We start from the raw sequence: 71,788 nt of genomic DNA, 5'->3' as shown, positions 1-71,788 counted from the left end.
TGGGCTCATTGCTGGGACTTCTGTTCTATTGACCCATGTGTATATTTTTGTGCCAGTACAACACTCTTTTGCTTATTACAGCTTTGTAATGTAACTTGAAGTCCAGAATTGTGATGCCTCCAGGTTTGCGTTTCTTTTTCAAGATTGGTTTGGCTGTTCATGGTCTTTTGTGGTTGCATACAAATTATAGGATTGTTTGTACTAACTCTGAAAAATGCTGTTTGTATTTTGATAGGGATTACACTGAATGTGTAGATTGATTTAGGTAATATAGACATTTTAACAATATTTGTTCTTCCAATCCATGATCATGGAATGTCTATTTCTTTATGTCCTCTTTGATTTCTTTAATCAGCATTTAATAGTTTTCAGAGTACAGGTCTTTCACCTTTTTGGATAGGTTTATTCCTAATTATATTATTGTTCTTGGTGCAATTCTAAATGGAATTGATTCCTTAATTTCTGTTTCTGTTGCTCCGTTATTGGTGTATAGAAATACAACAGATTTTTGTGCATTGATTTTGTAATCTGCAATATTACTGAATTCATTTATCAGTGCTAGGAGATTTTTGGTGGACTCTTTCAGGGTTTCCACATATAGTATCATATTATATGCATATACTGAAAGCTTGACTTCTTCCTTGCTGATTTGGAAGTTTTACTTATATTTTTGTCTGATTTCTGTGGCTAGGGCTTCCTGTAATATGTTAAATAGCACTGGTAACAATGGACATCCCTGTCTTGTTCTTGACGATAAAGGAAAATGCTCTCAGTTTTTCCCAAATGAGGATGATATTAGTCCTGAGTTTTTCACAAATGGCCTCTATTATATTGAGGTATGTTCCCTCTAAACCTACTTTGTTGAGGGTTTTTATCATGAATGGATGTTGTACTTTGTCAAATGCTTTCTATGCACCTATTGAAAAGATCATATGGTTCTTATGCTTTCTTTATTAATATGATGGATCATTTTTAAAATTTTTTTAATGTTTATTTTTGAAGGAGAGACAGAGTGTGAGTTGGGGAGGAGCAGAGAGAGGGAGAGACACAGAATCTGAAGCAGGCTCCAGGCTCTGAGCTGTCAGCACAGAGCATGACACAGGGCTGGAACTCACAAGCTGTGAGATCACGACCTGAGCTGAAGTCAGGTGCTTAACCGATTGAGGGACCCCAATATGGTGCATCATTTTGACTGACTGATTGAATATTGAACCACCCTTTCAACCCAGGAGTAAATCCCACTTGATTGTGGTAAGTGATTCTTGTAATATACTGTTGGATTTGATTTGCTAGGATTTTATTGAGAATTTTTGCATCCATTTTCATCAAGAATACTGGCCTATTGTTTCCTTTTTTATTTTCTTTAAATATGAAATTTATTGTCAAATTGGTTTCCATACAACACCCAGTGCTCATCCCAAAAGGTGCCCTCCTCAATACCCATCACCCACCCTCTCCTCCCTCCCACCCCCCATCAACCCTCAGTTTGTTCTCAGTTTTTAAGAGTCTCTTATGCTTTGGCTCTCTCTCTCTCTAACTTTTTTTTTCCCTTCCCCTCCCCCAGGGTCTTCTGTTAAGTTTCTCAGGATCCACATAAGAGTGAAAACATATGGTATCTTTCTCTCTATGACTTAATTCACTTAGCATAACACTCTCCAGTTCCATCCACATTGCTACAAAAGACCAGATTTCATTCTTTCTAATTGCCACATAGCATTGCATTGTGTATACAAACCACAGTTTCTTTATCCATTCATCAGTTGCTGGACATTTAACCTCTTTGCATAATTTGGCTATTGTTGAAAGTGCTGCTAGAAACATGGGGGTCCAAGTGTCCCTCTGCATCAGCACTCCTGTATCCCTTGGGTAAATTCCTAGCAGTGCTATTGCTGGGTCATAGGGTAGATCTATTTTTAATTTTTTGAGGAACCTCCACACTATTTTCCAGAGAGGCTGCACCAGTTTGCATTCCCACCAACAGTGCAAGAGGGTTTCCGTTTCTCCACATCCTCACCAGCATGTATAGTCTCCTGATTTGTTCATTTTAGCCACTCTGACTGGCGTGAGGTGGCATCTGAGTGTGGTTTTGATTTGTTTTTCCCTGATGAGGAGCGACATTGAGCATCTTCTCATGTGCCTGTTGGCCATCCGGATGTCTTCTTTAGAGAAGTGTCTATTCATGTTTTCTACCCATTTCTTCACTGGATTATTTGTTTTTCGGGTGTGGAGTTTGGTGAGCTCTTTATAGATTTCGGATACTAGCCCTTTGTCCGATATGTCATTTGCAAATATCTTTTCCCAATCCATTTGTTGCCTTTTACTTTTGTTGATTATTTCTTTGGCAGTGCAGAAGCTTTTTATCTTCATGAGGTCCCAATAGTTCATTTTTGCTTTTAATTCCCTTACCTTTGGGGATATGTCAAGTAAGAAATTGCTGCAGCTGAGGTCAGAGAGGTTTTTTCCTGCTTTCTCCTCTAGGATTTTGATGGTTTCCTGTCTGACATTCAGGTCCTTTATCCATTTTGAGTTTATTTTTGTGAATGGTGTAAGAAAGTGGTCTAGTTTCAATCTTCTGCATGTTGCTGTCCAGTTCTCCCAGCACCATTTGTTAAAGAGACTGTCTTTTTTCCATTGGATATTCTTTCCTGATTTGTCAAAGATTAGTTGGCCATACGTTTGTGGGTCTAGTTCTGGGGTTTCTATTCTATTGCACTAGTCTATGTGTCTGTTTTTGTGCCGATACCATGCTGTCTTGATGATGACAGCTTTGTAGTAGAGGCTAAAGTCTGGGATTGTGATGCCTCCTGCTTTGGTCTTCTTCTTCAAAATTACTTTGGCTATTCAGGGCCTTTTGTGGTTCCACACAAATTTTAGGATTGCTTGTTCTAGCTTCGAGAAGAATGCTGGTGCAATTTTGATTGGGATTGCATTGAATGTGTAGATACCTTTGGGTAGTATTGACATTTTGACAATATTTATTCTTCCAATCCATGAGCACAGAATGTTTTTCCATTTGTTTGTATCTTCTTCAATTTCCTTCATAAACTTTCTATAGTTTTCAGCATACATATCTTTTACATCCTTGGTTAGGTTTATTCCTAGATGTTTTATGCTCCTTGGTGCAATTGTGAATGGGATCAATTTCTTTATTTGTCTTTCTGTTGCTTCATTATTAGTGTATAAGAATGCAACTGATTTCTGTACATTGGTTTGTATCCTACAACTTTGCTGAATTCATGTATCAGTTCTAGCAGACTTTTGGTGGAGTCTATCGGATTTTCCATGTATAATATCATGTCATCTGCAAAAAGTGAAAGCTTCACTTCATCTTTGCCAATTTTGATGCCTTTTGATTTTGATGTCTGATTGCTGATGCTAGAACTTCCAACACTATGTGAAACAACAACGGTGAGAGTGGACATCCCTGTCGTGTTCCTGATCTCAGGGAGAAAGCTCTCAGTTTTTCCCCATTGAAGATGACATTAGCTGTGGGTTTTTCATAAATGGCTTTTTTTTTTAATTTTTTTTCAACATTTATTTATTTTTGGGACAGAGAGAGACAGAGCATGAACAGGGGAGGGGCAGAGAGAGAGGGAGACACAGAATTGGAAACAGGCTCCAGGCTCCGAGCCATCAGCCCAGAGCCTGATGCGGGGCTCGAACTCACGGACTGCGAGATCGTGACCTGGCTGAAGTCGGACGCTTAACCGACTGCACCACCCAGGCGCCCCATAAATGGCTTTTATGATGTTTAAGTATGTTCCTTCTATCCCGACTTTCTCGAGGGTTTTTATGAAGAAAGGATGCTGAATTTTGCAATTGCTTTTTCTGCATCGATCAATGGGATCATATGGTTCTTTTCTTTTCTTTTATTAATGTGATGTATCACATTGATTGATTTGAGAATGTGGAACAAGCCTGCAGCCCAGGAATGAATCCCACTTGATCATGGTGAATAATTCTTTTTATATGTTGTTGAATTCGACTTGCTAGTACCTTATTGAGAATTTTTGCATCCATATTCATCAGGGATATTGGCCTGTAGTTCTCTTTTTTTGCTGGGTCTCTGTCTGGTTTAGGAATCAAAGTACTACTGCCTTCATAGAATGAGTCTGGAAGTTTTTCTTCCCTTTCTATTTTTTGGAACAGCTTGAGAGGGATAGGTATTATCTCTGCTTTAGATGTCTGGTAGAATTCCCCTGGGAAGCCATGTGGTCTGGACTCTTATTTGTTGGGAGATTTTTGATAACCGATTCAATTTCTTTGCTGGTTATGGGTCTGTTCAAGTTTTCTATTTCTTCCTGTTTGAGTTTTGGAAGTGCGTGGGTGCTTAGGAATTTGTCCATTTCTTCCAGGTTGTCTAGTTTGTTGGCATATGCTTTTTCATAGTATTCCCTGAAAATTGCTTGTATTTCTGAGGGATTGGTTGTAATAATTCCATTTTCATTCATGATTTTATCTATTTGGGTCATCTCCATTTTCTTTTTGAGAAGCCTGGCTAGAGGTTTATCAATTTTGTTTATTTTTTCAAAAAACCAACTCTTGGTTTCATTGATCAGCTCTACAGTTTTTTTAGATTCTCTATTGTTTATTTCTGCTCTGAACTTTATTATTTCTCTTCTTCTGCTGGGTTTGGGGTGCCTTTGCTGTCCTGCTTTTATTTCCTTTAGGTGTGCTGTTAGATTTTGTATTTGGGATTTTTCTTGTTTCTTGAGATAGGCCTGAATTGCAAAGTATTTTCCTTTAGGACTGCCTTCGCTGCATCCCAAAGCGTTTGGATTGTTGTCTTTTCATTTTCACTTGTTTCCATATATTTCTTAATTTTTTCTCTAATGCCTGGTTGACCCATTCATTCTTTAGTAGGGTGTTCTTTAACCTCCATGCTTTTGGAGGTTTTCCAGACTTTTTCCTGTGGTTGATTTCAAGCTTCATAGCATTATGGTCTGAAAGTATGCATGGTATGATCTCAATTCTTGTATACTTATGAAGGGCTGTTTTGTGACCTAGTATGTGATCTATCTTGGAGAATGTTCCATGTATACTCGAGAAGAAACTATATTATGCTGCTTTGGAGTGCAGAGTTCTAAATAGATCTGTCAACTCCATCTGATCCAATGTATCAATCAGGGCCCTTGTTTCTTTATTGATCCTGTGTCTAGATGATCTATCCATTGTTGTAAGTGGAGTATTAAAGTCCCCTGCAATTACCACATTCTTATCAATAAGGTTGCTTATGTTTGTGATCACTTGTTTTATATATTTGGGGGCTCCCATATTCGGCACATAGACATTTATAATTGTTAGCTCTTCCTGATGGATAGACCCTGTAATTATTATATAATGCCCTTCTTCATCTCTCATTACAGCCTTTAATTTAAAGTCTAGTTTGTCTGATATAAGTATGGCTACTCCAGCTTTCTTTTGACTTCCAGTAGCATGATAGATAGTTCTCCATCCCCTCACTTTCAATCTGAAGGTGTCCTCAGGTCTAAAATAAATCTCTTGTAGACAGCAAATAGATGGGTCTTGTTTTTTACCCATTCTGGTACCCTATGTCTTTTGTTTGGAGCATTTTGTCCATTTAATATCCGTGTTATTATAGAATGATATGGTTTAGAGTCATTGTGATGTCTGTAATTTTCATACTTGTAGTGATGTCTCTGGTACTTGGTGGTCCTTGCAACATTTCACTCACAGGATCACCCTTAGGATCTCTTGTAGGGCTGGGTTAGTGGTGATGGATTCCTTCAGTTTTTGTTTGTTTGGGAAGACCTTTATCTCTCCTTCTATTCTGAATGACAGATTTGCTGGATAAAGGATTCTCGGCTGCATATTTTTTCTGTTCATCACACTGAAGATTTCCTGCCATTCCTTTCTGGCCTGCCAAGTTTCAGTTGATAGGTCTGTCACTAGTCTTATGGGTCTCCCTTTATATGTTAGAGAGTGTTTATCCCTAGCTCCTTTCGGAATTTTCTCTTTATCCTTGTATTTTGCCAGTTTCACTATGATATGTTGTGCAGAAGATTGATTCAAGTGATGTCTGAAGGGAGTTCTCTGTGCCTCTTGGATTTCAATGCCTGTTTCCTTCCCCAGATCAGGGAAGTTCTCAGCTATGATTTTTTCAAGTACACCTTCAGCCCCTTTCTCTCTCTCTTCCTCTTCTGGAATCCCTATTATACGGATATTGTTGCACTTGATTGCATCACTTAGTTCTCTAATTCTCCCCTCATACTCCTGGATTTTTTTTATCTCTCTTTTTCTCAGCTTCCTCTTTTTCCATAATTTTATCTTCTAATTCACCTATTCTCTCCTCTGCCTCTTCAATCTGAGCTGTGGTCACCTCCATTTTATTTTGCACCTCATTTATAGCATTTTTTAACTCCTCCTGTTTCTTAGTCCTTTGATCTCTGTAGTGATCGATTCTATGCTGTCCTCTATACTTTTTTCAAGCCCAGAGATTAATTTTACGACTATTATTCTATATTCATGGTCTGTTACATTGCTTAAATTCGTTAGCTGTTGCTACTTCCTGGAGTGTCTTTTGAGGAGAATTCTTCCGTTTCATCATTTGGGATCGTCCCTGGAGTGGCACGGAACTGCAGGGCACTTCCTCTTTGCTGTCTGGAGTAACTTGTGTTGATGGGCGGGGCTGCAGTCAGACCTGATGTCTGTCCCCAGCCCACCACTGGGGCCACAGTCAGACTGGTGTGTACCTTATCTCCCCCTCTCCCAGGGGCAGTGCTCACTGCGGAGTGGTGTGGCCCCTGTCTGGGCTACTTGCACACTGCCAGGCTTGTGGTGCTGCTTCAATGGGATCTGGCGTATTAGCTGGGGTGGATCCGCAAGGTTCACAGGGGTGGGAGGGGCATGCTTAGCTTGCTTTGCTGTCAGTGGTCCCCTGTGGGAGGGGCCCTGCAGCGCCAGGAGGGAGGCAGACCCGTTGAAGGGATGGATCCACAGAAGAACAACGTTGGGTGTTTGCGCGGTGCAAGCATGTTTGGTGACAGGAACTGGTTCCCTTTGGGATTTCGGTTGGAGGATGGGTGAGGGAGATGGCACTTGCCAGCGCCTTTGTTCCCCTCCGATCTGAGCTATGTCTTCCGGGGCCCAACACCTCTCCCTCCCATTGTCGTCTCTCCCTCCCGCTCTCCGAGCAGAGCTGTTAACTTATAACATTCCAGATGTTAAGTCCTGCTGGCTGTCAGAACTCATGCAGTCCAGCCCCTCCGCTTTTGCAAGCCAGACTCAGGGGCTCTGCCTTGTCAGGTGGGCTGCCCCTCCACTGCCCTGGATCCCTGAAGCCAGCCTGTGTAGCGCACACCACCTCTCCGCCCTTCCTACCCTCTTCTGTGGACGTCTTGTCTACGCTTGGCTCTGGAGAGTCCATTCTGCTAGTCTTCTGGCGGTTTTCTGGGTTATTTAGGCAGATGTGGGTGGAATCTAAGTGGTCAGCAGGATGTGGTGAGCCCAGCGTCCTCCTATGCCACTATCTTCTCCCCTCTAGCTATTGTTTCCTTTTTTATGGTGTCTTTATCTGGCTTTGGTATCAGGGTAATGCTGGCCTCCTAAAATGAATTTGGAAGTTTCCCTTCCTCTTCAATTTTTTGGAATAGTTTAAGACTAGATATTAACTCTTCTTTAAATGTCTGGCGGAATTCCCCCATGAAGCCATCTGTCCCTGGACTTTTGTTTGTTGGGAGTTTTTTAAATTTTTTTCTAGTTATCTAGTTTGTTGGGAGTTTTTTAAATTTTTTTCTATTTCTTCTTGTTCCACTTTTGGTGGTTTATATGTTTCAAGGAATTTTTTCATTCCTACAGGTTGTCCAATTTGCTGGCATATTGTTTATCATAATATTCTCTTATAATTGTTTGTATTTCTGTGGTGTTAGTTGTTATTTCTCCTCTCTCATTTATGATTTTATTATTTTGGTTCCTCTCTCTTTTCTTTTTGATATGTCTGGCTAGAGGTTTATCAATTTTATTAATTTTTCAAAGAACCATCTCCTGATTTCATTGATCTGTTCTATTGTTTTTTAGTTTCTACATCATTTCTTTCTGCTCTAATCTTCATCGTTTCCCTCTTTCTGCTGTTCTAGGCTTTTCTATTGTTCTTTTTCTAGCTCCTTTAGGTGTAAGATTAGGTAGTTTATTTGAGATTTTTCTTGCTTTTTCAGGTAGGCCAGAACTGCTATATACTTCCTCTTTGGACCACTTTTGCTTCACTTTAACAGTTTTGAACTGTTGTGTTTTCATTTTTATTTGTTTCCATGTATTTTTTATTTCTTCTTTGATTTCCTGGTTGGCCCATTACTTGCTTGGCACCATGTTGTTTAACCTCCATTTATTTGTGTTCTTTCCACATTTTTTCTTATGATTCACTTCTAGTTTCATAGCATTGTGGTCAGAAAAGTTGCATGGTATGACTTCAGAGTTTTTATATTTGTTGACACCTGATCTGTGAATTCATAAGTGATTTATTCTGGAGAATGTCCTGTGTGCACTTGAAAAGAATGTGTATTCTGCTATTTTAGGATGGAATGTTCTGAATATGTCTGTTAACTCCATCTGTTCTAGTGTGTCCATCAAAGCCATTGTTTCCTTCCTTATTTCTGTTTGGATGATCTGTCCATTGAAGTAAGTAGGATATTAAAGTCCTTTACTATGATTGCATTATTATCGATTACTTCCTTTATGTTTGTTACTAAATATGTGGGCGCCTTCATGTTGGGTGCATAAATATTTACAATTGTTAGATCTTCCTGTTGGATTGTCCTTTTTATTATGATATAGTGCCCTTCTTTGACTTTTGTTACACGTTTATTATTTTTAATTTTTATTTACATTCTACTTATGTAACAAACAATACAATATTGATTTCAGGAGTAGAATTAAGTGATTCTTCCTATACATACAGTACCTCGTGCTCCTCATAACAAGTGCCCTCCTTAATATCCATCACCCATCTAACCCATCCCCCACCCACCTCCCTCCATCACCCTCAGTTTGTCCTCTATCATTAAGAGTCTCTTATGGTTTGTTTCCCTCTCTCTTTTTTTCCCCCTTCCCATGTGTTCATCTGTTTTGTTTCTTAAATTCCACATATGAGTGAAATCATATGTTATTTGTCTTTCTCTGACTGACTTACTTCATGTAGCATAATACCCTCTAGCTCCATCCACATCATTGCAAATGGCAAGATTTCATTCTTTTGATGGCTACTCTGAGTAATAGTCTATTGTATATACACAACATCTTCTTTATCCATTCATCAGTTGATGGACATTTGAGCTCTTTCAATAATTTATCTATTGTTGATAATGCTGCTTTAAACATCGGAGTGCATGTACCCCTTTGAATCTGTATTTTTGTATTCTTTGGGTAAATACCTAGTAGTGCAATTGCTGGGTTGTAGGGTAGGTCTATTTTTAACTTTGAGGAAACTCCATTCTGTTCTCCGGAGTGGCTGCACCAATTTGCATTCCCACCAACAGTGCAAGAGGGTCCCCCTTTCTCCACATTCTCACCAACACCTCGTTTTCTCTGTTGTTAATTTTAGCCATTCTGACAGGTGTGAGGTGGTATCTCATTGTGCTTTTGATTTGTATTTCCCTGATGATGAGTGATGTTGAGCATCGTTTCATGTGTCTGTTAGCCATCTGGATGCCTTCTTTGGAAAAGTGTCTATTCATATCTTCACCCCATTTTTTAACTATATTATATGTTTTTTGAGTATTGAGTTTTGTAAGTTCTTTATAGATTTTAGATATTAACCCTTAATCACATGTGCCATTTGCAAATATTTTCTCCCATTCCATAGGCTGCCTTTTAGTTTCATTGATCATTTCCCTCACTGTTCAGAAGTTTTTTATCTTGATGAAGTCCCAATAGTTCATTTTTGCTTTTATTTCCCTTGCCTCTGGCAACGTAAGAAGTTGCTGCAGCCAAGATCAAAGAGGTTGCTGCCTGTGTTCTCCTCTGGGATTTTGATGGCTTCTTGTCAAACATTTAGGTCTTTTATCCATTTTGAATTTATTTTCCTGTATGGTGCAAGAAGTGGTCCAGTTTGGGGGCACCTGGGTGGATCAGTCGGTTAAGCATCCGACTTTGGTTCAGGTCATGATCTCACAGTTCGTGAGTTCAGGCCCCGTGTCAGGCTCTGTGCTGACAGCTCAGAGCCTGGAGCCTGCTTGGGATTCTGTGTCTCCCTCTCTCTCTGTCCCTCCCCCGCTCATTCTCTCTCTCTCTCTCTCTCTCTCTCTCTCTCTCTCTCTCCCTCTGTCTCTCTCTCAGAAATAAACATTAAAAAAATAAGTGGTCCAGTTTCATTCTTCTGCATGTTGCTGTCCAGTTTTCCCAACACCATTTGTTGAAGACCCTGTCCTTTTTCCATTGGATATTCTTTCCTGCTTTGTCAAATATTAGTTGACCATATAGTTGTGAGTCTATTTCTGAGTTTTCTATCCTGTTCCGTTGATCTATTTGTCTGTTTTTGTGCCAGTACCATACTGCCTTGATGACTACAGCTTTGTAATATGGCTTGAAGTCTGGAATCATGATGCCTCCAACTTTGTTTTGCTTTTCAGGATTGCTTTGGCTTTTCTGGGTCTTTTGTGGTTCCATACAAAATTTTGGATTGTTCTAACTCTGTGAAACTGCGGGTGGTATTTTGATACAGATTGCATTAAATGTGTACATTGCTTTGGGTAGTATACATATTTTAACAATGTTTGCTCTTCCAATCCATAAGCATCAAATGTCTTTCCATTTCTTTGTGTCCTATTCTATTTTTTTCATAAGCGTTCCATAGTTTTCAGAGTACAGATATTTTATATCTTTGATTAGGTTTATTCCTAGGTATCTTATGGGTTTTGGCGCAATTGTAAATGGGATCAATTCCTTGATTTATTTTTCTGCTGCTTCATTATTGGCATATAGCAATGCAACAGATTACTGTATGCTGCTTTTATATCCTGCAGCTTTGCTGAATACCTGTATCAGTTCTAGTAATTATTGGTGGAGTATTTGGGGTTTTCTTAATAGAGTATCATGTTGTCTGCAAATAGTGGAGGTTTGACTTCTTCCTTGCTGATTTGGATGCCTTTTCTTTTTGTTCTCTGATTGCTGAAGCTAAGTCTTCTTATACTATATTAAATAATAATGCTGAGAGTAGATATCCCTGTGTTGTTCCTGACCATAGAGGAAAAGCTCTCAGGTTGCCTCATTGAGGATGATATTAGCTGTGGGTCTTTTGTATATGGCCTTTATGATGTTGAGGTATGTTCCATCGATCCCTACTTTCTTAAGGGTTTTTATCAAGTAAGGATACTGTATTTTGTCAAATGCTTTTTCTGCATCTATTGAGAGGATCATGTGATTCTTATCCTTTCTTTTATTAATGTGGTGTATCTCGTTGGTTGATTTGCGAATACTGAACCACACCTACAGCCCAGGAATTAATCCCACTTGATTGTGGTGAATAATTCTTTTAATGTACTGTTGGATTCGATGTGCTAGCCTCTCAATGAGAAATTGTGTATCCATGCTTATTAGGGATATTCACCTGTAATTATTTTTTTTAGTGGGGTCTTACTCTGATTTTGGGATCAAACCAAATGCTGGCCTCAGAAGGAGTTTGGAAGATTTCCTTCCATTTCTATTGTTCGGCACAATTGAAGAAGACTAAGTATTAACTCTTCTTTAAAAAAATTTTTTTTAATATTTATTTATTTCCGTGAGACAGGGAGAGACAGTGTGAGAAGGGGAGGAGCAGAGAGAGAGAGGAAGACACAGACTCCGAAGCTCGCTCCAGGCTCTGAGCTGTCAGCACAGAGCCCAACACGAGGCTCAAACTCACGGACAGTGATACCATGACCTGAGCTGAAGTAGAAGGCTTAACCGACTGAGCTGCCCAGGCGCCCCCCCGCAATAGTTTTTTATTGGATGCCAGACATTGTGAATTTTACCTGTGGGGTTCTGGGTTTTATAATAACAGTAATAATTCCTTTAAGTGATTTTGAGCTTTGTGCTGGGATGCAGATAAGTTACCTGGAAACCGTTTTATCCTTTTAAGGCTTGCTTTTAAGCATTATTATATGTGACCAGAACAGCCTTTAGTCCATGGTAAATTTTCCCAACTACTGAGGTAATAACTAGCTGTGAGATCTACCCAACCCCTGCATATTTTGAGGTTTTCTCACCTCTGGCAGGTGAGAAGATGAACTATTTCCGTCCCTCTGTGAACTCTGGGGTTGCTCCACACATTCTTTTTTGGTGGTACTTTTCCCTTGCTTGGGCAATTTCCTCACACATATGCACTGATCAGAATTCAGCTGGAGACTCTAGGGGAGCCCTATGCAGATCTCCAGAGCGTGCGCTCGCTCTCTCTCTCTCTCTCTCTCTCTCCTCTCTGCAGTTCTCTCACCCTCCACGCAGCTCTCTTTTCTCTGATCCTCTAATCTCGGAATTTTCCTTGTCTTGGCCTCCCTGAATTCTCAACTGCTTCCTCAACTCTGGGGAGACCATGGGCCTCTGTTTTGGGTTTCCTCTCCCTGCACTGATGCCTGAAAACCCTCTCCAGGCAGTAAGATGGGGGAAATTATACTAATTTGGGTTTCCTCTCCCTGCACTGATGCCTGAAAACCCTCTCCAGGCAGTAAGATGGGGGAAATTTAAAAAAAAAATTTATTCTTGAGACAGAGGTGGGGGGGGGCAGAGAGAGAGGGAGACAGAGAATGCCAAGCAGGCTTTGTGCTATAAGCGCAGAGCCCAACGTGGGGCTCAAATGCACAAACGCTGAGATCATGACCTGAGCCAAAATTAAGAGTCAGACGCCTAACTGACTGAGCCACCCAGGTGCCCCCAAATCCTAAGTCAGTCTTGAACTAATCCTTGAATGCTGTGTTAATAGGATCAGCTGTCTTTCTCATATGACATGTGTGTGTCCTGTGATGAAGAGGTGCAAGGAAGCTCCCAGAGTTCTGTCAGTGTAAGGGTGTAACAGTTGTTGCTATCCTAACAATTACCACTATTTATGATAATGAGGATGTTACAGAATTGTGTGTAAAGCATGAGGCATGTGGGCACCATTAAAGAACATCTGCTACTAGAGGCAGAAAGGAATACTGTTTTAGGTCAATACACCTAGAGTCACAAGGTGCAGGCTTTGCTGTGGACTAGCAAGGGGATCTAACCCGTTGGTATAGCAAGGGGATCTAACCCCTTGGTACTTAAGTTTCCTCATCAACTGGTCTACTAACAGAATCTGGGTGAATGTGGGCTACTGCACCCACTCAAAGGGGAGAGTGCCAGGAAGGAGGCTGTGAATGTTCAGCTGGGTCCAGAGGCAGAGAGTCCATAGAACACGGGGCCTCAGCATGTCCCACTCAGCAGTGCAGGGAGAGGTGCATGTTGCTTGCATCATCCCTGGACATATCCTGCAAGTGGCTAAGAAGTCCCTGGAAAACAAGCCCACGGGACATGTATAGGGAGGAGTGACTCACTGAGATTGAGAGTACTCTGGATATCTAGTCTTTCCACTTCATGTTGTGGGGACCATATTTGTTTCAGGGTCTTTGCTCAGCTTTGGCTACTTTTATAATGCCAGCAGCTACTGCTGTCACTGACACTGCTGTGGAATAAGGCACAGCCAGGGATTATGGGCAGGAGCTCTGGGGCCAGACATACCTGGGAGTGGGTGCTGGTATCTCCCCTCCTGGCTCTGGTGAGCTTCAGTAAGATAGTTAGCTGATACATAGTATAAGTTACTCATCTGTAAAACAGTGATTAATAATAATAACCACCTCCCAAAGATGTTATGGCTATTAACGGAGTTAACTGATGGTTAAAACAGGGCATCTGTGGAAACAATACTGACAAAAACAATAATGATCCTGGTTAATGTTTATCACAAATTTATTCTGCATCAGGCGCTATGAAAACTCCTGCTAGGGTCATCTCATTTGCTTTTCACTACAACCTATGAGGATTGACACTATTTCATGGTGGAGAAGACTGAGGCACAGAGACAGTAAGGGAAAATCCCCAGTCACACAGCTGATATGAAGAGAACAAGCTGAGATTGGCACTCAGGAAAACACCAGAACCCAAATTCCTGACCACTGCTGGGGATGGGGTATGGCATGGAGTGGTCCATTCCAGAGGGGCCTCGGCTGGGGCTGAAAACTCAGAGAAGGAATCAGAGAGGGCTGCTGTGGGCAGTGAATACTGGGAACACACACGAAGAGGGCAAAGGGGCCAGAAGGAAGGCAAGTGATGATGCCCTCCAGATGGTGGGAATCAAAAACTCCTAAGAAGTGCTCCAGTGGCTGTCCTTATGGGCTTTGGCCTCTGCTTGGGCTGTCCAGCAGCCTTGGGGCACAGCTGGCCAGAGGCCAAATCCCATGGGGACAGCCACTGGAGCACTCCTGCGATCATGCTCCCCCAGTCCCCCCGAGGGTCCCTTCTCTGTGCTCACAGACCCAGACCTGCACAGTGTCATCCCACCTCCTGATGGGACACTCATCCCAGCTCCTCTTCTCAGAAAACCTTCCCTTTACCTCCAGCCCTGGGGGACTGCCCTGGATCCCCAGTCCAGGGCTGGAGTTTCACCTGAATCCTGGAGAATTTTCTGTTCCTCCCTAACAGGGACATTATTACAGACCCTTACATGGTGGCAGGAAGACCTCTGTCCTGCACAATGTTGTGCGTTTGCAGGGAGCAGGAAAGGCTCTGGGTGGGTCCTCTGAGGTAGAACTGGGGTGCTGGTTGACAGGACAAAAACAGGAGGGACAGGGTGTAACTGAGGCCCAAGACTAGGGCTGGAGGAGGGGGCTAAAGAGGCTCCTGGGGGAGAAGGGGACACCTGGTGGCTGGCAAGGGGAGCAGAGAGATTTCAGCAGAGGGAAGGGGTGAAGCAGCTGCCACCAGGAGAGGGGGTTTAGGGAAAGAACAGGGATGATCAGAGGGATTTAAGGGGGTTGCCAGAGGCAGTGATACAGTATCCCTCTCTCCGGGATACAGTATCCCACAGTGGGCGCGGAGAGATGGCAGAGATGACAGGATCCACGACCTCCATTTGTGGATCTGGGATTCACCTTAACACCCTGTGGGGCAGGATGCAGAAGTCGCTATGATCAGAGGTGACCAGGGTGGGTCAGACGATGGTCATTCCCAGGACCCAGACGTGAGATGTCTCTCAGAATCCTTCAGTCTAAGAGACCTCCGCATCCCTGGGGTGAACCTGCCTTCCTGATGACGTGGTGGTGACTGCAGACAGCGAGGGCTGCAAGAGCCCAGGCCTCTCCCCCATAGGGTGGACTGAACAGAGACTCACTGTCACGGCCCACACAGCAGCCCTGAGCTGAAGATTTGTGGCTCTGTGTCACAGGGTGCAGCCTGTAGTCTCTGTGAGTGGGTGTGTGAGGCCTCTGAGCTGAAAGGGAGCTATTACCTCAACTAGGAATCCTCTCAGCTGACTGGAGTCTAGTTGTCACATGTGACATCTTTGAGCTGTTTGTGGTTGGGGTCTAGGATGAGAGGCTTCTGAATGATTTGTGAGCCTCTATCCCAGGGTATGAGGTCTCTGAACTATTTGGGGGAGTCTTTGTCCAGAGGGGTGGGTCTCTGAAATGTTCATGTATCTGCATCTGAGAATGATTTTGAGAGGAAGGCAGGATGCACCTTACTCTCACAGGGCTTAGCACTAGGCCTGAGATTTCACATTTGCTGTGCTTTCCCCCATGCCTGCCCTGCTAGGGATGAGGGCTTAGGGCCCCCATCCTCAGGGAGGGCCTTTCCTCAGCCATACACAGCCCCTAGGAGCCCATGGTAACAATACAGATCAAAGGAATATCTGTTTAGCATTACTCCCATCCTTGCTAGGGGCCAACCACTGTGACAAACCTATGGACATGTACTAGCTCAGCTGATCTGCCCAATCCTCAAGGAGAAGGTCGCTATTTGCAGGTGAGGAGCCTGAGGCCCAGCAAGGGAGGCCAATCTAAGCTCCTGAGGAGGGAGGAACTGGATGTAACTTAAGCTTTTTGAAGGAGGCAGGGAGACGTCAGCACAGCAAGGCCAGGTAGGAGGTGACCAGGAAGGGGGAAAGCTGAGGTTAGTGCATGGCCACAAGGACCCTGTAACTGACTCACTTTCAGGATGTCTGTCCCTCTCTGGCGCTCACTCACATGCCCCGTTCCCGGGCACAATACTTGATGCACAAACGTAGAGGTGGTGGTAGAAGGGTAGACAGGTGAGGCAAGCACCTCAAATGCACCAATTTTCACAAAGCCTCAAGCAAACCTAGAGATTCCTGCCTCCACTTCCCTCCTTGCAGCATTTTTGGGCACTGAGATCGGAAGGAGGGCAGTCAAGGTCATGAGGGGGTGTGGGCAACCCTGTGTACAGCATAAGCCTCCCCATACCTGAAATGTGTCCTTGTCCTTATAGGCAGAGGGTCCTGATGTATGTCAAAGCAGTGGGACTGAGACCAAGACCACAGGCTGCTGAGGTATTTCCTAGATACCCCTGGGGAGGGGCGTCTTTTCCTCTGGAGAGACAGGCACATCATCCAGTAGCAGAGCTGGGAGCCCATAGGTGGGTACTAATTCAGTGGGGACAGTGGTGCTGCCAGATGGTCTCTCTGTCTCAGTCTCTCTAATGCTATCTTCCTTTCTGTCTTCTCTGTGCCTGGAACTTTGTCTCTGTTGCCCACCCACGTGGGTGGGACCTCACTCACCCAAGAGGACCCTTGCTTGGCCTCTCCTGAGGCTATCATCCTTTGACATGGATACTCATGGGGAACTGTTACGGGGTTGCTCACGAGTCTATGGAACTGTCCAAGAAGGCATGTTCAGCTGCAGATGGGTAGAAAAAAGGTTCTCCCTTAGGGCAAGCAAGGAGCTGATCCCCATGTATTGGGTGGCCTGGGCCTCTGGCCTCTGAAAGGGGGCTTCTGAAATAGGGGCTTCTCTGCTAAAAAAAACAACCGACCGACCGACCAACCAACCAACCAACCAACCAACAAAAAGCCTCCATGGCTCAAACACGATAGTCAAACTCCTCACCATGGCCCTGAAGGTGCTTCACTATCTGGCCCCCATTACCTCTCTCACCTTGTCTCCTACCTCTCTCCCTCAACCATACTTAGCCAGCCACAGTGGCCTCCTCACTGTACCTCATACACCCTGCTCTGAGTTCCACTCTTGCGTTTTTCTACTGGCTCCTACCTCTGTCTGGGATTGTTTTCTAGCAGATATTCATCTCCAGGTGTCTGCTCAAGGATCACATTCTTTGAAAGACCTTCCTTGACCTGATTCTAAAAATTGTCCCCCTCTATTTCACTATTCCGATTTAATTTTAATCGCAATTGCCAAATTACTTACATTTTTGTGCTGTATGATCCCAATAGAATGTAAGCTCCATGAGAGCAAGGGGGTTTTTTTGTTGTTTCCACGCGGTCGTATTCCTAACACCCATAATAGTGCCTGACACATAATTTGGAGGGAATTAATGAATGAATGAGAGAATGAATAAGTAAGTACAAGGCTGTGGTGAGACGCATAACTACACAGGCCAAAGGATTCTCCTAGGGAACATGTTCACGGGTGACAGGATGCTGACAAAGTCCGCAGTCTTTATATCACTTTCTCAGTGTCCTTGGGGCCCCTGGAAGATGGCCCTTTCCCTAACAGAAACAAATGACTTATTACTGACAGTCAATCACAAAGGCCTGACACACAGCAGACCTCTAACACCATCCCCGTGCTCTACCCCTCCTGCCCCTGTTCCCCCACTAGACCTAGTTTGCATTGCCCACGGAGGCATAAGCCAGCACAACGCCTACCACATAAAAAAAAAAAAAAAAAATCACTTTTAACGCTCCCTATTACACTGGCGGCCACCGGAGAGAGGTAAATTTCAGCTCAGGAAGACTTTCTCCCGAGTCCACCACTGCAGCAAGCTGGGGTTTACACCCTGGCTTTGCCCTCCCTCCCTTTGGGACCAGCCTGGAATGGTCCGTGGGCATCTGCATCGACCAGCCATTCCAGGTACGCGCCACTAAGGGGCGCGCGAGCTGGAACGGTAAGCGTCACTGGACACACCCCTCAGGGCCACAGAGGCAGGACCGTCCACTCCGGGAGGTACCACTAGAGAGGGGACTCCGATTTTGGAATAATCCATTGTGTATGTGACAGTACTAAGGGTCTGCTTATACAGCGTGTGGCATCAGCCACAGGTCGCAGCGGAGGCGCTAATGGCGCCGCCAGGTCCTTCCCCACTCGCTCCACTCCATTCTTCCTGCCCATGTGAGCCTATGTGAACACCGGGTCTCAGGCCGCTTTATTCAGTTGCACTTCGCCGACTCCACCCCTCCGTTTCTACATGGTTACGTCCAGCTGGGCAGCAACGAGGTGAGAGATTGGCTCTCCGATATATAGGGGGCGAGGTCAGAGGCTTTCTGGGTGATGATTGGTCCGGGAGAGAGTGTGCCAGAGTAAGCCCTTCCCGGGGCGCAAAATGGCTCCGGAAAAACTCCCTACTCCCCGCCCCTGTCTTCGTCTACCCCGTTCCCATTGGCTATCTAGCGGGGTCAGGCACAACGAGGGCAGGAGCTCTGGGCGAGGGGTGTGGGTGTGTGTGTTTGTGTGGGTGTGGGTGTGGGTGTGTTTGTTTGTGTGTGTGGCTTTTCAGAGGGCACGGTTTTTCTCCGAGTTGAACTACTCACCGACTGACTGCCCCGAGGGGCTGAAGATGCTGCCCCAGTCGGTGGCGAGGTTCGGCGCAACAGCTCGCTTGTAGCCAGAGTCTGGCACTGGACGCGCGCCGTGACTGTGCAACTGTCTTCACGTGAGCTCTTTCAGTCTTGTTCAGCCCTAACTCGGTCACAAGCCTAGTCGGGCGCACTTGGCACGGCGCCATCAATTAAGTCCAGGGCGAGGTCTATGCGCTTGTTTGGCGTCCCTGCCTGGGAAGTAGAGTGTGTCAAGCAGTTTGGGGATGTGTGTGGCTAGAGAGGACATCACAGGCACGGTTTGAGTATATTTGATCTTTCTGAGCCTTTTAGGAGATTGTGAGTGAATGGGATATTTTATCTGAGTGGATTTTGTACGGCACGGGATAAGGACTTTAGGCCGTGCGTGTCTGTATATCTGGGGGTGCATTTTCTGAGCTTTTTGCGCATTTATGTCTGTGGGGTTGAGATCTGTGTGGGCGTCTGCACCCCAGGTGTGAGGTCTCTGAGCTGTTTGTGATTCTGTTTCAAGTTGTGATATCTCTGAGCTGCGTGGGGTGGGGGGTATTATCTTAAGGTGTAAAGGATCTGTGCTGTTTGGGAGTCCAAGGTGTGGGTTCTCTGAAATGTCTGGGGACTTTAAAGATAAAGGTTATGTGATGTTTCTGAGTTATTTGAGCTTCTGTCTTTCCCTTTTTATTTTGAGGTCCTTGTAATAGCTTGGGAGGTGTCTGCAGGGTTTGGGAGTCTTCTCTAGGATGTGAGGTCTCTGAGCAGATTTAATTTGTTTCCTGGAGTGAACACGTTGATCTGTTGCGGGGGGGGGGAGGGGGGGCAGGAGTTGTTTCAGTGTGTATGGTCTCTGTTGTTTTTTTTGTATTCTGTGACTCAAGTTGCAAGCTCTTTGTGCAGAGATTTTTGGAATCTTTTTTAGGGTGTGTTCAGGGATCTGTTTTTGGTGTCCCTGGGTATCTGAGCTGTTTGGGGTCTGTGTCTGAGAAGTAAAATCTTTTATCTTTGTGGTTGTGAGGTCTCTTTCCAGGAACTGAGGGGTTTGGAAGCTGGCAGATATGATTCCAAAGCCCGGACCCCCAAATCCTGGTTGTGTGTCATCGGGAAAGTCATTTGTTTCCTGAGGATTAAATATGTGTCAGCATCAATAAAATGGGGCCAGTGTGTGTCTTGGAGGGTACCTGTGCAACTTAGAAGTGTGTGTAAAGGTCCTGACTCCCAGCCATCCTTCCACAAGAATTTTCTGATCACCGGCTGTGTGCCTGAGTACTTTCCTTGGAAGTTGGAAGTACAACACAGGATAAAACTGACAAAGTGTCTTATTCCCTAGAGTTAGCCAGTAAATGTATTGACTGTCAGAGGATGTCAAGTGCTACATAGAAAGAGAAGGCGGGTTGGAGGAAGGAGTATGTGGGGATCATGTTGGTATTTATGCAGGGTGATGAGGGAATGACTCCCTCAGAAGGTAATGACTGAGCAGATTCCTGAGGAAGTGAAGGAGCAGGCCGTGGAACTACCTGCAATTGTTAGAACATTACAGGCAGAAGGTACAGCAGGTGCAACAGTACTGAGGGGAAATCCACTGAGTGTGTTCCTGGATATCAAGGAGTCCTGTAATGCTGGCAAAAGCCCTCAAAACTGGTTTGACACATAGAGCGCAGTGAAAGGTGTCTGGTGTTGCTGTCTCTATTTTTCCCACAACCTGTGAGGGAGGTGGTCTTCATCCCCATTTTATAAAGGACGCGAGGCTCCAAGAAGTGCCCAGAATCTTCTCTCCTGTTTACACCTGAAATTGCTAAGAGGAGTGAAACCTTGTGCTCCATCATGAAAGACTTGAGACATGAGAGGCTTGAGTGTCAGAGCTGCAGGACCCACACCATCCAGTTTGGATGTCAGCCAGCCAGCAGATATAAGCGATAATATGGGAATCATGCCCCTCATTACATTTCTACACTTGATGGAGGTCCGGACTGAAAAAGAAATGGGGCAGAGAAGAGAGGCAGGAAGGGGAAGCTGGAGAGCAATGAGAAAAAAAAAAAAAAAAAAAAAAAAACCAACACACTGGCTTCATGATGTTGCCTGGATTTGCCCCAATTCCCTTTAATTAATTGATTGTATTGAGATATATTCACCTCTCCCCCTCCCTTTTCTTTCCCTTCCCTTCCCTCCTGTTGTGCCTGAGCAGTTCAGCCCTAAAGCCATTAGGTGCTACAGAGCAAGGCAAGTGTGTGCATGTAGGGGCATCCCACACTTGGAGTCAGAGCCCAGGCACAGTGAGAAGGGCATCCATACATAGGGGCAGACTGCATTGGGGACAGAGCCCAAGGTAGTAAGGAGGATGTCCCTGGGGGTTGGATGGGGAGAAGGCTAACTGGCTCAAGGGTTCAAACTTCAGTGGAGTGTGGAGGTCAAGGTCAGGGATTGGTTCAGCAGAGCATGTGAGGGTGGGCCTCTGTGTGCAACTGGGATGCCTTATATACTTTAGGATTCGTCAACTCACTAAATGTGGAAGACCCGACTCTCACTTTTGGAAGAGGAAATTTCAAATACAGAAAGGAAGAAAACAAATTCTGAGGTGTTCTATTGGGATTGGAGGTCTCCATGTGAACTCATGCTTTATGATATGTATGTGTGCGTATGTGCATATGTTGATAGATACAGATGTACATATGTATGCGTGTGTGTTTGAATGTGTACATACATGTATTCCAAACTTTCTGGAAACAGCAACATCCCAATAGTAATAAGTACACCTAGCCCCGACGTCCTGGCTTCTAAATATTATTCTGCATTCAGTGATGGGTTCCCAGGCTGGGAGAGCGAAAGGACAAATGAGCCTGGCTCAACTTGTGGTACCAATCATAAGGGACAGTTCAAGGAAACTTGTGGTACCAACAATAAGGGACAGTTCAAAGACTGATTTGGTGATGTCAGAAGGACACAGAAAATAGCCTGAAGGGGCTCCCACTGGACATTCTGGGGATGATTTTATTTTTTCAGCTTTAATGAGATACTATTGATATATAACATAAGTAAGCTTAAGGTATACACGGTGATGAGATATATATATATATATATATATATATATATATATATATATATAAATTGTGTGTGTGTGTGTGTGTGTGTGTGTGAGATCCCCATAACTTACTCTTCTTATGGCTGGAAATTTGTACCCAAGACCACCGTTTTCCCCAACCCCTGACAAACACCATTCTAATCTCTATTTCTATGAGTTTGGCTTTTTAAATTTCCACATATGTGAGAACATACAGTATTTGTCTTTCTCTGTCTTCTTTCAGTGTAAAGCATTCAGGGTCTATCCATTTAGTTGCAAAAGTCAGGATTTTCTTTTTATGGCCAATTAATATTCCATTGTGTATTTATAGCACATTTTCTTGATCCATTCATCCCTCCATGGACACTTACATTGTTTCCATATCTTGGCTGTTGCTGCACAGTAAATCATAAAATCGGTGTTACTCCTCCAATTTTGTTTTTCATTTTCAAAATTATTTGACTATTCTAGTTCCTTTACCTTTCCACATAAACTTCAAATTCAGTCTATATGTCCAAAAAGTCCTACTGGGATTTTTTTATTGGAATTGTATTAAAATGTTGCATTCCTTTGAGGCCTATTGACGCCTACATTATTTTGATTTGATCAACCCAAGAACACAGTATGTGTCTCCATTCATTTAGGTCTTATATTTCTTTCCTCAGCTTTTTGTGGTTTTGAGCATATACATCCTGTATATGTTTCGATAGACTGGAACGGGGGAAGCGATTGTAAATGGTACCTGCGGGTGGTTTCTGTATTTTGTCTTGTTATGTAATTGTTCATTGCTAGCATGCAGAAAGTTGCTTGATTTTTTTGTGTTCAGCTTCTATGCTGTGACAACATTGAATTCACGTATTGGTTCTAGGAGGTTTTTTTTCTGTAATTTCATGGGATTTTCTACATACATAATCATGTCATTGTGAATTGGAAGTTTTATTTCCTCCTTCCTGACCTTTCTTTTTTCTTTCCTTACTGGAGTGACTAGGACTTCTAGCAAAATACTGACTAACAGAGGGGAGAGTGGATATCGTAGCCTCATTCCTGGTCTTAGGGAGAAAGCATGTAGTCTTTCCTCATTAAGCAGGATGGAGGGTGTAGGTATTTTTGTAAGATGCTCTGTATTGTGGAGTTGTTTCTAGAGAAAGTATTGTAAGTCCTGGAGGGTGAACGGGGCAATAGCTGAAACGTCAGCAATGTTCTGGTCTCAAGGCTGTCGAACGTGGTAGCATTATGAGCTACAGAGCCCCACGATCCCCCAGAGGACAGTTAAGATACAAAACCTGCTGTAATTCCCTGACACTCCTTAAAACTTCACGTACTCCTGCATGCCTTCACGTAGCCACCAAATGTATGTCTGGTTAATGTCTAAAGGTCCATTGTGCTCTCTATCCATGCTTTGATATTCTTTGATCCTCCATCTAATGAAATATGAAATAAGGGCTATATGCAGTCTGCTGCTCTCTCACAGAGGCAGCCCTGCACACCCGCTCGGTCTGGTGTCTGAGAACTTCTTCAGTGCGTGGCCACACTATATCCAGGTTAGGAAAGTTCCCTTCTGGTTATAGTTTGCTGAATGTTTTTTTTATCATGAATGGCTGTTGAATTTGGTCAGATGCTTTCTCTGCATCAATTGATATGATCATGTGGGTCTTTTTTTTTTTGATACACTAATATGATTTCTTAACTGATTTTTGAATTCTGCACCAGCTTTGTATTTCCAGGGTAAATCCAACTTGCTCATGTTGTATTATTCTTTTTATATATTATTGAATGATTTGCTAGTAGTGTCTTTGTCTGATTTTGATATCAGGGTAATGCCAGTCTGATGAAATGATTCAAGAAGTGGTCCCTCTCTTCTATTTCTTTGTAGAGGTTGTAGAATTGCTGTTATTTCTTATTATATTTCTACTACTTTTGTAGAATTTTTTAAAATTTAAATTCAAGTTAGTGTATAGTGTAGTAATGGTTTCAGGAGTAGAATTTAGTGATTCATCACTTACATATAACACCCAGTGCTCATCCCAACAAGTGTCCTCCTTAATGCCCATGATGCATTTAAGCTCACTCCCTCCCCCCCCCCCCCACACACACAAAACACCTCTCCAGCAACCTTCCGTTTGTTCTCTGTATTTAAGAATCTCTTATGGTTTGCCTCCCTCTCTGTTTTTATCTTATTTTTGCTTCCCTTCCTCTGTGTTCATCTGTTATGTTTTTTAAATTTGACATAGGGGTGAAATCGTATGGTATTTGTCTTTCTCTGACTGACTTATTTTGCTTAGCATAATACGATCTACTTCCATCCACATTGTTGCAAATGGCAAGATTTCATTCTTTTTAATCCCCGAGTAGTATTCCATTGTATATATATGTACCACTTCTTCTTTATCCATTCATCAGTCAATGGACATATGGGCTTTTCCCATAATTTGGCTGTTGTTGATAGCACACTGTTACTTGTTCTTAAGTGTGTGGTACAGTTTTCCAGAGAAACCGTCTGGGCCTGGAGATTTCTTTCCTGAAAGTTTTTAACAATGATATTTTAGAAATATATGTGTGTTTTTCAGATTACCTGGGTGGTGGTTTTTTGTTTTTTTGGTTTTGTTTGGTTTTGTTTTGTTTGGGTTGAGCTTTAATAGTTTGTGTCTTTCAAGCAATTGTTCTGTTCCATCTCAATTACCAAATGTAAGTGCATAGATTATTTGTTAGAATCCATTCAAATTCTCTGGATTCTGTAACCTATTTCATTCTGGATATTGGTAAGTTGTGCCTTTATTTTACTTATCTTTCTTTTTGTGTCAGTCTGGATAGAAATTTATGAATTTTATTGACCTTTTCGAAGAACCAGCTTTTGGTTTCATTGACTATCTCTATTCTTTTCCTGATATTTGCTCTAAATCCTGTTTTTCTTATTTTCTTGCTTTATTTTTATGTCCTGTTTCTAGTTTCTTAAGGTGGAAGCTTTCATTATTAACGTGGGTCCTTTCTTCTTTCTAATACAAACATTTGATGCGGTACATTTAACACTAAGTACTGCTGTAGCTGCATCCTGCAAATTTGGATATGTTGTATTTTCGTTTGCATTCAGTTCATCTGATAAAGGGTTAGTATCCAAAATATTTTCTAATTTCCCTTGAGCCTTGCCATTTGCACCATGGGATTATTTAGACATGTATCGTGTAATTTCCTTGTGTTTGGAGATTTTCCTCTTCACATTTTCTTACATATTGGGTTTTTTTTTTCTTTTGCTCAGGCAACATTCTCTGTATGATTTCAACTATTTTATAACTTCTAATATGTGTTTCGTGACCCAGGATGCAGTCCACCTTGGTGAAACTTCCATATGTGAAGGGTTCTATACTTGTCAGTTACATCCAGGTAGTTCACAGTGTTCAGTTCATCCGCATATTGCTAATTTTCCTTCTATTCCTTCTGCATATGACTGAGAGAGTGTTGACTTCTATAACTGTTACTTGTAGATTTGTTCATTTATCCTTCAGTTCTGTCTGACTTGGTTATATATTTCGAAGCTTTGTTATTGGGTGTTGTGCAGAGAAGAGTTAACATAGTAGGCCTGAAACTACTGTGCTTACAAACATCAGCATGTTGGTCCTTATCTTGGCATCCGGGAACTTGAATTTCAGAAGGTTTCCCACCATTCCCTACCTGAGCAGGGTGCTTTATTCTTCCTAAACTGTCCAAACAATATGTTTCATGTTAAACATCTATGAAACATCTCAACACATAGACATCTATGAAAATACCTTTCCTTCTGGGAATCTGAAATCTTGGTCTGTGCTGGGCAGACAGTGCCTACGTGACCAGCCTCCATCCCAAACCTCTGACGCTGTGTTACTCACGAGGTACCCTTGGTAGACAGCATTTCACATGAGTTATCATGATTTTTGCTGAAGGCACAAATTGTGTGACTCTCCTGGGAAAGGACTCTTGGAAGCTTGCACTGGTTTCCTCCAGATGTTACCCAGGGCACCATTTCCCCTGGGCAATTTTGCTTTCTATCCTTTTGCTGTAATAAATCTTAGCCCTGAGGATGACCTTCACGTCCTCCTGGGGATGCAGCAGAAGCAAGGGTGGTCTTGGGACCTCCGAAACCATGGTGGCAGCCATGGGACTCACTAGCAGGAAAACCCTGACTCACTAAAATATGGTGGAAGACTTTGCGTAAAGAAAGGATGGCACGGTAGAGATGATAAGCTGCTTGTGCCTCAGTGATTATGGATGTGCCCACGATATGAAAGAGCAGCTGAGCTGTTCTGAAAGGTAAATGTTACACACGGAATGCAAAAATAAAAGGTCCAAGTCCAAGAGCGTTGGCTCACTGCATGCCTTGGCTGCTTTAGCCATGCTGGATGATATGAGGTGAACAAGTGTAGCCAACTTATGACTTGGGTCTTTATTCTCTGGAGGCCAGGGAAAAGGATCCAGACCTTCCCAAAGGTGAACAAAAATGTTGAAAGTTTAACTTGCTGTCTCCTGCACGTGGGAGAAGACAAATTTAATTGGTTGCCTGGGCTAGAAAAAGCTTTACATAAACCAGAGGCAAAGACGGAGGGGAAGGCATTCCAGCCTTGTCTTCAGCTGGCTTACTGCTGCTGTGGCTGCGCCTCCCAGCATTCCAACCAGGATGTCCCCTGTATGGTCACCCGGTAAGTGTCCACTTACTGCTAGGAGTTTCAGTAAACTTGCAGTGAGAGCGAAAAGGGAGGATTTAAAAGTGGCTTTGTACGTTGTGGCTGTTGGTGCCTGGATGTCTGAGAAAGCTGATGTAAGATGTTAGGCAGGGCCACTGTTCAAAGCAGCTGCCCCCAGCAAGGGTATGACCTGTTCTAGCCTGGCTGCTGGATAAAGGAGAGAGACAAAAGGGACAGGAGGTGATGTAAACCCATTTTGAAAATTTTGAAAATTCAGAATTTCATCCTGAACAATTCCTAATGATCATGAGTCTTTCTCGTTATGTAATAGAGTTTTCTATGAAAATATTTTGGTCCCTTTTGCTAACAGGCCCTCCTTACAAAAGGTTTGGAGGAGAGCAGGGGGTAAATAAAGACACGGAAAGGTTCAGTTTCAGAATTGTACGCACTGATTTTGTAACAGTGGAGAAAACAAACCTGGCACCTGGGGAGAAGCAGAGGGAAGAGGCGAGGACATTAATGGCCTGTGTCTGTCCAGACTATTCTTGGAAATTTTCTATTTTTTGTTAAGGAAACACTCTCAGTGCAGCCTTTGCAAGCCTTTGTGAGCACTGCGAATGCAAATTGACTCCTGAGCCTCGAGCCATACCTGCCAGAGCTCTGACTGTGGGACAGCAGGGGTGGCCCCAGCTCCTGGGCGTTGCACGCATGGCACCTCCACGTGACCTCCACCCTCAGAGAGAGGATGAACTGGTGTCATGGACAGACACAACTTTGGGAAATAACTGCCTCCAGGCATCCCTCTAAAACCAAGGGCTCAAATGGATATTCCAAGTGGACAGGGAGTCCTAGAGGGGAAGGCCCGTGGCGGGAGGCCACATTGAGGCCCCGGTGAGCCGTGTTGCCAGATTCGGTGTATGTCCAGCTCTGGGCTCCCTAACGATTGTAAACTCTGTTTCAGGAGAATCACGTGTGCCCGCTAGGATTACCCTTCCTGTGTGTGTGCCCTGACCAGCCCGACACTGCCTCAGCCTGGAAGACTTTCAGGTCAGGTTCTGCTTCTCGACCAGTGTGTGCTGTGCCTGAATTTGTGCGTCAGGCCAGCTAAAAAGAAGGTTCGTACAAAAAACTAAGCAGTAAGTTACCTGTTTTTCTACATTAGACCTTTGTGGTTAGTGCAAATTGTTTTAACTGGTTAAATCTAGGACCCCTGAGGGACGTGATGGAGATCAGTCCTGCAGGCTGGTCTTACCCTACCGCATTGGTCCTAAGACTGAGACCTGTGGCACGTCCCTCCTGCCCTCTGCAGACCGGCATCTGTGTGGTTCATCATCATGACACTAGGTCCATTCATTCCCATTTGACTTCAATTCCACAAGTGTGGACTGGCCTTCTGCCGAGTGTCAGGTCCTCTGGCCTGAAGACACCAAGAGCTGTGTTTCCAACCTTCCACGAGACAGACACGAGGGAGACAGATATGGAAACAAAGTGGCAATGTTCAGTGACCGCTGGCAGATCACATTGTGAACATCTCCCACTTAATTCCTCCGGTCCTTTCACAGCATAACCTGGAGAAGACCCATCCGGTCAGTACATTTGGGTTCCCCTCATTCTATTTCCTGCACGCACAGCTACAGATATCAAGTGATACTGGCATGTTGTATGAGACACAAAGCCATGAACAGAATTGCTTTCATTGATGTATTTTCCAAAACAGTCAAGGATTATTGGTACCTTCCCAGGTAAAACAACATGCAAGTATCCCTCAATTTACAGGGAAGTTAACATTTATGGAAAATCCACCTTATGTAAGTCTCTGTCAAAAAGATTTGCCTCCCTGAAACTTTCCCTTTTTATTTTTTTTTTTTTAATTTTTTTTTTCAACGTTTATTTATTTTTGGGACAGAGAGAGACAGAGCATGAACGGGGGGAGGGGCAGAGAGAGAGGGAGACACAGAATCGGAAACAGGCTCCAGGCTCTGAGCCGTCAGCCCAGAGCCCGACGCGGGGCTCGAACTCCCGAACCGTGAGATCGTGACCTGGCTGAAGTCGGACGCTTAACCGACTGCGCCACCCAGGCGCCCCAAACTTTCCCTTTTTAAATACTGATACTTCCCTTTAATCATTTCAACAATCACAGTCTCCCTCTGAAATTTTCAAAATGTGCCATTGTGGTTATAACCCACATAATATGCTGGTCCTTGCCTGGATTTGGTGAGAGGAAATACCATGGCAGCATGGTACTCCCAGGAAGTACTCCCTGGGAAGGATTCCGGGCACCCTCATCCTCTGCCTGCTTTCTGTGATAAGAACGTGTTTCAGGGACAGCTGAGATGTGAGGTAAAGCTTCATTTCAGAGGTCACCACTGCCGTGGAATGTCCACGCCCGGATGGTTTTGTGCTCGTCTTGGCTCTTAGCTCCTGGGACTGGGGTTCTCCTCCTCATTGATGACAAGCCTTTCTAGGTATGGACACCAGAGTAAGGGGCTGGGAAAGGGCTTTAAGCTTTTGTCCTGTTCGGGACAGCAGATGATGTCACAGGACAGCTGAAAGGACAAGAGGGAGATGATCGCCTAAGGTCAAAGGCAGGTTTTTGATAGGTGAAGGGAAGACATGCGCCCAAGTTCTGGTTGTGCCAGGCTGACGTGGAGTGGAGTGTGGGTGTAAGAATGAACCAAAGGCTGCGAGGACATGGGGAGAATAGATTGCATAACCTCACATCATATGGTTTACGTGGTCCTCAAAAAAAGCCCGTGCCATTATGAGAACTTAATGTCATCTTCTGTCACCAACCCTACCCACTGGCCACAAAGAGAATGGATTTGAGATAGACCGAAGCTTTCATGGAGAACGTCCAGTGGGGTCGTGATGTCCTCTCAGAAAATCTGCCCTGCCCTTGGTTTGAGTCTCAGGCTGTGCTCATTATGTTCTGCTTTCTGTGTGCTTTCAGATTGGTCTCTCATGTGTGTGTTTGTCTGGAAAGAGTCAGTACATTGAAGTCAGGCTTGCTACCACAGGGATTTAATAAAGTTCTTGAGAGTTTCCTAGGCAGAGTTAAAAATCACAGATTCTAGGGTGCGTGGGTGGCTCAGTTGGTTAAGTATCCGACTCTTGATTTCGGCTCAGGACATGATCTCACAGTTCATGAGAATGAGCTCCGCATTGGGCTCCATGCTAACAGTGCAGAGCCTACTTGGGATTCTCTCTCTTCCTCTGTCTCTGCTGCTACCCGATTCACGTGCATGTTCGCTCTCGCGCGCGCGCTCTCTCTCTCTCGATAAATAAACATTTTTTTTAAAAATCACAGATTCTTGACATTGTGACCACGCTAAATGAGATTCACTGGGTATGGATCATAGCATGTGCATTTTTAAAAACTTCTTGGGTTCTGACTTAGGAGGACTCCTTGTCTGGGAACTACTGGAGCAGGGCAGTCAGTGGTCCCGTTTTTCTGCTGCTTGGCTTCTCTCTCCATTGTTGTGAGGGTGCAGAAGTGACAACAGTTTGGTGCCTTCTCTGATGCACAAACCCAAGAACTTCAGCTAGGAGACTGATGTGCTGTCTGCTGTACTAACAAGGCTCGGAGAGTATTGTTTCCACAGAGTATCCTGAATCCAGTCCCTGTCAAGCTTCCATCTAAGTGATTGCTGTTGAAATCAAATTTCTGTATACCATGCAGTTCCGTGCTATAAAATCAGTTTGTGTTATATGTTAGGTGTAACTCTAAATATTTTGCACTGGCCCTTGGATCCTAATATTGACTGAACAAGTACACAGTACAGTGAATTTTCTGCAACGTGGGCCTGCACCACTTATGGCCCGATGCCACTGAGCAAGTTACTTAACATCTGTGTGCCTCGGTTCCATTAGCAACGTGGAAACACTAGTTAGTAGTAAGTGTAGCTACTTCTTGGGGGCAGTTTAGAGTACTGACTGTGTTAAGACAAAAAAAGTCATCAGGACAGTGCCCGGCATGTGGCAAATTGCCGATCAATTCTAGCCGTTGTTGTTACTGTTGTTGTTCCCACATTTCCGGGAAGCATGTTCTGGACAGATGGTGTCAAGACTACCTTTGACTCACTGGAAGGACTTAGCACTATCACTTCGGCTCCTTGGGGACTCAGGAATTGAGTCTGTGGGGCACGGTGGAGGGCGTGTTTTTATTAGCATAACGAGTATTCAGCTCTCCTTATGGGCCATTGGGAAGCCTAAATGCAATGCTTGGTTCCATCATCGTGGGCTCCTATGGAAAACTTGAATGGAAACTTCTCTAGGAAATTAGAATGAATGACCTGTTTGCACATTTTGTACAGTGTTTGGAAAATGAAGTGGTCACTGGATGATGATAGAACACGAGTGTATAAATTTGCGTAAACATTTCAAAGAGTGAAATGTAAAGGCCAAGGACCTCATCATGTGGTGGCTTCTACAGCCATTAGTTGTATTGAACTCCTATTGGGAGTTCAGTCTGTTGGGAAGATGTGAGTCTGGTAAAGATACGAAGCTGTTAACAGTCCAGTTTTCATCAGTAACATTTGTTTTTCTTCCACTCATATTCATTATTCATTTAACAAAAGGCTGGTGTATTAGTATTTTCTGAACTGAGTCATGAGGAGGTGGTAAACAGTGTGTTTGGAGAGTCTTAGGAAAGGTGCAGTGAGGAGAGAATGGGAGTGGAGGATGAGGTGAAAGTGTGCAGGGGGCAGGCAGAGAGAAGGAGTAGCAAACAGGAGGGAAGGATAATGGATACAAGCAGAAGGAAAGAGACGGGAATACAAGCTCACACTTCAGGAGGCTTACTACAGGCCTGGATTTGTTTTTAGCTCTTTCCCTACAGCAATGATTTTAAAATTCATGGAGTATCCACTGCAGCACTGTGAGGTAAGTGTTTTTAAGGGTATCGTCCCTTGTTCCATCCAGATGAGGAAACTGAGACCCGTAGAGGTTAAGGGGTGGAGTAACTTACCCAGAGCCACCTACTCAGCAAGGGCAAGGTCAGGGTTAAATCCAGGTCAGAGAAAAACATACAGAGACATGGGATTTGGCCATAAACTGCAGTGCACCTCAGTGTCCAGTGTCCTTTGGTTCAAAAGACAGGTGAACGTGTAAGACAGCTTATCCTGATTACACTGGATCAGTGCTTGGATAGAACATGATGTCTCAGGTGCACGAGAGACTGTGAGGTGACAAGTCAATACAGGCACATCACTAAGTCGGGATCTGGTTCATATCAAGGTCTATACACGCGTTTGCTGAGGCAGATTTCAGCGTTGGTATCCTCATCATGATCATTATGGACAGTAGTTTATGGTATATATAATGTTTGGAAACAAAACAACAGATAAAATCCTATAGATTTTAAAGTCGTTTTTCTAAAGACTCGGTCTCTTTGGTATCTTGACATTTCAAGATAATGAATTGCTTTGATATCCTTGCCAGCTGAAAACCCAATCAGTGCATTTAAAGTGGAGGAGAGCTATGTGGGACAGTAGAGCAGAGCAGCGAGGGAAGCAGAGAGGTTTGGATGGAAGGTTAGCTAAGTCTGCAAGGGCTATGAAAATGCCACAGACGATGCAGGCCAAAACCAAACCAAATCAGACAGCAACTTGCTTGTCCCTAAGAAGAGACAGTTGTGCTATTGAGATAAGTATCTCTATTAAAATTTCTTAGACTTCTGCTCTCTTTTGGCCCCCAGGGTGCAGTGTGTGGTTCTTACAAGGTAGCACTGCTTTGGTCACGCTGTGGGTGAGAGTGGCAGCCTCACCTGAAGCATTCTCCGTTTGTGGGCCACCTGGAGCACGTTACTTGAAGTCTGGAGGCCTACGGATTCATAAGAGAAAACAGAAAGCAAATGCATAGTACAATAGTTAGATCCAGCCACCTCCAGTAGAGCCCTACATAGCAAGTGAGATGCAGGCACAGGTGTTGTAGTCATTGGTTGGGAAGTAGCAGGGTTGGGTTGGGTGACTCAAAGAAGAAGCATGGAAGTGAGTACAAGGTGAGAAAACACATTAAGAGGGGACAAACAGCGAAAATCCCATTTTCTGGCCTTGCTTTTCTGCTATGAAAATAGAGTGCTCTAGTATTGTGGGGAGAGGTTACCCTGGTCCGAGGTCCGGGAGGGAATCGCTGCACTTAGTGATGAGCGTTCTGATGACCCACCGTGAACAGTAACGAGGGGACACTGAGTGTGTGAAGGCACAAAGGTCTCAGCCTTTACCATAGACAGACTCATAAAGTTTCTTAGCCTTGCTGAGAGTAACGCTGCCTCACCTTACAGAAGCTCGAAGCCGCCATCTGGCAACACCACTGGTGCTCCTCCATCTCCTGATCCAGCTGGGGGGTGGCTGCCCAGGCACTGTTCCCTGAGCTGCATAAGTATGATGGTAACCGTGTGTGTGTGTGTGTGTGTGTGTGTGTGTGTGTGTGTGGGGGGCAAATATAGGGTGAGAGACTCTATTCATTTAACTATGATTCACTAAATAAGCTTCAGCTCTTACCTAGACACTGTAGACACTGTGTTGGGTGCCTGGGCGATACAGTAAACAAAGACTGCCTTCATGGAGTGAGTTTAAGCCAAATCATTCGAGAATAGTTAATCTAACAATCATATAAGTCAATGTAAAAATTACTACCGTGACTAGTGGTACCAAAGAGGTGTGTTTTATTGAGGTCTGATTGATAGGTAAAGCTATAGGTAAAGGTATTCACATGTACAACCCTTTCTTCTTGTTGGTGTGGTTGTTATTATATGATTATCATTAGCGGTAAGAACACTTTTAACATAAGATAATCTCTTAGCAATTTTAAGTATATAACACAGTATTGTTAGGTAAAGGCACTACGCTCTGTAGGTCTCCAGAACATACTTCTCTTTCATAGTTGTAACTTTGTACATTTGACCATCACCTCACCATTTACCCCTCCCCTTACCCCTGGCAGCCATTGTTCTACCCTCAGCTTCTAGGAGTCTGACTATTTTAGATTGCACGTAGAAGGGAGATAGCCCAGTATTTGTCTTTCTGTGTCTGGTTTATTTTAGTAGCCATCAAGTCCTCCACGTCCAGATGACATGCTCTTATCTGTGTAAAACCCTGAAGATTCTGACAAAAAGAAATTGTTATACCTAAGGAACCAATTCAGTAACATTACTTTCATTTTTAAAAATAGCTTACTGGATATGAGATTCTTGGTTGTTGAGCATTTTTTAATTTTTTAATTACCCAGTTAGTTCCTTCTGGCCTCCATATTTTCTGCTGAGTAAACTGCTATTAATTGTATTTCCCTCATAAGTGACTGGTCATTTTCTCTTGTTGTTTTCACAATTTTCTCCTTGCCTTTGGCTTTCGGCATGTTTACTGTGATGTGTCTATGAATCTCTCATTTATCCTACTTGGAGTTCATTGAGTTGCTTTCAGGCACTGTTTCTTTGAATATTTTTTTCTGCTCCTTTCTGTCTGTGTTCTGGTACTCTCCTGCATCTGTGTTGGTGTTAAGAGTGTTCCATGTGTTTGTGCAGCTCAGTTTATTGCCTTCATTTGTTTCCCTCACTTTCTTCAGACTGTATAATCGCTGTCCATCTGTCTTCAAGATTGCTAAATCTTTCTCTGGTAGTTCAACTAGTGTCGATCTCCTCGAGTGAATTTTTCACTTTAGTTACCGCACTTTTCAACTGCAGAACTTGTATTTGGTTCTTTCTTAAATAATTTTTCTCACTTTATTGTTATTCTGTCTTTGATGTGACTTTTTCATCATACCTTCCTTTACTTTTTTGATTGTGGTTTTCTTTGTTCTTTGGACCTGATTATAACAGCTACTTTGAATTCTTTATCAAATCTGACATCTGGTCGCAAGCACCGGCAGTTTCTGTTGCTTATTCATGCTTTCCTGTTTTTTGAATTATCATAATTTTTTTCTTGTCTAACTATCTAAAATATTGGAGCAGTACTGGGTACTGATCCATCCCACCCCTTCCTGGGTTTGTTACCTCTGTTTCCTTGTCTAGTTGTTTAGTGTCTAGCTGGTTTATTTTAGTGGAGTCTGTTTTCTCTCCTTACTCTCGCCCACCCCCACCCTTGTGTTAGGCTTCAGATTTTAGTCCTCAGGGAGAGACGTCTTGGGGATGCCTACTGTCCCCTTGGGATGACTGGTTGCGGCAGGCTTCTCTCTGATTGTCTCTTTGCCTGACCACACCCAGCTGTTCCGGTTCACTGACTGTGGGCTACTTGTTCAACTGTTTTCAGCGATACCCTGGATATATTGCTTCATAATCTAAACCAGTGAAATCCATGCTCCTTTGAAGGGCTAGCTGCTGAAGTTACTGTTTCAGAGTTTTTCTGACCCTAGGCAGGCTCCTTGCAGCTGTCTCTTCTCCCTGATTGTCTCAGGTAATCCGGCCAGCCTACAGTTGATCCTCTATGTCCAAGACTTCTACCAGTCTCCCACCGTTTGCCTTGTACCACAACCTCCACTGTTTTGCAAGTGCCCTTAGGCTTGCTTGACCTTCTCCTCAACACCCCTTTGCAAATGAACTTTGTTCCTCTGAGAGGAGCTATCTGCTTCAAAACCTCTGAGCCACAACTCTGTAGTTGGGGAGTGGGGACAATGGCAGCACATTCTTAATCCTGTTTTTCAGCATTACACTATGTAGCGTTGCTTTTGAAAATTTCCATTTTTAATTGTTTATGGCTGGTATATGGAAGCAGAATTTACTTTTACATACTGACTATGTGTCTCTTCACGTTGCTAAACTCGCTTCTTAATTCAAGTAATGTTTTATGGGTTTTTCTTACAGATTCAGGTGTTGCCAGTGAATAATGACTGTTTTACTTCTTTATTTCTTTACTTCTTTATTTCTGCTTGACTTTTTTATTGGCTAGAACAGCCAGGAAAATATTGACTAGAAGTGGTGAAAGTATGCATACTTACCTTGTTCCCTGTCTCAGGAGGGAAACATTCAGACCTTCAGGATTAACGATTACAGTGGCTTTAGATATTTTTGTAGATGCCAGTTATCGGCTTAAGGATGTTGCCAATAAACTGAATGAATCTTGCCATCTCCCCAACATTCATGTTGAAACCTTTCTCCAGTATGATGGTGATTGGAGGTAGGGCCTTTGGGAGGTGATCAGGTCATTCAGGTGAAGCCCACATGAATGGCATTAGTGCCCTTATAAAAGAGACCCACCCCTGAGAGCTCCCTCGGCCCTCCTGCCATGTGAGGACAAGAAGTCAGCAGTCCGTGAAGCAGGAAGCAGGGCCTCACATCCCAAATCTGCTGGCACCTGGATCTTGGGCTTCCTGGCATCTGGAAATATGAGAAATAGATTTCTCTTGTTTTTAGAAGTCATCCAGTCTGTGGTAGTTTTGTTGCAGCAGCCCTAGGAGACTAAGCTAGAAATCCTTCTTTATTCCTAGTTTGCTAGGAGTTTTTATCAAGTAAATTTATCAAATAAATACTCTTTATGCATCTATTGAGATGCTTATATATTTTTAGGCTGTTATTATGGTCAGTTAGCATGAGTGATTCTGAAACATTGAACCACTCTCAAAGCTGTGGAACCATTTCACTATGGTATTTTGTCTTTTTTCTATATTGCTGGTTTCAAACAGCCGATATTTTATTTTGGATTATTGCATCTGTGTTCATGAGTGCTATTGCTCTTGTTAGCCTCAAAAGTAGAACAGCCAGTTATTTTACCAGCAAAAATGAGTTTATTCAGGAATAGCAGAGAATTACAGTTTGGAACAAGCAACCTAAGGCAAAATCCTAGGCAAGTCCAATAAGCAAAGTAGAGGAACGTTATTTTATGGAGAAGAAGGAGGAAGTTGGAAGGGTTGTTTTGAATGAAAGTCCATCGAAGAAAAGCAAGAGTTCAGGGTAATGACAGTTTCTCATTGGCTGAGTTGGAGGCGTAGTCAGTATCTTACAGGACATGCAATGTACATCTTTTCCTGTTGGGGCCTACATGATTCTTTCATGTTGATTATTCTTCTGTTGGGTCTATAACTGACAGTTCTTCCTGTAATTGACGTTGAAGTGGTATGGTTCTCCCTTCTAGGCTCTGGACTCTAGTGAGGTTTCTCTTTTTTTTTTTTTTTTTTTTCCAGAGTCTGTTATTTATTTTCTTAATTTTTTGTCTTGCTTTCATATCAGGATATTGCTGGCTCTATAACATGTGTTAGGAAGTGTGACCTCATCTTCAGTTGCCTGGAAGACTTTGTTCAAACCTGCATTATTTCTTTCATATGTGTTTGATAGAATTTAAACAGTGAAACCATTCAAGCCTTGAGTTTTATGTGAGGGAAGGGTTTTTGTTTTCTGTTTGATTTAGTGAATTCAATCTCTGACAGATATAAGGCTAGTGGTGTTATTTTCTTGACTGGGGCCTGCGAGCCAGGGCCTTTCAAGGGGTTTTCCCATTTCATCTTTTTTTTGGATAATATTTTCAATAATATTTTCTCATCCACTTCATGTCTGAAAGATCTGTATTGATGTCTCCTCTGGCAGTAGTGATATTAGTAATCCATGTCACTCTGCCCTCATTCCTTATTATCAGTCTGGCTAAACCTATTAGATTTACTGGTCCTGTCACAAAACCAGCTCTTAGTTTCACTGATTCCTTTGTATCGATTTTATGATTTCTAGTAGGTCAATTTCTGTTCAAACCTTCATTATACTTTTTCTGCTTCCCTTAGGTTTAAATTGATTTTGCTTTTCTAATTTCTTAAGGTGACAGTTTAGACAGTTGATTTCAGACAGTTCTTCTTTTCTAATGTAAATATTTAATGATAAAAATTCCCCTCAATGCATTGTTGTAGATTCACCTTACAGATTTTGATATACTGTGTTTTGGTTTTCTACTTCTTGCAGGTTCTTCTTTGATCCCTGCATTATTGAGAAATGCCATTTAATTTCAAAATATTCTGTGGTTTTCCAGACACCTTGCTGCAATTAATTTCTGTTTAATTCTTTGCGGTCAGAGAACCCAGTTTGTATGATTTCAGCCGTTTAGAAGTTGTTGAGATTTACTTTATGGCACAGAATATGGCCTGTCTTGTGAACCTTGTGTGTGCACTTCAGAAGATGGTGTCTTGTGCTGTCCTTCTGTAAGCATCTGTTAGGCCATGGCTGTTGATAGTGTTGCTCCACTGCTCCATATAGTTTCTGATTGTGTTGTCCACTTGTACTGTCAGTTGTGGATGGGGGAATGTTGAAGGCTTCAGCTAACTGATTTCTCTGTTTTTCCTTTTAGTTTTATCAGTTTTTAGCTCTTGTATCAGTTTTTACTAATGCATGCACATTCATGATTTTTGGATCTTCTCGATGACTGGACCTCTTTTATTAAGTAACATCTGTCTTTTCCCCTTGTGATAATCCTCATTCTGAAGTATATTCTCTGTAATATTAATTTAGCCCTTCCAGCTTTTCCTGTGATTCACGTTTGCTGGGTGTATGTGTCTTAGTGTGTTCGGGGTGCAGGAACAAAATACCACAGACTGGGCGGCTTATAAACAAACTTGGTATCTCACAGTTTTGGAGGCTGGAAGTCCAAGATCAGGGTGCCGGCATAGTTGGGTTCTAGTGAGGACCCTCTTCAAAGTCACAGATTTGTGGTTGTGTCCTCACATAGTGGAAGGACAAAGGATCTCTGGAACCTCTTTCATAAGGGCCCTAATCCTATTCATGAGGGCTCTGCCCCAGGGCCTCATCACCTTCCAAAGGCCACACCTCCTAGGTTAGGAGGTATGGGGGTTAGGATTTAACATAGGAATTTTGGAGGAGACATCTTCAAACCATAGCATTATCGATAAATTTTCCTTTCAGTTACTTTTAACTTAATTTATGTATTCATATTTAAAGTGAGATTCCTTTTGACAGTACATAGTTGGGTCTTTCTATTTTTATCTAAAGTGACAAATTAGGTCTTTTAATTGATGTGTAGGCAGTGTACAATTAGTGTGTTAACAGTTTACATTTAAGTCTGCCATCTGGCTGTATATTTTATCCTATGGATATTTTATTCACATTTTCCTTTCCTATTCCCTCTATAATTTTGGATCAGTTGAACATTTGGTGTTATTCCATTTTATCTCCACAATTGGCTTACTAGTTATATATCTTTAAACATCTTTTCGAAACGGTTGCTCTAGGGTTCTAATACATATCGTTGCTTTTCACACTGTGCCTTCAAACGATATTATACCACTTCCTGTACACTGTCAGAATCGTAGGACTATGTACCTTCATGTCCTTTCTCCCAGCCTTAGTGCTATTGTTTTCTTGCATTTTATTTCTACCAAGGTCGTAAACCCCACAATACATTGTTACTATTATTTAGATGGTTTTCTTTTACTGAGATTAAATATAAGGAAAAAATTCGTATACGCCCGCAACTTTACCACATCCAGCACTATTCAGTTCTTTGTATAGATCCAGATTTTCTTTGGATTTCATTTGCCTTCTTCCTGAGGAACTCCCTTTAACGTGTTGTGTAGGGCAGATCTTCTGGCAGTGAATTTTCTCAGCTTTTTTATTTCTTTGAAAGTTTTTGTTTCACCTTCATTTTCAAGAAACATTTGCATTAATCAGAAAATTCTGGCTTGCATGGATTCTGATCAGTCGTCTGCCCATTCTGTCCTGTTTGTTCCCTTGTATGTAATGTGTCTCTTCTTTTCCTTTTCTGTCACAGGATGTCAGTGTTGGTGTTTGAATCAGTCTTTCCATTAGTTGATTGGGCTTGAGTCCTGTGTTGCTATAATCACTTTAAATATAAAATAGACTTGGGAACCTGGGTGGCTCAGTCAGTTGAGCGTCTGACTTCTGCTCAGGTCACGATCTCCTGGTTCGTGAGTTTGAGTCCTGCATTGGGCTCCCTGCTGTCAGCACAGAACCCACTTCAGATCCTTTGTACCCTTCTCTCTCTGCCACTCCCCTGCTTGTGCTCGCTCTTGCGCGCGCGTGCTCTCTCTCTCTCTCTCTCTCTCTCTCAAAAATTAAATAAACGTTTAAAAATAAATAAAAATAAATGTAAAATAGACTTCAGGTTCGGGGTGCAAGATAGATCAGTATACAAAAATCAATTGTATTTCTGTACATTAGCAGTGAATAATCCAAATAAGTAAGTAAGAAAACAACTTCAGTTACGATAGAGTAAGAAGAATATTTAGGAATTAATTTAACCAAGCAGGTGTGAGAGTTACACACTGAAAATTACAAAACACAGTTGAAAGAGATTAAAGCAAATTTTAAAAAATGGGAAGACTGGGTGTGTTCATCGATTGGGAGACTTGATATTGTTAAGATGGCAACATTCCCCAAATTGATCCAAGCATTCAGTGTAATTCCTATTGATATTCTAACTGCAGCTTTTTAGAAATTGAGAGACTGCTCCTGAAATTTATGTGGAAATTTCATGGACCCAGAATTAATTTAAACAATCTTGCAGGAGACAGCCAAAAGTGGAAGACTCGTGCATTCCCATTTCAAACATTATTTCAAAACTCCAGTAATGAATACAATGTAGTACTGATTTAAGGATACACTCAGAGGTAAACAGAATGGAATTGAGAGTCTGGAAATAACCCGTCTATCTATGGTGAGTTAATTGTTGACAACAGTGCCAAGACAATTAAATGGGGAAGGAGCAGTCATTTTAGTAAATGGTGCTGGGACAACTGGATAGTCAACATTTAAAAGAATCAGTTTGAGTCCAAACCTCATACCACAGATAAAAATTAAGTCAAAATGGATCCAAGTCCATATGTAAGAACTAACACTATAAAACTTCTTCTGTAAGAGCGTGTAGGAGTAAATCTTTGTGACATTGGGTTAGGTGATGGATTCTTAGCTAGGACATCAAAAGCACAGATAATAAATGAAAAGTTAGGTAAAAATGGCTTCATCAAAATGAGAAAAAGTTTTTGCTTTAAAGGACACCATAAGAAAGTGAAAAAACCAAAAGAATGGGAAGAAGTATTTGTATATCTGATAAGGGCCCAGTAGTCAGAATGTAAAAAGAACTCTTGCAAGATAAGAGTAAAAAGACAACCCAATTAATAATGGGATAAGGGAGGCACCTGGGGTCTCAGTCAGTGAAGTGACCGACTCTTGATTCTGGCTTAGGTCATGATCTCACGGTTCATGAGAGTAAGCCCCAAATCAGTCTCTGGGCCAACAGCATGGAGCCTGCTTGGGATTCTCTTTCTCGACCCCTCCCCCTGTTTGAGCGTGTGCGCGCGCTCTCTCTCTCTCTCTCGCTCTCTCTCTCTGTCTCTCGCAATTAAAAAAATGGGCTAAGCATTTGAATAGACATTTCTATTAAAAAAGATCTGCAGATGCCAAATAAGCACATGAAAAGATGCCCAAAAATATCAGTCGTTAGGAAAACAAAAATTGAAAGCACTATGAATTATAACTTTCCACCCTCTAATATGGATATAATTTTAAAAGCGAAAATAACAAGTGTTGGGGAAGGTGTGGAATAATTGAAATCCTCATACATTGCTGGTGAGAATTCAAAATGGCACAGCTGCTGTGGAAAACAGTTTGGCAGCTCCTCAAAAAGTTAAACAGAGCTGCTGTATGACACAGTTATGCCATCGTAGGTATATATATCCAAGACAAATAAAGAATAAGCCCCCACAAAAACTTGTATACGAGTGTTCCTAGCAGCATTAATCACAACAAAGTGCCAACAACCCAGTGCCAACCAAATAATGAATATATCACCTGTGGTGATGTATCCATATAGTAGAATATTATCCAGCCATAAAAAGAATGGAGTAGTGATACTTGCTGCAACATGGACGAAAACTGGACACATTATGCTAAGTGAAAGAAGCCAGACTCAAAGGCCACATAATGTAGGATCCTATTTAGTGGATATGTCCAGAATGGACAAATCTGTAGAGACATAAAGCTGCTAGTAAATGTCCAGGGCTCCTGGGAGGGGGGATTGGGCAGGGACTGCTAATGGCGTAGGGTTTCTTCTGGAATTAGATGTTGGTGATGGTTGGCACAACCGTATGTACATAGTAAAAGCCAACAAAAAAGGGTGAATTTTATGGAATGTGACTTACAGCTTAACAAAATGAAAAAAATATTGTAAAGGAAAGCATTTGCTTTTGAATATGATTTTGGCCATTTTAGAAGTACAGTTGCCTACCCCAGAAGATGTAATACGCTGTCCAGGTCTTGCCTTCACCAGTTTGATCATCAGAGGTGACCACTGTAGTCTGATAGGTGTTTCCGTCTTGTCCCTGTTATCAGTATTTACAAATTGCACCTGCACATACATATACACTTACAGACACTGGTTGAGTTAGGATTACCACTGATCTGCTACTCCCCATTTGAAAAAAAAATAATAATAATAAAATAAAAATCTCTGGTCAGTACAAATTTGCTCCTCTTATTCTGTTTCAAGGCCAGTGGGTGCTCCATTGTAGGATAGGAACACTTCATCTTTCATTTACCCTCCCAAAGGTCATTGACTACCAATGGCCATTTAGAGCCCACCCCCACTCCCTGAAATTTGCTATTCTCATTGTACACATGCTTCTGTGGCTGTGTAAATATTTCTTTAAGACAAGTTCGTAGCAATGGAAATTGCTGGATCAAGGCAACCTTTTGCTAAGGAAACATCTCTGAAGTACCTTCTTGTGTGCCTGATACTACTGTAAGTGCTGGGGAGACATTAGAGAAGACCCACATATGTTCCTCTTTTCATGAAGCTGAAATTCTACTGAGGGTAGGGACACAGTAGAATCAAATTTTGATAGACGCCGTCAGAGAGCCCTGCAAAGTTCTTTTACCAAGTCACACTACCCTCGGTGTGACTGGAGTAACAAATGCCCCTTTGCTGGCACCCTAAGCACCCCATTCGTGACGTAGGAGATGTAGACAGGAGGCTGGACACTTTATCTCAGGCTGTCTACAAGATCTTGGCGTATGCAAGTGGAATGATCCCTGTGGGGAGTTTAAGAGTAGTGAGACTATGATGGAAGGATGCAGCGCCCATTAGTTTTATTCCTGGGGAGGAGTGGAGCTGGAGGTGATGTGACCCCATCTGGGCAAATTACCAGGGTGTGGGGTGGCAGGAAAGGGTGAAAGGTTGCTAGAGGAGCAGCAGGTTGTACTTTCCTGTAATAGGATGTACCACTGAAGTCCCAGATGAAGCAGTCTCCTCTGGGAGGTACAGCTGGAGTGAGGGAGTCTTGTGTTCCCAAAGAAACCATTGCGGGCAGGGTGCAGGGGAGCTCACCACCATGCAAGGACCTCCACCTCTCCGGAGGTCACCATCGTCCCACTTCTGGCCCCAGCCCGTCATCTGTACAGATTCTAACCAAGTGGGGACCAGGGAACATGGAAGAGGAGCACATGAATGGTTTCCTCATGGGTGAGCAGAGCAGAGATTAAGGACCACACTAGACTGGTTAGTCTAGATGGGATTGCCTGCCAGGATCTTCCAAGGAAAAGAATCCCATTGGCTGGAGGTGGGGTGTCCTTCTCAGGGAGTTTATGGGTGCACAGGTGGGGCTTTGAAGAGTGGAGGTGGAAGTGGAGGGTTTGGAATCATGCCGTGGAACCTCAGGCTGCTCACCAGCAAAAGAGGCTGAAGATGCTACCCAGGTCAGTGGGATCACTGGCTTCTCTTAGTCTGTCCTTTAGTCAGTCTTCCTGCAACTTCTTTTTTTAACAGTGCTTCCAGGATCCCACTATAGTGAAATGAGCCCAATAACAAATCACTAAATCTTTCTCCAGTGTCCTGTTATGTGTCCACCAGACTATAAGTCTTGGATGGGCAGAGATATTTCAAAGAGGGGCTCATGACCTACTCCAAGCCAGTTTCTCGAGGGAAACAAGGTGCCCTACTCAACCCAGAGAAGTGAACACTTAGAGGATAGGATTTTAAGCATGAGACAGGAGAGATGTTTGAGTGAGGGCAGGCAAGTAAGAGATAGGTGGGTTCTCATGTCCGTGAACTTCTCCCCAGTCGTTCCTTAAGCCCTGACTGTATTCACACCTGTGCCTGAAAGGCTGCAGATGCAAGACTGTGTTCCTGGGGGAGGGAAATTCACAATGGCATGAGAGATGGGCCAGTGTGTGTGTCCCCTGAGGAGGACAAGGTGCATGCCCCAGGCAGGCCCACGTCAGCCTCGCCGTGGATTCTGCCCGTGAGCAAATAGGCCTGCTCTGGTGTTGGCTTCATGGTGGGAGATCAGCGGGGGAAACGTATGCGCCTCACAGTTTGCACAAAGCCCCACGGGAACTGTGGACACCCTCATACCACCTTCCCCTTTAAAGCAGAATTATGCATTGAGAGAAGGGGACAGGTTTCCTTTGGGTGGATGGGGAGATGATAAGGTAGAGAAGCGGGTGGAACAGGGGCACCCTCAGTGGTCAGGTAAGTGGTCTGTGGCGGGTCATCCTGGCACGGCAATGTGAACCCCTTCACCATCTCCTTCCCCCACTGGTGTTCACTGGCTTGCAACAGACCTGCTGACTGAAGGTGTCCTTGTGTTTGGGGCTCACATAGACACTGGGAAAATTGGGTGGCTGCAGTGCCTCCAAGGGTTAGGAGCTGAGAAGGCTGAAGCGAGCAGTGTGTTCAGGGTGAATGGGATGAGGGACAGGCCTTCCACAAGACTGAGAGGGCATGGATCTACCCTGAGCAGCGTGGGACTGTCCTGTTCTGCCTTCCCCACAGGTTCCGATCCCCACAATGAGGCAACGGCTCCTCAGCAGGAGGGCTCTGGGGCCTTAAGGACAGTGGGAGTCTCCTGAAGATGGCATGAACCCTTCCAACCTAGAAGGTCTCCCCATTTTGATGGGTGGAGGGCTCTACTGTCTGTCAGACGTGTGAGCGGGGGCTTCCCTCCTAGTTGTGGCCTGGGACCAGTGCAGCTGAGTTATTGTCCAGGAACAGCCAATGATGGCCAAACCTGGGGTCATTTATCCCTGGGAAAAGAGGTTCCTCACGTGCCTGGATGGGTGCACTGGGATGGGGGCTAATACTGTGGAGACAGCGGTTTCCCAGAAAGGCTGTCTGTAATTCTGTATTTCAGTCTCTCTGTGCTATTCACTCATGGGGCTGGGTGAGACCTCATTGTGTCTCTAATTGACATGTGTCCTGTATGGAGTGACTTTTTGTGTTCAAAAACAAGATGTCGTTTTACGAGCCATTTTGGGGTCCAGGATTTGAGATGTATGAGCTGTGAGAGGGTCTGTGTCCAGTATGGGAGATCACTGAGCTGTGGAGGGTTGTGTGTCCAAGTGAGAGTTGTCTGGGCTATTAGGGGTCTCTCCTGGTGAGTGAGGTATGTGATCTGTTTTAGGTGCAGCGTGCAGAATGTAAGTTGTCTGGGGCTGTTCCCATTATGTATTTCAGGAATTAGGGTTTGAGCTCTCCTGAGGGTCTCTGTTGAGGTTGGCATATTTGAGCTCCTGGGGGCCCATATTCTAGGTTGTGAGATTGCAAAGGTTATTTGTCATGGGACAGGAGGTATCTGAGCAAGCTTAGGTTCACGGTACAGGTGTTTTGTGCTGTTTGTGTGCCTGCATGCAAGGTTGTCAGCTCTGTGATTGTATGGCATCTGTGTGCAAGGTGTAAGGTCTATGAGCTATTAAGTTTCTATGTTGCAGGTTGCCAGGTTGCTAAAATGCATGTGGATCTGTATTATAGAATTTATCGCCTCTGAGCTGTTTTGTGTCTCTCCTCATATCTCGAGTTCCATAGGAGTTTGAATTCTGTGGGTGGTTTGATATTGTATGTCCAATGCATTGAGGTCTCCTAGCTGCCTTCTCTTGGGTCTGTATCTCATCCACTCCAGCTTCGAACAACCTGGCTTCCTAGTCTAGGCCATTGAGTCAATGTGGTTGGCTTCCCTCAGTGTGTCAATGGGATATTTTGGGTTTTGAGAGCCATAGTGGGAGGCCCATGAAGTATCTGGGAGTCTGTGTCTAGGGTATGATGCTTCAGAGATCTGGGTCCCAGGGTGAGGAAACTCGCCTCTGTCTTCAGTGCTTTCTTCCAGGGATTGACACTTCTGAGCCACATGAGTGTTTATAGAGAGCCTTTGTCACATACTGAAGTTCATACTTGAGGTATTTGTGGCCTCTTCCTGATGTTTCAGTCTGACAACTGTCCAGAAAGACAGAGCTTGATCTGAGTTGACTGACTGAACTCGTCTGTTCCAGCTCGTAACAACCTGTCTTCCTTGTCTAGACCATTGACTCTGTGTGGTTAGCTTCCCTGAGACCCTTCCCTAGGGTTGGGTTCTCCCAATCTTGAGCTTTAGCTTACCTATTTCATACAATCTCAAGTACAGTTTTAAGTGTAGTCCATATTCAACTAAAAACAGTAGAACCAGTGCTTCCCTAAAAAAAACTATTCACAAAACATTTTGCTGAATCCCAGGAGGTTCCAGGTAAGACACTCCAGTAGGAACTTGTTCACAATCTGCTCCTTACAATATGGAATTTTAAAAAATCTTTTCTCTCTGTTACTGGTAGCTTGAGAGGCTCGGGCAAGACAGGCAATTCACTTTTCGGTTTTTGACAAAACACCCTAACACTCACACGCGTGTGCACATAGACACACACACACACACACACACACACACACACACGACCCACCCAATACACACATTAGTAGTCAATGTAAGGAAATTGTATTGGAAATGTAAATGGAATTCTGTGATTAATTATAAAGCCAAGTTTCTCATCACACTTATATGTCTGCTGCCCAGGATTGGCTGTTTTTCAGCAAACTGGACAACCAAACATGCCTTCTTTTTGTAAATATTATATATTGGAGCTTGTAATCTGATTACAACAGTCTAAATAATTGTATACCAGTGTAGGAATGACAGAGCCTATTTTTTGTATGTCACCTCCTAGACAGAATTCCTCAGATGGTTTAATACAGGAAGTGATGCCAAGGAAACAGACTGTTTCTGAACCCGTGGAACACGGACTGGAGCCCAGTTATGGCCTGGGGGCGGGGGGGGGGTTGTCTAGCAATGCCCATGGGAAGTGTCAATCTCATCTCCACTAAATATGGCATCCCCAATTAGAGAAAGAGAAATATGCCACACACAGGTTGTCAAACCTCAGTTCTGACACTGCAGAGGCAGGCTTCTGAGAAAAACAGCTGTTCTTTCAGAGAGCACTGCTCTTGTGTGGCGCAGAAAGAACGGTGGTCCTGTGACACGAATGCACACCCGGCTTGTTCTAGGGAGATTCTCCCTCTTTTATTCTTAGGTTCCCGCTTTTGCTCTCATGCATGTTCTTTCCCGGGATCCTGTTCTTTCCATCCCTGCGCCAGCGCACCCCCTCCTATCCTCAGCCCCAGGTCTGAACCCCCACCTCCCCAGAAGAGAAGGGCTAAGACCACCGAGAGGGGAAGACCTCCCGACTTCCTAGAGAGACCAGCCACAGGAAGAGGGGCTGCGGGACTGCGTGTGACATCACAGACATGGGACACTATGGAGAAGCCGGGTGCTCCTTAACCTTCCTCCGGCTGCACGGGACAGGGAGGGACAACGGGGTGCCCCGGGGTGAAGTGGCTTCCTCTCCGTGGGCCATGGCGTGGGTACTTGGGATCCGGGACTTGTAACCACGCAGGGAGTAGAGAAGGTTGAACCCACCCCAGAGTGACTGTGGCGCACCTGAGTGACTGCACAGGATACATATTTCCCGAGGTGGCAGGGAGAGTTTCCAGGCGCTGCAAGTGACGAGTGACGTTGGGTTACTTCCTTTGTAGGGCGCACGCGTGGCAGGAAGTACCACTTTCAGATCTTTGTGTTCTTACCGGTCGTTTTTGCATGCGTGCATACTAGGAAAGACAAAAACCAAACTAGTACAGCACCTCACTATTCAGGTTGTTGCAATGCTGAGAGCAGCCCAGATCTGAACATCACACGGTCTCCGCAGGGTGGTTTTGCCTTTTTTTCCCCTAAGGATTGAGTAGACCCATTATAGTGGGGGAGACTTAAGGTAGGATGTTTCTGCATTCAGGATTAGTCTCCACGAACAAGAAATGTTTCTCTCTGTGTCTAGCTAGTTTCAGGAGGGCTGACTTCTGATCTCAGTTACATCAGGGAGCTGCAGGGACTGTGTGTCTGGCCCAATCAGCAAAAGGAGAAAGGTCTGTGTTTGGCCTTGTCGCATGTAAACCCAGGAGCCACCCGACAGACATATGGTAGGGCGTGACAAAGCATGAGGAGCAAGCCTTTTCTAGGTTAAAGGGGGGAAGAGTGGTCTTTTGCGATAAGCCATTTCTGAAACATGAAACCCTGTCGAGATTTCTTGACTGTGGCTCTCTTCAGGGCTCGAGTGAAGTTCAACATTGTCTACAGGGTAAAAATGAGCATGGCATGTTTCGTGCCTGTCCAAGCAGAAAGCTAGATGAGCAGAGATTCTCTTTTTAACCCTGGAAGTAATCTACACTTGAAGAGCACTTTATAGTTTTAAAAGGTAGTATTTTCTTGATCTAAAAGAAGGAGGCAACCATGAGTCATTATCCTAGAATAGGATCATCATCCTCATCTTACAAATGAGGAAACTGACCACAGGGAGGTGAAGTAACCTGCCCAGAGTCACACAAGGAGTAAGTGATGGGGCCCTGATTCAAGTCTTGGTATATATGGCTTCACCACCTGCCTGCAATACAGGCACACACTGTTGGTTTCCAGATCCACACATCCGGCTCTCTCCTGTCCCCTAACTTCACACCTGAGACAACTGACAGGCTCACAGACAGATTGCACTCAACAGGTGCTAGGCACTCTCTGGGACTCTGTAAAGATGACTTTACAGAGAAGAGAACTGTTGGAGAAAGTAGGTCCCTCTGAGGGAGTGAGGCTACAAGAAGAAGAGTGGAGGGCCTGAAGGGGGGCTGTTTCTTTGAGGGACAAACTGACGGGCTAACATATCACACGTGATAAACACATTTCTTTTGATTGTTTGTTTTAATGTTTATTTATTTTTGAGAGACAGAGCACTAGCAGGGGAAGGACAGAGAGCCAGGGAGACACAGAATCCCAAGCAGTCTCCAGGCTCTGAGCTGTCAGCACAGAGTCCAGCGTGGGCCCCGAACCCACAAGCCACAAGATCATCACCTGAGCCGAAGTCAGACGCTTAACCTTAACTGAGCCACCCAGGTGCCCCTAAACACATTTCTTTGCATTAATTGTTTTTCTTTTAGCACTGCCAAAACACACTGCATGTTGAAAATACACACGGCAGGTAAGTAAAGCCAACCAATACATGGATAAGCAGAGAGACTCCCGTTTTGCCTAGGGACTGCCTAACTTGAAAACAGCATTCTGCTGTACAAGTAGAGAACATTATCGGGGACTAAATGAATCAGAAATTAGCTGCGTTTTCTAATTATTAGCATCATTCTCCTATTACAGAGGATGCATCTTAGGCACAGAGAGGCTAGGTCAGCTCCCCCAAGTCACTGAGGTACTAAGTGGTTGAGCCCCACAGGCAAGGATACACAACATGTCCAAAAGTGAACGCACCTGCACCCACCCCCACTCCCCATGCATCGGCATCTCCTCCAGTGTTGCCTAACCCAGTGAAAAGCAGCCTTCTACCCAGCTGCTTCGGCCAGCGACTCTTAGAGCCGTCCTTCCTTGCTGCCTCTCTCTCACCACCCCCTCAAACACCAAGTCCGTCCAGTCCAACCTCCTACGTCCTTCAAAATAAGATCTTGACACTTACTTCCATCACTACAGTTAGTTCCCTAGGCCACATGACCCTCCTCTCTGCTTGATAACTACCACCAATATTAACCCTTGGCCACAAATTTCTTCATCCCGCTACCTGAGGGGCCATTCTTAAATCCTAATCTGGTCTTGTGTACCCTGCTCAAAACTCTGCAGGGTCTTCCTGCTGTTCTTGGGATAACGTCCAGCCTCCTGGACCAGGCACAGCAGGCCTTGCCTACCCTCAAATGCCTCATCTTCAGCAGATGGCCTCCTCTACCCCCACTTCATATTCCAGCCAACTTAAACCTCTTTCTGTTCAGTAGATGGCCACTGGGCTTGGGCACTCTCTCTCCTCCCTGCGTCTCCTGTCCCCTGCCTTCATTTGCCTGATTCCTACTGATGTTCAAGCTATCAGGTTAAGTAGAGAGCGATTTCCATTTAACCCTAGGAATCCCTGGATGAAACGGCACTGTTAATAAAACTTTTTACTGAAAAGTGATGGAGATTTCATTATAAATTCTCCCAAATAGATGTTTTACCCTGGTTCACAGTGAGTTAATTGGAGATGCAATCTGACAGCACAGTTGTTCTGGAAAAGGCTTCCTTGCTAGGAATAGGATGACACACAGCAAAGATCTCATCTCCTTTCATATGGATCCTTTGATGCACTTGGACACGGAGTTTGGAATGTGTCACAAACTTTCCCAATGTGAAGGGGCCCTGCCTTCCAGTGAGGAGGGATAAGCAGAAACGTGGAAAGAATATGTCACTTTATGGCACCTTTGACCCAAGAAATTAAATGCCTTCCACTACCTCCCTTGGACTTTGTTTTGATAATGTTTCACTCGGAGTTGCAGTCTGAGTTTCTGTTGGGACAAGAGAAAGTGTACTAACTAATCTTCCCTTTACAAGAGGTTTGGTCTGTTAGTCCCTGTGGCCATCAAGGAGGCAAAGATCAGCTGCTGCTCACTATTGGAGCCCTCTAAGGGATCCTGACAGTGCCTTCATAGAACTCCTTAGGGGTCCCTACCAGGTGCCAGAAACCCCTGGAGGAAAGTTTGTCAGTTCCTGTGGGGTCCAGTGGGCAGCAGCACCCCCTGCTGGTTCTGTCTTGTCATAGACTCAACTGTGAGCATTAACCTCATTCACTGTAACTCCTCTGCCTAGGCATGAAATGAAGTGTGTCCCTTGGACAAGAGAAAAGATGGAACCACCAGTCCAGCCACCACCACAACCCCCAAACCCGAACCTCAGCCAGAGGCGTGGACTAGAGTCCCAGGGTCCTGGCATACTTGCTCCATGCTGACATGTCCCTAACACAGGACACGGTGTGACTGTCTCTTCTGCAGCCTGGCTGTTGAGGAGCTCAGCTGTGCTGGTATATACAGTTTTATTACCCAAAAACTCAGGTAAGTGTCAAAGCCCACTGTCTGTAGACAAGGAAACAAACGGAAAGGTTTAGGTCGCTGGTGCAGGAAAGGGTGGATCTGGGCATCACACCTCCATTTCGCCTGACTCCAAAGCCCGACTTTGCACTCACAGTGATATTCCTGGATTGTGTTTCAGCTGCTGAAATGCATATATTGTTCCAGTATTGTATAGTCATCATGGTCCCAACACCTGTCCACCTTGAAATGGAGGTACTCAGCAACCTTGAAAGGTTCTAAGATTTTGTGTCTGTCCTCTGATGAGCTGCCCTGAAGCCAACAGACCTGGAGTCCCTTGGCATGGAAGGCTTGCCTCAGAACCAACAGCCAAGCAGGACTTCAATGTCCAGGGCTCCCCCCGTGGAGTGGTACTTTGCCATGTTAGAGAGCCTTTGCAAGCAACCCCACCACCCAAATTAGGTCTCTACCTGTCTCACTGGTGACCAGGTATTACGAATTGAGAGGCAAGCAGAGGAAGTGCTTTTAGTAGCTGCATCACAGCCGTAGCACTGACCAGACCCCACTGGTGATTTGAAGCCCAGTAGCCCAAGGACTGCAGTCCGACTCTAACTAGGTGTCTCTCTGTTCTTCGGCGTGCATGTCTGTACACTGTGGGTGAGCAAAGTGCCTGTGTCATCAGCCTCCCCAGCCTTGAGAGGTGTGTCCTGACCAAACACACACACATACACTTAAGTAGGGGTAAGAGGCCCTGCTCTGTGTCCCTAAGGTACTGTGATTTCAATTCTGCCACCGCTCTTCTCACACAATGTGCAGTGGTCATCTGCTTGCAGACTATACCCTGTGTGATCCCTGTGTCCCCACTGAGTCCAGTGAACTGACACATGAATTCGGGTGGTGCTTAGAACATGTTTCTTCAGCGAAGGAGGGACCTCCACCCAGGGTCCTTCATCCCAAAGGGCAGCTCGTGTACCGGTTATGACACAGGAGGATGGAGTAAACAGGACATCTCTGTACTCAGATTCTCTGTGAGGAGGAGGAAGATTGGATTTTTTGTACCAGCTCTAATTCCAGAAACTTAAAGAGGCTCTAAAGGGATTTTCAATGTGTGGGTCACTGTTGCCCCGTCGGCCACAGTTCTGGTCTCACAATGGAACTTGGGTCAAGATCCTTGGAGCTCCAGGCAACTCAGAGAATGTTTTCCAAGTCCCGAGCGACTGGTGCACAGAGTAGGTGCCCACAGTGATCTGTCCAGTAGGTGGATTGTTGAGTGAATTAAGGCTGCTAGTTAAATATGGGATGCTCTGGCAAGAGCACAAATCCCCTTGGGGGACGGGACATGAGCACACGGGTGAAGGCTGTGTCAATCCAGGTGACTGCTGTCAGCCTCACAAGAAGGCGCTCCTCCTCACTGTCCTTCCAGCTCTTTGTCCAAACCTGCCTCTTCTCTAAGTGGTCCTCTCCATGTCCCTTCTCTGCCTAACTTACAGCCCGATACAGGCTGTCATTCGGCATCTGTGATCCTTGGGTGTCCTTTGCAGTCCAGCTGACTGAACAGAAGCTGACTCAGCACAGCAGGATCTAGTGCCTGTCACCCGTTGTTCTCCCCTGGTTTCTGTTAGGCTCTCACTCCCTTCCCCTACCCCCCAGCTGCTCCAGCCTTCTGGCAGTATCTGCACTGTTTCTGGAAGCCTCTGCCTCAGACACTTCTTCCCAACTGTTCCCTCTTGACAGGAAAGTCCTGACCCCAGAAATGTGCTTGTCAGATTCCTCTCCCTGTTCACAATGTTTGTTGAAAGGTCACCTCTTCGTGAACCCTGAATTCACACCCTTGGGGATACTTTCTAGGTTCTGCTTTTGGGGCTGACAGATCATCTGGAGAGGCATTGCCAGCAAACGTGTGGGCGCCTGGGTCTAAGAGACAAAGAGTTTGTCTAGAACCAAAGAGAAGAACCTGGAGAATGTCCTAATATTCTGACTAAAAGGCAGAGGGGCACCCAAGAAAACGGGAGGTCAAATTATCACCGAAGGCAGGCCAGCCCCTGAGCAGCTCCTCAAACGAGTGGAATTGTGTTCATGCATCACTTGTAGCCTGAACCATGGGCCCTGAATGCTGAGGAAAGATCCCTGCTCTCCAGTAGCCATAGTCTGACCAGAAACTCAGAGGATAAGGCCCTGCCTGCAATAGCTGAGTGCCTGTTGTCTTTGGGGCCACTATGTCCAGACCTGGCCATGCAGCTTCTGTTGTTCTAAGATGGGGATGGCAGTACCTGCCTTCCTTGCTTCCAGGGCTCTTCTGACAAGCACAGGACGGAAAGCAAGCGCGCGCGCGCACGCGCGCGCACACACACACACACACACACACACACACACACACACACAGATCAGAGAACTGGAAAGAACCTAGGTCCTTGATGGCATCACCAGACCCCAGAATATGCCCCGCCTGCACCCACCCTTACTTCTGATTTCATTGTATGATTGTGAATTGCCTTTGTGATTAGACCTGTTTGAGGAGGGGTTTCCTCTTTACTCACAGCACAAAGCAGACTTCTGGATATGGGGAGCATCGTGGGGTTTGGTTTTCTTTTCTGTGGGAGCCATGTCGTGTCGTGGGTAAGGGCACAAGCTCTGTTCCTAAACAACCTTCCTTCCAACTCAGTTCTGCCACTTGCAGTCCTGTCATTTTGAGAAATGTACCTGGCCCTGTGCCTTACTATCCTCACCTGTGAAATGGGCTTATTATTCTTAATAGTGACAATACCAAGCAGAGAGGGTTGCATTTGTGAATACATAATGACGTAATGCAAGTATGGTTCACAGAATTGCATCTGCCACATTCCCTATCTTTACACCTACTGACGCTGCCATGGGAGAGGTGGCAGGTCAGGCTTTACACCACGTGAGCTAGAGCAAAGAACATAAAGATCACATTACACGTCTGTGTTCAGCCCTGGAAACTCTCCTCCTCTGCCATACATTCTCATCCTTTGCGTCATGCACGGACGATCCGTCACCAGAAGGCTGACTCTCCCACCTGGGGACCACAAATACACACCGTCTTACACTGTGTGCATCAATTCAGTACACTCCAGTTATGTCCTCAGATAGCCTGTCCTGGTGCCGGGGTGGGGGTGGGGGGTACCCCAGGGCAGGTAACGGAGCACATGATGTTCCCTTACACCCACACGGCATCGGAAGCTGTCTGCATCCTAGTGCCTGCCTTTCTTTCCAGACTCGCCTCCCTCCGCCCTAAAATTCGGATTACACTCACACTGGATTCCAGGGCAGACCCTGCCACTTCAGTCTCTCTCCTTCAGCCTCAAATTCCTCCTGGTTAAAGGCAATAATCCTGCCTACTCAAGGTTTGTTGGGAGACTTCCAGGAGACAACAAATGTAAAACACCTAGCTGACATTAGCTGGCACATGGAAGGCGCTGGATAAGAAACAGCATTATCTGTTTCGCTTCTTTAATCCACAGCACCTGGAATGCAAAGGGTAAGATTTCCTCCTTTTATACGGCTGAATAATATCCCATTGTATAGATGTGTCACACTTCCTTTATCCATTCCACTGTCGATTGACAGGATTGTTGTTTCCATTATCCTGGCTACTGCGATTAATGCTGCAGTAAATATGGGAATGCAGACATCTCTGTGAGAGGCTGGCTTGAGTTCTTTTGGATATATGCCCAGGAGTGGGATGCTGGATCAGATGATGGGTTTTTTGGGGGTTGGTTTGTGGTTTGTTTGTTTGTTTGTTTTTAGTTGTTTTGGAGGGGACATCTGGATATGAACAAGATCATATGATAGTTTTAATTTTTTGAGGAACCTCCATACTGTTTTCCATTGTGGCTGCACCAGTTGCGTTCCCACCGACAGCGTACGACAGTTCCAGTTTTCTGCATATTCTCCAACACTTGTGATCTGCTCTTTGTTTGTTTGACAATAACCATCCTCACGTGTCACATGTGTGACATGACATCTCATTGTGGTTTTGATTTGCCTTTCCCTAATGCTTAGTGAAGGGGAGCATCATTTCATATACCTTTTGGCCATTTGTATGTCTTCTTTGGAGAAATGTCTATTCAGATCCTTTGCATATTTTTAAATTGGTTTGTTTGTTTTAACTATTGAGTTAGAAAAGTTTGTTATAAATATTGAAAATTAACCCTTATCAGATGCATGGTTTGCACATCTCTGCCCATTTTGTAGATTGCCTTTTCGGTTTGTTGATGTTTTCCTTTGCTGTGCAGAAGCTTTTAAGTTTGATGTAGTCCCACTTGGCCGTTTTTGCTTTTTCATGACTGCTTTTGGTGTCGTTTCCATGAAATCACTTGCCAAGACCCGTGTCGCACAGATGTTCCTTTATGTTTTCTTCCAGGAGTTTTACAGTGTCACGTCTTATACTTAATCTTCAATCCCTTTGGGGTTGATTTTTGTGTGTGGTGTAACGTAGGGTCCAATATCGTCCTTTTTGTACGTGGGTGTCCAGGTTTCCCAGCACCATTTGTCCAAGAGACTGTCCTTTCCCCATTGCGTATTATTGGCACCCTTGTCAAGATCAGCTGACTGTACATGCGTGGGTCTATTTCTGGGTTCTCTTCTGTCCCATTGGCCAGTGTCTGTCTTTCTGTCACTACCACACTGATTTACTTACTGTAGCCTTGAAATATGTTTTGAAATGAGGAGGGTGGGTACTTCCAACTTTGTTCTTCCTCCAGGTTGCCTTGGCTATTCTGGGTCTTCTGTTGTTTCATATGCATTTTAGGATTGTTTTTCTAAAATTGTTTTCCTAAAATTGTTTACTGAAAAATGCCATTTGGTTTTGAGAGGAATAGCATTGAGGCTATCATTTTTCTTTTTAATCTTTCATCTTCAACTATAGATTACATTGATTGATTAATCAATTATATTCTAAATCTGAGGATTGCATTAGTTGGTTTTCAATTATTGAACCACCTTTGCTTTCCTGAGCTAACCCACTTGATCATGCTGTTTTTCCTTTGAATATATTGCTGGATTCCATCTGCTAGTATTTTGTTGAGGAATTTTGTGCTTGTGCTAAGGAAGAATATTGGTCAGTACTTTTCTTGGTATCAGTGAAATGCTAGCCTCATAAAATCGCTTGCAAGTATTTCCCCCACTTCTGTTTCCTGGAGGACATTGTGTAGAATTTGTGTGTGGGTGTTTTTATTCCTGTCGATATTTGGTAGAATTCACTGGTGATACCATGTGGGATTTTCATCATAGGCTTTTAACAACTGATTCAATTTCTGTAAATGGTTCTGAAATATGCATGTTCTTTCACCTTGGGTAAGTTTTGGTGGCTTATGGTTTTTGAGTAATCAATCCATTTGCACATTGTTGCATTTATGTATGGAGATTTTCATGTAATATTAATAATATCGTTTCTCTCATATTTCCTGGGTCTCTAGGGAAGTCTCCTCTTTCATTCCTGTTGTTAGTAACCAATTTCTTCTCTCTCTCTCTCTCTCTGTCTCTCTCTCTCTTTCCAGTTTTATTGAGATATAATTGACAGCACTGGATAAGGTATAAAGGATAATAATCAGACTCACATATATCATGAAATGGTTACCATAGTAAGTTTAGTTGACATCCACCATCTCAGAGACACAAAAAGAAGAAAAAGAAACCAATGTTTTCCTTGTGAAGGGAACTCTTAGGATTTACTCTCTTAACAGCTTTCATTTATATCACATAGCAGTGTTAACTATAGTCATCATGTTGTACATTATATTTCGTTATTTATCTTATTTTTCTTATACCTGGAAGTTTGTTTCTTTTGGCCATCATCCTCCAATTTTCTTCTCCCTCCCCAAATCACCACCTCTGACAACCACAAATCTGATAGCTTTTTCTGTATATTTGGAAGTTTCCTTTTCAATTCCATACATAAGTGAGATAATGCCCTCAAGGTCCAACTATGTTGTCACAAATAGCAGGATTTCCTCCTTTTTATGGCCAGATAATAGTGTGTGTGTGTGTGTGGGTGTGTGTGTGGGGTGGGTGTGTGTGTGTGTGTGTGTGTGTGTGTGTGTGTGTGTGTGTATGTGTCTGCGTGTCTGTGTATTTACTTGATCCATTTATCTATCAAAGATGCTTAGGCTGTGTCGATATCTTGGCTATTGTAAATAATACTGCTGTGGACATGGGGGTAAAGATATATCTTTGACATTGTGGTTTCATTTCCTTCAGATATACTATCAGAAGTGGAATGTCTGCATCATATGGTAGTTCTATTTTTAATTTTTTGAGAAACCTCCATACTGTTTTCCATAGTGGCTGCACCAATTTACATTCCCACCAACAGTACACAAGTATTCTTTATTCTGCACATGGAAGCTGGCATTTTTATCTCTTGTATTTTTGATGCTAGCCATTCTAACAGGTGTGAGGTGATAGCCCATTGTGCTTTTTATTTGCATTTCCCTGATGATTGGTGGTTTGCAGCAGCTCTTCCTGTACCCATTGGCCATTTGTACGTCATCTTTAGAAAAATGTCTGTTCATAGCCTTTACCCATTTTTATTTTATTTTATTTTTTTAATGTTTATTTATTTTTGACACACAGAGAGAGGCAGAGCACGAGCAGGGGCAAGGACAGAGAGGGAGAGGGAGACACAGAATCAGAAGCAGGCCCCAGGCTCTGCGCTGTCAGCACAGAGCCCGACGCGGGGCTCGAACTCACGGACCGTGAGATCATGACCTGAGCTGAAGTTGGATGCTCAACCGACTGAGCCACCCAGGCACCCCATCTTTACCCATTTTTAAATTCGATGATTAGTTGTTGTTTTTTTTCAGTTTATTTTGTTTTGTTTTTGCTGTGGAGATGTATGGGGTCTTTATATTTTGGATATTAAATCCTTGTCAGATATACGGTTTGCAAATATTTTCTCCCATTCCATATGCTGTCTTTTCACCTTGGTGGTTTCCTTAGTGTGTAGCTCTTTAGTTAGATGTAGCCCCACTTGTTTTTGATTTTGTTGTTTGTGCCTTGGGTGGTATATCCAAAAATCCATTGCCAAGACCCGTGTCAGGGAGCTTTGTCGTTATGTATTCTTCTAGCAGTTTTAGTTTCCAGTCTTACATTTAAGCCTTTAATCCATTTCAAGTTAACTTTTGTGAGTGTAAGATAGGAATCCAGCTTTATTCTTTTACATGTGAATAGTTCATTCTCCCAGCAGCATTTATTGAAGAGACTGTCTTTTATCCATTGAGTATTCTTGACTCTGTTGTCAAATATTAGTTGGCCATACATGCATGGGGTTACTTCTAGGCTCTCGATTCTGTTCCGTTAGCCCACGTGTCAGTTCTTATGCCAGTAACACACTGTTCTTATTACTCTAGCTGTGTAGTATGGCTAGAAGTCAGAAGTGTGATGTGTCTTCTTTGCTCTTCTCCTTTTTTTTCTTCTTCAGTCCTGTAGAGGTTTATCAATTTTATTGATTATTTCAAAGAAGCAACTCTTTAAAAAAACGTTTACGTGGGCGCCTGGGTGGTGCAGTCGGTTAACCGTCCGACTTCAACCAGGTCACGATCTCGCGGTCCGGGAGTTCGAGCCCTGCGTCAGGCTCTGGGCTGATGGCTCAGAGCCTGGAGCCTGTTTCCGATTCTGTGTCTCCCTCTCTCTCTGCCCCTCCCCCGTTCATGCTCTGTCTCTCTCTGTCCCAAAAATAAACGTTGAAAAAAAAATTAAAAAAACAAAACAAAAAAAAATGTTTACTTATTTATTTTGGGAGATAAAGAGCGTGTGAGTGGGGAAGGGGCAGAGGGAGAGGGAGAGAGAGAATCCCAAGCAGGCTCTACAATGTCAGCGCAGAGCCTGACATGTGGCTCAATCCCACGAACCTCGAGATCATGACCTGAGCTGAAATCAAGTGTCAGACGCCTGACTGAGCCCGCCAGGCGCCCCATCAAAGAAGCAACTTTTTTTTTTAACGTTTATTTATTTCTGAGACAGAGAGAGACAGAGCATGAACAGGAGAGGGTCAGAGAGAGAGGGAGACACAGAATCTGAAACAGGCTCCAGGCTCCGAGCTGTCAGCACAGAGCCTGACGGGGGGCTCGAACTCACGGACCGCGAGATCATGACCTGAGCCGAAGTCGGATGCCTAACCGACTGAACCACCCAGGCGCCCCAAAGAAGCAACTTTTAATTTGAGTTTCTCTAATCTGTCTTGTTAGAAATTTCATTGATCTCTGTTCTTGTATTTTAGTAAAATTCTTATTGCTGCTTACTGAGGATTATGAAATGACTTCCATAGGTTTGAACATCCTTTTTACCTAGATGAAAGCCAGTGAATATTCAAAAGAATGTGTCACCATGGTGGAAATTTTAGCCATTGTCTCCTTTTGGAAAGTACATGGACACTTATGAGTATAGCAGATGCTGGTCACACATGGAGTGTTCTTAAAATTATGCTTGAATGGTTATAAAAAGTCGGCAGGGTCGACTGAGCTTGCGCCATGCTTCAGGCTCCCTATTCATTCATTCTCTCTCTGTCGTCTCTCTCTGTCTCTCTGTCTCTCTCTCTCTCTCTCTCTCCCTCTCCCTCTCCCTCTCCACCCCCCCTTTGCTCACTCGCGCCCTCTGTCTCTCTCTTTCAACAACAACAACAAAAAAAAAAGTGGGCAGGGGATTCACATGGTTGACTGCAGGGCACCATTTTTCATTACCTATGATGTGGTTTTGATGATTAATCTCACGCCTGAGATCCTGATTATATGCCATCCGAATTCTGAGCTTGGAAATGTATACTCTTATTTAAAAGCCCAGAATAAGGAGTAGGGCTCATTATTATCCCCATTTAACAGATAGGAAGCTGAGGCTCAGAAACGTTAAGTCAGGTGAATAATAATGGAGTTTTCTTTCTTCTTTTATCACCATTTGATGTAGTCTGGGTCCTTCTGGCCACACACCTCCCTTGCTAGCTTCCAGCTCTTTGACAACCTTTGTCTTCAGCTTGCTGTCTAGACCAAGGGCCAGGTGGAGCTGTGAGCATGGACCACACCTCCATGGATCCGCTCCGGAAATGCAGCTCAACACTGATTTCTGAGTCTTCCCCGATGATCTCTGAAGAGACCTCCCGGGAAGTCACGGCAGCCTCCTCTCCTTCCTTCTCGGAACTGCTTATGATGGGCCTGGGTGACCTCAAAACCAGTCCTGGCACCAAATACCCTGCCCCTCTTCCAGAGGGGCTGCTCCAGCAGCGCTACAGAGATGAGAAAACCCTACAAGAGAGGCGGTGGGAAAGGTCAGCGTCCCCTCAGAGGAAGAAAACCCTTCTGGGGCACATGAGACGGCGGCACCTCGATCAGGTGGCACCTTATCGGGTGGAGAGGAAAGCCAGGATCTCCTCCTCAGGTGATAGAGATCAGAACAGATTCAGATGCGAATGTCGATACTGCCAGAGCCATAGGCCAAATGTCTCTGGGATGTCTGCGGAGAGGAAAGGGGCCCCCCATGCTTCCTCCTGGGAGACACTGGTACAGGGCCTCAGCGGCTTGACCCTCAGCCTGAGCACCAGCCGACCTGGCCTGCTGCCCGAAGGGGTGCTCCAACAGCAGGAAAGAGACGAGAAGCTCCAACTGGAGATGCAGCAGGAAAGCAAAAGGATGTTTCAGAGGCTCCTAAAGCAGTGGTTGAAAGAAAACTGAGGCTCTCATCCTCACGTGACGCAGGTCTGAATGGCTCCAGACATGATCCTGAGCGTGGATTTCTTTTGGGGACCAACCAGTAAGCAGTCGTCAGAGAAGTGACAAGAGCAGCGTTGATGACTGAAAATTCGATCGGCGTGAGCCCTCATCCAATCCCAGGAAGGTTCTGTCTTTCCTACCTTGAATTTGTGGATCCCTGTGGGGCTTTCTATGGGACACCGCATACCCCAGGGGTCCGTAACTTCCTTATTATGGCTCCCGTGATGCATGTTGTCACTTTCCCACCCCGAACTCTGCCTCTCCTCCCTGCCTTGTTGTCAGTACGGTAGAGAGCTTCTCTGTAGCATGAATGCCCCGTTGATGATGGCCATGTGCTTTTGTGCCATTTCACGGACTGCCTCCCAGCAGCAGCACTGGTCTGCTGGAATGGACGTGTGCTGAACGGAGATCCACTTTCAAGAGACTGACGCTAAAGGAGGTGCAGAAAGGGACATGGAACTGGAACTTGGTGGTTCACTATTGTGTTGTCTGTGTAAGCCGTTATGAGTATGCTGAGCTAAGTGTAGAACATTGTTTCCCTGCTTTATAACACGGATGGTATTCCCCTCGAAGGAATTTCTGACCCGTTACCTCATCATCCTTGCCAAATAAATATACATATAAAAAAAACCCTAACTTTTGCATTCAGGTTCTTTATCCATATTGGGTTGTTCTTTGTCAGGTGTGAGGTCACCGCATTTAAATTCTAGAGCAGCAGATCACAGTTTATCAGGAGGTTTGGAGCCAGGCCCGGAGGGCACCAGGGAACACCATCGAGTCACCGTTTGCAGCCCCGCAGCACGAGCAGCCTTCGGATCATCCGGGCAGAGCAAGTGGAAGAGAGTCTTCCTGCCCACAGAGAGCTGGAAGCACAGCCCACTGCCCACGGTATGAGGTCCTGGGGGATGGTGCCGGCCCCCCTGGCGTAGCATCTCCAGGGGCTATACCTTGTTGCCCGGTGTCCCTGGGGTGGGGAATGCGAACAGCAGTTTTATGCCTGCATCACGGAGTCATTTCAGAGTTGTTTTGGGATTTACATGTGTGCCTTTTCATTTCAGGAGGCATTAATGAGGCATCATCCTTCTTCCTCTCCACAGATCCAGTGCTGTGTAACCCAGGAAGTGCCCGTGCAGTCCCTCTGAACTACAGAGAAAGTCTGCTTGCGCTCAGTCTCCGTAATTAGGTAATGTCCAGAGCCGTGTTGCTGCAAACATCTGTGAGTCTTCTGCAGACAGAAGTGGCGTCAGAGCAGGTGTGTTTATTATGTTCTGAACGTGTGATCTCTCCAGAGATCTTGGTGCTCAGGTGACCCTGCCAGGCTCGTGTCCCACTTGACAGGAGAAAGTAAACAAAGCAGGGATTTTCTTCCTTGAAACTCTGAGGCCTAAATTTACACTGGTCATTTGGGGTGTGGTTAGCAGGATAACATGCGCATTTCACTTTATTGATCTTGTCCTAGGTATCAGACAGTATTCTACATATCTCCATATATCAGCTTATGGAATCCACTCCCAGAACCCATCATTGAGCAAGACTTCGATCTCACTTTGTGTGTGAAAAGCAGAGTACAGAGAGGTCAGGTGAGTTGCTCAGTGTCGCAGAGGCACTGAAGGAGAGGGTGACAGGCAAACCTAGGCGGACTGAATTCAGAACATGACTCCTAACCAGCTCACCAACGTTAACCTCCATAGAGGCCAGGGGTGAAGTGCGGAGAACCAATGACTTTGGTGGACGTTTCCCAGCTGGAAGCCTCAGGTCTGATAAGATACCTCCTTGAATCCTCCCCATCCTCCTCCTTGAATGCACTAGGGCAGGGGCACTCCTACCCACCTGGCAGAGTTCAAGGAAGTCATAAAGAGATGTCTTTACCGCAGCAGCCACACCAACCACAGACAGATGTTTAGCCACTCGTTAAGGTTTCATCGTCTCACTCTTGCCTCCCCCACTCCACGCAAGGCTGGCTGCTGGGGTGGGGAAGTTTGGAGTAATCACAAGACAATCCTGGCCCTCGGGATTGAGCCTTTAATCAGGGAGACCTGTAACGCCCATACATGTGGCAAAGAGCCGTCATGGAGCCCCTCTGTGGCTCTGTGGCCAGGAGACGAGAGGGGTGAGAAGAAACGGGGTGGGGCAGTGTGGATGTGGGGCTTGCTGAAGGTGCTCCTGACCACCCTTACTCATGGCCTGCACTGGGGCACATGGGGAATGGGTGGGCAGGTGTGACTGACAGACCCAGTGGTACCATCCCACCCCTGCCTCAAAGTCATTGTCCCCTTGCCCACATATCAAGTGTATGTGGGTATCTGGGGGTCCCATCTGAGTCAGCACACGGTCCCAAGTTATAGACTAGGAGATGGAATCCACTAATGTCCAGAGATGTTCAGCATGTCAAATTCTGCATTTTTTTTAATGTTTATTTTTGAGAGAGAGAGAGAGAGAGAGAGAGAGAGAGAGGATACAAAGTGGGAGTGGGGGGGAGGGGCAGAGAGAGAGGGAGACACAGAATCTGAAGCATCAGCATGTCAAATTCTAGGCAAGAGGCAGAGGGAGAACCACCAGGAGGCAAGAAATACAGGGAGAGCATGGGGGTAGAGTGGAATGCTCAAATCAGAAATCTCAATGTACCTATCACAAGTAAAGAAATTGAATTTGTTATTTAACAACCTTCCCACTGGGGCACCTGGGTGGCTCAGTCAGTTGAGTGTCTGACTCATGGGATCGAGCCCTACTGTCAGTGCAGAGCCTGCTTGGGATTCTCTCTTTCCCTCTCTCTGACCCTGCTCCACATTCTCTCTCTGTCTCTGTCTCTGTCTCTCTGTCTCTCTCTCTCTCAAAATGAATAAATTTTAAAAATTGATTTAAAAACCTTCCCACAGAGAAAAGCCCTGGGCCTGCTGGCCTCATTGCTAAGTTCTGTTAAACTATAGGAAGAGATAATATCCATCCCTCATAGGCTGTTCCAGATAGAGAGGAGGAAGGAACATTTCCTAACTCATCCATTAGGACAATATTACCCTGCACCAAAGCCACACATGACAACACAAGAAACTATACACCAATATCTATCATTAACATCCATACATAAATCCTCAACAGAATAGCATATCAAATCCAACAACATTTGCAAGGGGAAAACCAACTAACCAAGTGAGATTTATCCCAGGGTTGCAATATCGCTTTAACATTCAAAATACAATTCGGGTCAACCAGCATAGTAATATATTGAGGACAGAAACCATGTGATCATCTTGATAGACAAAGACATTTGACAAAACTCGAGGCCCATTCGTGATAAAAATGCTCGTCCAACTACGGACAGAAGGGGATGTCCTCATTCTGATAGGGCTATCTACAAGAAAAATATGTCTCCTGTCACATATTTATTAGTGAATGAATGCTTTCCCGCTGAGATCCAGACCAAGGCAAGGATGGCGGTTCCCACCATTTCTGCCCGACATGGACTGAAAGTTTCAGCCAGCGCAATCATGCAAGGCAAAGAAACGAAAACATGGAGAAACTGGACACAAAAACTATGTCTGAGCAAAGACTTGTACTCAGATGTTCACAGCAGCATTATTCATAATCGCCAGAGAGCAAAACAGTGTAAAAAAGTCTGTCAGCTGGTCAATAGATAATCGAAATGTGGCAACCCATGCAGTAAGATGCCACTGATCTATGAAAAGGGATGAACTTCTGATTTCTGCTACAACGTGGATGAGCCCCCAGAGTGTTCAGCTACATGAAAGACACAGACACAAGAGTCCACTTAAAGCAGGAGTCAGTTTCTAGGAAATGCCCAGAAAGTGCAAACCTACAGAGATAGAAATTACATTAGACTCTGCCTCAGCCTGGAGGTAGTAGTGGGAAGTGAGCGCTGATGGGTACACAGGGTCTTTCTGGAGAGAAGGAAATGTTCTAAAACTGAACTGTGGCAATGGCTGCACGACTCTGTACATTTACTACAAGTCACTGCATTGGACTGTCTAACTGGGTGACACTGGTGTGTAATTAGAGCCCAATAAAGCCCTTTGGAAAATGTAATGCAAATGTCTAAGTAAGTCATGGTGGAAAAGGTATGCCATTGATTTTATAACACTAAGGAACTGTCCCGTCTCCCTTTCCATGTTCTGGGTCCTGCCTGCACGACCCATCATCACCTGCCTCCTCCCTGTGGGTGAGGTGCTCCCACCAGAATGAGTCACTGTGCACATTACAAAGGAATGCTGCTGAGTGCACACGTCTGTGCGTGTGTGTGTGTGTGTGTGTGTCTGTCTGTGTGTGTGTGTGTGTGTGTGTGCGCTCATGTGCAGGCACCCGCTGGGTGAACTTAATGGTTGGCTCAGAAATCCGTGGCTGGGGTCAGGCTCCTAGGGTCCATCCTGCATCTGAAAACCCACTTAGGAGTTTTCCTTTCTTCAGGAATCCCATGGACCTGGCTGCAGTTTCCCTGGTAACCAGCCTCATCCTTAGCTTTAACTTCTGGCCACAGGAAGATGTGTAGAGTGGGGAGGGGTGTTGTCCGCCCCCCACTGGGCCCCCTGCCGCACCCAGCAGCCCAGTGTGGAGACACAGCAGAGAGGTAACCAAGACAATGGAAATCCCACTGCCTCGAGGCCCTTCTCTCTCCCCTCTGCCTGCCTGAGTGTCATGTAAAGAAGGGGACGCAGATGCATAAACACACTCCTCTGTCCTGTAATTGTTCTAAGTGTGGCTGTAAAATAAATATGTCACAAACAGCTCCTGACTAATAAATACAGAAAGCAAACTGATGGCTGCTGCAGGGAAGGGGGTGGGTGGATGGGACAAATGGGTGAAGGGGAGTGGGAGATACAGGCCTTCAGAGAAGGAGGAATGAATAAGTCATTGCATCAGAGGCATAACACAGGGAATGTCGTCAGTTGCTGTCATAGCATTGTATGGTGACAGATAGTGGCTACACTTGTGGTGAGCAGAGCATAACACTAGACATGTTAAGTCCCTGTGATATACACCTGTGACTAATGTAACATTGTGTGTCAACTTTACTCATGTAAAAAAAAAATAGCTCTTGAAAGAAGACACATAAGGAATTTTTTTTTTTAATTTCAGTGGTAACACACATGGCTCTAAAGTTCAAGATTCTATTTAAACCAGGACAGGTGAAGCTCAGAGATGCTTCTCAACACCATCTGTGCATCAGATCTTTCCTGGAGCAGTTTAGAATGACTCAACACCTAAAAAACAGACAATCCAGTTAAATATGGGCAGAAGTCATGAACACACATTTCTGCAAAGAAGACATACTGACGGTTAATGGACATATGAATAGATAATAGGTACCGATCATCATAGGGAAATGCAAATCAAAACCACAATGAGCTATCACCTCACACCTGTCAGAATGGCTAAATTCAAACACACAAGAGACAACAGGTGTCAGCGAGTGTCTGGAGAAAGGACCCCTCCTGCACTGTTGCTGGGAATGCAAACTGGTGCGTCTACTGTGGAAAAGTATGGAGGTTCCTGAAAAAGTTAAAAATAGAACTACCCTAAGATCCAGCTATCGCCTACTGGGCATTTACCCCCCGAAATACCAAAGCATTGAGGCGCCTGGGTGGCTCAGTCAGTTAGGTGTCCAACTTCGGTTCGGGTCATGATCTCGCAGTTTGTGAGTTCGAGCCCAGTGTGGGGCTCTGTGCTGACAGCTCAGAACCTGGAGCCTGCTTCGGATTCTGTCTCCCTCTCTGCCCCTCCCCTGTTCGTGCTCTCTCTCTTTCCCTCCCTCTCTCTCAAAAATAAACATTTAAAAAATTGTTAGCAGCACCTGGGTGGCTCAGTCGGTTAACTGTCCAACTCTTGGTTTTGGCTCAGGTCATGAACTTGCAGTTTGTTAGTTCAAGCCCCACATCAGGCTTTGTGCTGACAGTGTGGAGCCTGCTTGGGATTCTCTCTCTGCCCCTAAACCGCTTGCTGTCTCTCTCTCAAAATAAATAAATACCCTTAAAAATAAAAAAAAAATTTTAATGCAAAACACTACTTCAAATGGGATGCATTAACTCCTCTATGTTTTAGCAGCATCATTTGTTATAACCAAATTACAGAGGAAACCCAAATGTCCATCGAAGGATGAATGGATAAACAAGATGTATATATATACAATGGAATATTATTCAGCTATAAAGAGAATGAACTCTTTCCATTTGCAACGACATGCAAGGAGCTGGAGAGTATTAGAAATAAGTCAGTCAGAAAAAGACAAATAGCATATGATTTCACTCATAAGCAGAATTTAACAAACAACCACAAAGAATGAGCAAAGGAAAAAAGAGTCAAACCAGGAAACATACTCTTAACTACAGAAAACAAAGGGATGAAGGGGATCCTGAGTGGCTCAGTCGGTTAAGCATCGGACTTCGTCTCAGGTCATGATCTCAAGGTTCAGGAGTTCAAGCCCCACGTGGTGCTGTGTGCTGACAGCATGGAGCCTGCTTCAAGATCCTCTGTCCCTCTCTGTCTCTCAAAAATAAAAATTAAAAAAAAATTTAAACAAGAAAACAAAGGGATGGTTACCAGAGGGGGCATGAAGTGGTGGGGGGGTGGGGTGCGGGATGGTTAAAATAGGGGATGGGGATTAAGGAGTGCACTTGTCCTGATGAGCACTGGGTGTTGTATGGAAGTGTTGAATCACTGTATTGTACACCTGAAATTAATATTGTATGTTAACTATACTGGATTTAAAATAAACTTTGTAATAAAAAAAAAAAGAAAGAAAGACAAAAAAGAAACCAGGGACAGATGCTAGTGCTCCATCCCTGGAGAGCCTGATTTAGCGAGTCTGGAATGTGGCCCCCACATAAGCAGTATTTGGAAATGTCTCCTATGAAAACTTAGATTGCAGCTGTGCAAATAGAACTATCCTTAAGGAGAAAACCTAAAATCAGAAATGTGAGACTCCTTTGCAAGGAAAGCAGGTTTCCATCATTACCTGCTGTGGTTGGCAGATCTCACAGGCTTGAGGAGAGGAAAAACATGCCATGTAAATGCGGGTTTTAAAACTGACATTGTATCTGCTGTTCTCAATGTTGGCGAAAACCAAAGTTTGAAGTTAAAACCCTGGATTTGCTGTTGAAGCGTGTGACTTGTTATTGCTTGTCAAGATCCCTTGTGCTTACTTACTTTAAACTTTGCATTGCATAGATAACTTCTCCAGACAGATCACAATCATTCTTTGAAGATGGATTGGCTGAGATTTGTATCAGTTGATGTGGATGGATCAGCGGTCAGGCTTATCTGCCAAGTTATGGAGTTTCCTTTTTTAACTTTTTATTATAATTTAATAATTTTTTATACAATAATTTTATTATATAATTTTTATATAATAATTTTATTATAATTTAACAATAACTTTATTATAATTTAATAACTTTTTATTATAATTTAAATGTTTAAATGAATTCACATGCTCAGATAAGAGACCAACTAGGTCCAGGTATTTACGATGAAAAATAAAACTGAGCAGTCCCTTGTTTCATGCTCATGCATGGACACGTGCCTCCCCAAACTTTCTCTTTTAGCGATTCCTTCTGGGTATTCAAGTCCATATTCCAAATCATGGGCTCACTGCTATGCCTAATCCATTGAGGTTAGACATTGTGAGTTCTTACAGAAGATGAGGAGTGCAGTCTCCCAGATATATTACAGGGCCCAGGTCTTCTGCTCGGAATTCCTGTGTGGAGCCACCCAAACCAGGGGAAATCTCTGCTCAGGATGCGATCAGAGTGCATCTGCCGAGGAGGATCCCTCCTGGGGGACTTTACACACATCTGTGGCAAGGTGAGGATCATGGCTTAGCCTTTTCCAGAGCAGGTCCCAGAGAGTCATTGGACAATGGAGAACACACCTAGCAGTATCTCTAGGATTTTGCCTTCGGGAATTGGGTGGATGGCAGTGTCCAGCCATGAGACAGGGAATAGAGGTCTGGGGTCCTGTGCAGATTTGTAGGGCTTGTGGGATTTGCACCTGAGTAGAGGTGTCCTATAGGTTCAGCCCATGGGGTCCTGGGGCCCAGCAGACATTTCTTAGGTAGACTTGTTGATGGGAAAAGCCATCAGCATACAAGGGGAAATAGATGAAATCAAGTTAGATGCGTGGAGCTCTGGATGGCCATGTGGTCACCCACGAATCATGTATTAGGATGAGGAGAGCACAGGGAAGAAGTTGGAACCCTGGGAGAAAAAAGAAAAAGATTTAGGAGGGGATCAAATGAAATGGGCCAACAAGGAGACTTACAACTAACGACTGAGAAGTAGGAAGAAAGCTTGGGTGGGCTGCTGTCACAGATGCTGAGGAAAGACAGCATTTTGAAAAAAGAATGTTCAGGCTGCCAAGACAGCATCGGGTACTTTGGTTTTGCAACATGGAGCTCTTTGGAGAATTTAGCAAAGGAATGTTCCACGGGTGGGGGACACGGTAGAGGGAAATCCAGAGGTAAAAAGTACTCTCCTCAGTCTACACTTTGAAGAAGCCTGGCTTGAAGAGAATCAAGGCCAGGGTGGTAGAGACAATTGGCTGTGTGCTTTCAGGGGATGTTCTTTTCTGTCCCCAAAAGCAAGACACAAAACAAGATGCAGGTTCTGGAACCTCCTCTGGATGGTGAGCACTGTTGAACAGATGACCGAGTTGAGAGTTGGATGAGTCTCACAGGTGTTTCTTTCAGGGCAGAGCAGTGGGATTGGGCAGCAGTGGGGTTACAGGAAGTCTTCCATCATCTCCCATGCCATCCTTACCCCTGTGACCCATGCAGATGTGGCTACAGAGACTCAACATCTTCCAGGTAAAAGCCTCAGTGGATGGTGTCCGGGGAGAGTCCAACATTGAGTTGTCAGACTAGAGAGGAACGGAGGGGGAGAGATTGGGAAGTTCTGGCAGAGGTGACATCAGAGGACAGGAGTCCTGTTGGGGGTGCTCAGAGCAGTGATGCCATTGAGAGCAGTGGATGTAAGGGGCTTGGGTTTGGGGTGATGGGAGGGCTGGGGATGTGGGCATTAGGCCACCACATTCAGACCCAGTATCTGCGAAAAAGATGTTTCTTGGTTTGGTGCAACCTTGTCTGTGGCCTGTGCCTGGATAGACTTGAGTCTTCTGTAAAACTAAGGCCTCTTCAAGAGATTGGCCTCAACATGTCCTATCTGGTGGTGAGGGTGCTTTGGGGGTCCTTCCGATGAGGAACAGAGAGGCTGGGCCGTAGAGCAGCAGAACAGAACTCCCATGTGATTCCCACCACCACAAAGTGTATCCTCGGATCCCCATGAAGGGGGTGCAGGGTGCAGGTTGCAGTGGGTCTTTGGAAGTACAGCGAGTGGCCCAGCTCTAAGATCACACACCAGGGCCACCTGGCAAGCCACCATGAAATAACTCAGGCGAATGCTCTCAGGCGAAGGACCAAGGTCCAATCCCAAAGCAAATTCTGCCATTGCTACATGGCCACAGCCCAGGCACTTGCAGAGCTCAAGGTCTTTGGGATGGAAACCCCATCTTTCCAAAGCTCCTTCTCACTGCTTGATGGGGGAGGGAGGGACAGGCCATTATCTGAGAGGAGCCCCGATGAGGAATGGAGGCCAGGTGGACCATGGCTGGAAGAAGAGACCAAGGCCTTGCTCCAGGTCTTTCCATCCCCAGAGTGACACAAGGGGGTGTAGGCTTCTTCAGGACTAGTCCCTGGCTTCCATTTGAGAGACTCTAGGGCCTCAGGGCACCACTGTCCCATGAAGATGAAGGGTGGGAGAAAGCATGATTTTTGAATTCCAAGAACCAAGTGGGACAATGGATATATCAATGTGTTCCAAGTCCTACAGCCTCCTGTAAAGAAAGCCTGTTGAATGGAGTACTGTTCCTGCTGCATAACTGTGTTACTGTTACATAATGGGCTCTCCTTCATGGAAAGCACACTCAGGGGGCCAATGACAGCAACTGTAGACGTGAGACATGTCCTTTAGGGGAAGTTTGATTGCTGGTCTCTCAGAACAAAAGCCAGTGTCCTACCTGAGGCCATGTCAGGTATAGTGGACATGGGGAGGATCTACCTTGGAGATTAGATATGCTGAGGACCCAACAGAGGGGGAAAAGAACTTGGGAGATATTGCCAGGTCTGACAGCAACCACTGGGATTGTCACCCCTGCCTCTCAACTCTCAGGAGGAAACTCACATGATTTACCGTCCAAGGACACAAGAAAGGAAAACCTCTACCTCTTCTAATAAAAACTGGTGGCCTTGTACACGGTCCTCCAGGCTTTCTCCTCTGGTTCTGGGAACATTTATGAAACCCAACAACACAACACAGGCACTGAAGTGAATGTCTGTGTAGCAAAGGAGAAATTGCCCGTGGAGGGCAAGGAGGCCATCAGGAGGCCCTGCTCACCTCGGTGACAGCCCTTGTCACTGAGTCCACTCTGCGGGTCTGGGGGGGGGGGGGGGCTCCCTTCCTTCATCTGTTCTGGGGGTCTGTTTGTGGATGTTTGAAGCTTCCTGAGTTAAAGGACAGGACAAGACAAGGACCGCTGATCTCTCACATGGACGGCTTGGCCAGTGGGCAGAGGAAGAGCAGGTGGGGATGGTGAGCTGAGATCACAGAGCCACTCATGCTCCTCAGACCCCATGGGCACGTTGGCTTATTTAGTCCCTGACTGATCTGATCTACACCATGAGAGCTGACCCTCTGGACTATGGAATGCAAGGGGAGGGGGGAGGAAGAGCCATTAATTTACATCCACTATGATAGCTACATGTGGTCAGATGTAATCAGTGAATTGTCCAAATATACAAATGCTCAGTCTCTTTAAGTGAAAGTGTTCTCACATTTCCACCCCCTGCATCCTCCTCCCAAGATGAGGAGGGGGTATGTGTGGCTACAAATCTGTGTGATGATGTGAGTAGCGGGTCTATGACACACTTATGTGGCTCACAGTGCCCTCGTGGTCTCTGAGGGAAGGACAACACTTGTCTCCCAGGTCCAGCTGGTGATGCCGTGCATGGGGCTTGTGTAACTTGCACTTTTGTCCCTCTCTTCTTGGTCGGGTCCTGGTAGTCCCTGACTGACTCAGATTTACCTCACTTTGCTGGCATCTGCCAGTGCCTCTGAATCTGGGTTGCATCCTCCACCCCACCCCTGGGCAAGAGCGTCCAGTCCACAGGCTCAGCTGCAGAGGCATCTAAGTCTCCAGCCAGGTTAAAGCCTCCTTCATGAACCTCTGGCTAGGAGCTCAGCCACATTCTACATCCCCCAGGGTGGAGTACAGCTTCCCTCACCCACCCACCCCACCCCACCCCCACCCCCAGGTCACACCTACACCACAGCAAGAACTAATTTCAGCTCCAGAAAGCTACATATCCACACTCCAGCTGCCCTTCTACCCAAAGAGAGAGGACGGCCATTGGGCAGAGGGTACCTGTGCATCCCAAGTGTGAATGAGGTGAAACCCTCCTTTCCTTGGTGCTCCTCCTCGCTTCTTGACACCCATCCCTTGTCTGAGCT

General features: G+C 44.7%; 1 protein-coding gene across 20 annotated transcripts; it reads left to right on the top strand.

Annotated features, from left to right (window-relative positions):
* Positions 1-18,551: 18,551 nt before the first annotated feature.
* Positions 18,552-65,825, top strand: LOC122477588 (protein FAM156A/FAM156B-like). Of its 20 annotated transcripts, none has more exons than XR_006295730.1 (6): positions 18,553-18,846; positions 27,414-27,567; positions 60,961-61,166; positions 61,376-61,461; positions 61,738-61,858; positions 65,367-65,825. XR_006295730.1 is itself a non-coding variant. In XM_043570750.1 (5 exons), the coding sequence occupies exon 5, from the start codon at positions 59,583-59,585 to the stop codon at positions 60,237-60,239; it is 657 nt and encodes a 218-aa protein (XP_043426685.1). In that variant the 5' UTR covers positions 18,595-18,846; positions 26,228-26,467; positions 27,414-27,567; positions 53,795-54,058; positions 59,479-59,582; the 3' UTR covers positions 60,240-60,910. The 20 variants fall into 20 exon arrangements, 17 of the variants coding, with proteins under 17 accessions (XP_043426685.1, XP_043426684.1, XP_043426682.1 ...); XR_006295729.1 differs by lacking the exon at positions 65,367-65,825 and adding an exon at positions 64,698-65,014; XR_006295731.1 differs by lacking the exon at positions 65,367-65,825 and having other exon boundaries at positions 18,552-18,846; positions 27,414-27,499; positions 61,738-63,006.
* Positions 65,826-71,788: the final 5,963 nt, after the last annotated feature.

Source organism: Prionailurus bengalensis, chromosome X (assembly GCF_016509475.1).
Source record: "Prionailurus bengalensis isolate Pbe53 chromosome X, Fcat_Pben_1.1_paternal_pri, whole genome shotgun sequence".
NCBI lineage: Eukaryota > Metazoa > Chordata > Mammalia > Carnivora > Felidae > Prionailurus > Prionailurus bengalensis.
Note: the sequence above shows the minus strand (reverse complement) of the source record. Positions and strands in the feature narration are given on the sequence as shown.

Excerpts from the sequence above, each read along its gene's own strand:
- LOC122477588 (XM_043570757.1), top strand. The coding sequence starts at position 59,583 with ATGGACCACACCTCCATGGATCCGCTCCGGAAATGCAGCTCAACACTG.